Genomic DNA, 72,089 nt, shown 5'->3' with positions numbered 1-72,089 from the left:
ACCGGTTTCGACGTGTAGTGGTAGTAAACACAACGTCTTCCTCAGGAGGTGGATGTTACCATTCTGATGAATGCCAAATGCTATGGTGGCCGTAACGAAGTGATATGGTCAGTCACGCTGGGGGAAGTCAGGACCAAATCCTAACCTGAAAAGGCACCCTATTAAATTAGGGAAAGCCAAAGTTGCAGATGTTGGAAGTTGGGAAAGCTGCACAGCTTAACCCAAAACACCAGTATCGTCTGTAGATCACTCCATCAAACAATTATCCATCTCTGTCAATACTGGAAACAAACGAAATATTAGCCATCAGAGGCTTAGCCTTGACAAATTGTTGTCGTCTCTGCAAATCAACAACAAAGGAAACTATTTGCCATCTTCTCTTGACCTGTCCGGCGACACAAGAGATTTGTTGCCTATATTTGAAAGATACCATCTCAAACTTTACTATTCAGGATGAGGAGAATTGCTGGAATAAATTAATCGGAGGAGACAGGCCGGAATGTTTACTGGCAACAGTGAACATTATGCAACATATCACTAAAGTGATGCTGCCGGCTCAAAACCTGAACTTTCCAAACCCATCATTGAACCAACTTTAGATCTTAAGAATTTTTCTTCTTCTTCTTTTACTTCTGTTGTTTTTACAACAAACGAAATTTCAAGTTCAAGTTTGACTTCATTCATCCATCTTTTTGTTAAAAAATCTGATGGGATTAAATACAATAAAAAAAATAAAAATAATTATAAAACACTAACCAGCCCCTATCTATGGCCTTCAGCCATGTCCGTTGGGCACAGCCCTGTCCATTTTAGAACTCTACCAGATCACTAGTCATGGCCTTCATCCATGTCCAGTGAGCATGGCCACTCAATATTTTAAAACACTTGCAACTCATAACGCAAAGATGTTCATCAATCACAAACTCATTTTGACCTATTTTGACACAGGTATTGTTATATATATAAAATATTGCAGACTTTGAGAACTCACAATTGATTTTAGGCAATGCACAGTGAGATTACACTATTTCCTGAGGATCTCGCACTCTGGTTAAACATTGTGCTACAAGCCCCTTGTTTTATGAGCATCTCTTAGTGACTGTTGTGCTACACTGTAGAACCCCAACTAATAACATTGAAGCAGCACTGAAAAGGTAAATAAATTACCAACTGCAACAATAACATATACCCAGGTATTTTTGCCCTCATAGCGAAAATGAAAAGCAGGCACCCTTGAATATACGCACAGATAAGGAAAAAAGAGGTAGGAACCGAGGAGGGAAAAAAACACTAGAATTCATACATATAACAACATTTTAAAAAGAACATTTATTTTTTTACGCATTTTATATTTAGTAATGGTTTTCTATTTGTTTTTTAAAAAGGGGTACAAAATGTCATACTTAAAAATATTCCTGCCATTCGCAATGCCCATATGTTCTGAAAGAGCCCTGCCCAAAGCGTCTAGGATGCTACCTCCCACTGCAATCAAGCTGTGACAGGTTTTGCACATTACCAAAAACTTTGAAAGATCATTAAAGGCAGGATGGACTGAGGTTGGGCGTTAGTAGGTGGAAAATACCTAGTAATCGAAAATAACTGCAACCCTGAATTTTTTTATTTTGACCCCCTCTACATCACACATATATGTGGGGGGTAATGGTATATGATGCAAGTAGGAGAGGCTGTGGGGGGAGCCCCCCATATATATGTGGTGTAGAGGGGGTCAAAATAAAAAAAAAATCAGCAATTTCAGGGTCGCAGTGATGGGGGTCACAGTAATGGTATAGTTATCATAGAGAAAGATCTAAATAACACAACAAATGCACTCTCACAGTTTCCACTGCAAATAAAGTTGTAAATATTTACTAACACTTACTACCGGCTTATCAAAAAAATGCACAGATGTTTATATCAGCAACTGAGTCAGTATGTGCACAGTGTGGACTTCTGCAATCATAGCCTAGATTGTTATTTTAAAAGTTTTTATAAGCGATCATACAAATAATATGTATAATGCCACTACTGTTTCATCTACGTACACGTAATCGTTTTTGTTTTTCTAAACAAGGTGGAAAGAAATTGTCACCTAAGGATTGCAATCTGGTATTCAGCTACTAACTTGTCCCAATCCTTAGTTGCACCACCTCCCAAAGCTATGCATTGGTAGCATAGATCACAGATGACTCTCATAACTTAGACATTGGCAGCCAGTAAAACTGGAACATGTGGAGTTGACACTTCTGCCAAAGTCAAGGGTTCATCAATGTCAGTAGCATCGCACTAGTGGAATCAGGTGCTGAACGTGGTGCTAATTTCCATGCACATAATACATGAGCCCCATGCATTTTTATTTTGTGGGGCTTGTGCAATTACTAATACGATTTATCAACATAATCCGCACCAGATAATTTATCATAATTGATGTCCCCAGGCTTCGTGACAGAACATTAGAAAGGCCATGTCTTAGTGTTTTCCTGCACAATGTGCACTAATCTTCCTCTGCCTCCCTTTTAGAGCAACATTCTTTCATATTGAAATACCTCGATCTGTCTACAGGGTTCTTTAATTCCTGTGCCTTTCTTCCTGGGTGGTGATGGATAGGGGAACCAGGTGGTATTACCAACGCTACTACTGCTGATCATTATACATGTTGAAATAACCAACTGTTAAGAAAAATGTAAAATAACAAAAATTACAACTCTAAAAAGACAATGGGGGTCATTACGAGTTTGGAGGTAGCCATGGTGCTATTAGCGCCATGGCTGCCTCCAAACTCGTGTCCGGGTTCCTTGAATGGGGATTTACGGGTCATTCCAACCTTGGAGGACCCGGTAAGTCCCCATTCCCATTTGAGCCCCCATGGGGCTCAATGGGAATGGGGAGGGAGGTAATAACGGGCCTGTTAAAAACGGGCCCGTTATTAACTCCCTGCTCTCTTAGCGGCTCCCGCTAGGGGCGGCTGGTAAAGCCAGCCGTCCTTAACGGGACCCGCTAAGGGACCTCGTAATGCGGCGGTAAGGAGTTAACGGCACCGGCATCCTTACCGGCGCCGTTAACCCCTTACCGCCACACTTGTAATGACCCCCAATGCCACAAAAAATGAAGCCTCCTCTCTGAACCTCTCTAGCATTTCTGATGAATCTTCAAATGGAGTGCTACAACTATTTCAAGACTCTAGCTGTTGCTGGCAGCAATTTTAATGGGTGGAGGTTGATTCTGCACAAAAACCGCTCACAGCTACAACGAACAGGTAAGACCACACGCAAACCAAAAAGATCTGCAGCCCAGTATGGGCCAGACCATTCAGAAGGCATTAGGTGCTAGTTTGAGGCGTAGTTCACAGCATCTATCCCTCATTCAGGATTCAATAAAGTTCTCCCAAGTCATGGACAAGATCAGAAATACAGGTGACCATAGAAGAGAAAAAGAAATCCCAGAAGGCACATGATGGCCACACACCTGCAACTACCACAAAAAGAAAAAAGTGGCAAAAGAAAAGCACAGAGATCGAGAATAAAAAGATCAAAGAAAATACATCATACAAAATATTCTTACCCAGCCTGGTTGAGGAAAAAGAAAGCTGGTATGAGTAATCCAGTAAAGAAAAGGCAGAAAGTCGTTCATCTTCCAGAGAATATTAAGACAAACAATCTCTAAAGAAAACAAAAACCGAGTCAAATCAATATTGAGGTATTAACTTCCCAATCCTTAGTTACACCACCACCTCCTACAGCTACCCATTGGTGGCATAGATCACAGAGAACTCTCATAACTTAGACATTGGCACCCATTAAAACTGGAACATGTGGAGTTGACACAGCTGCCAAAGTCAAGGGTTCATTAACTGTTGGTGGCGACCTTGGAATTGGTGCTCAATGTTCCTCATTTTCCTGGCCACTGGGTCATTTCAGTGGACAACTGCCATAGTTGGGGGCATTTCACAGCCCACTCAGTCACGCTGCCTACACCAGGTGTTGCCAATAATGACTGCACGCCCCTCAGCCACAGGCACATATGCATGCCCAGAACACCTGCAGAAAGGCAGATGTGGTCCAGGAATTTTATGGGGTGCACACTTCCCTGGAGTGCTTGGTGCCATCGAGTGCACCCATTCCATCAACGTGCAGGTTGTATTTGATGCCAAAGGTATGCAGTGATAAAATCGCTGAAAAAATGTCGCCTATTCAAAATATTACGGCAAAAATGCTGTGGTTTGACCCGGTAAAGGTGAACCCCGTTATACCATTTAAGGGGAGCAGGGGTTGCGGGAGTGTCCCCCGCTCCTCTTAAATGGTATAATGGGTCTGGAGGTTGCAGGGGTGTCCCCCGCATCCTTTACATGGATTGCGGCGGCAAAACCATTGCATTTTTGATGCAATAATTTGTGACCACGGCAATATTTGCAGAGATTTAAACACATGGAACCATGACAAGGGTATCATTACTTCTGTATATGCAACCTATCCAGGGTCCACCCATGATAGTTTCATATTCAGAATGTCACCCCTACACCAGGCCCTGGAAGCTGGGAGGCATGGCAACACATGGCTCATTGTTGAGTATAAATGCCTGTGCACATGCATGCATGTCACACACACACACAAATACACACCAATGACAAAGATATTCGCCTGTACAGGGAACAGTGTCTACTCTCTGAGCACCTACATGATGACGCCAATACGGAACCCTGCCACACCACCCCAGGTAAAAGACAACACAGCCCACAACTCGGGCATAGTGGAGCAAACATTTGGAGTGCTCAAGTCACGTTTCCGATTCGTTGACCACTCTGGTGGTGAGTTGCTATATGACCACCACTAGTGGGCAGGATAATTGTGGCAGCATGTGTCCTGCACAATGTTGCAACACAGAGTGGCATACCGGTGGACATGGTGGTGCCCCACAACCACATGCACACTGCTTGCGCATGGCAGGTCAAAGGGCACTCTGCGAGGCTGCCCCTACCCAGCTTGTGGCTGCAATTTTCACCTAAAATCCAACCCCTGTGGAGTGCACACAGCCCTGGCACATTCCAGGTGCCATTCAATGATGACAAAAGGCCAATCATCTGTGTGCACCAAACCACCCTGAGAATGTGTCCTTCGAAGTGCAACATTGTGTGCATCCCTTAGAACTAAAACTAATTTAATTTTGGGTTTCGAAAAGAAACACATGGAACAGGGACTATGCCACTACCACCATGCCAAACTAGACATCCAATCGCCTGTGTGTCAAATAAACCGTCCCATATGTCATGTTAAATTACCACCAGACTGTGCTATGGTATGTAATGTCAAAGAAGACAGATAAATGGCCAATACATAATATAGGTGTCTCAATGCGCTCAACGATGAATGGAACAAGTACAAAAATAACATCTGCTCATAGAGATCCATAATATTCTGGACAGGAACAGTAATTGCATAGTAAACTATACTACACTATCAACAGTGCATGTAACAGTGAATTTGTCGGACAGTGATTCATCATATTTTCACAAGTGCATCAATATGCCGTCATGCAGGGACCGAGCACAGGGTGGAACAGACAGACACTGTACCTGCATGGTGCAATCAGAAGGAGCAAGTGCACAGATGTTCAGAGGGGTGTGGTATTCAGAGGGTTGTAGCAAGTTCAGGGGTGGTTAAAGTGCAACCAGTCAGTGGATGCTTGGGTAAGTGCAGAGAGATGCAACTCTCTCTAGTCATTCCCCAAGCGCAGTGATGATGACACTAGTCCACGTCACGGAGGTAACTGGCCCACAAATTGCTGGGGTTGACAGGGGCGTGTGAGACCTTGAGGCACATCAACCTCACAGTCATTAAGCACCCAGGACAAAAGGAATGGAGAGAGTGAGAAAGCAGAAGGATTGTTTAGCAGTGAAGAGGGAGAGAAAAGGAAGAGTAGAAGATGAAACACATGTGTAGGTCATGGAAAGCAAAAAAATGAGTCCCCAAACAGAGGGTGGCAGGAAGTGTATCCCAGAGGTTGGCCCCTGGAAAAAATATCCATCAATAACTGGCTCACCTGAAAAAGGTCAGAGTAACATGATGAAATGGCTCTGGAGGGACAGCATTGAGGAATGAACATTAGCAGATATGGAGTAAGCACACACTAATATTTGAACCATAAATTAGACCCAGCAAATATGAGAAACATTCCTAATCCCACAAACCCTGATAGGGATCAGATGTACCACTCATTAGACCTGATAAAAGTTGAATGAGGTACACCTCAGCTCAAACATCTGCCCCTGCCACAGTCCACAAACAGCTGACCATGCTACACGCTCACAACCAACCATGAAAGGTGGACACACAGTCAGAAAGCACAGATATCACAATCAGTGAACAGTGTCCCCAGCAATCCATCAGATTAACAAGACCATAACCATCCTTGGCATCATCCCTGGGTGAGTAATACAACCCTTGAGCAATAGTGACAGAGGTAAAGGTTAGTAAAGCCAGCGTGAACACACACAGTGCCCCGCTCCCATTCAAACACCACCAAAGTGTCAGCAAATGCAATGCACTCACCTGTCCATGGAACCCACCTGCCTTGCATAAGATGCACACCATCGGGAAATTCTCTACCAACATGGAATCCAATGCAGAGTAACAACACAAAATACATGCACATACATGATCACAGTTGAAACCAGAAAGAAAATATGCATACAACACAGAGGGCAGGAGCAACACAGGGTGAATGGCCATTGACAGCGAGTTGTACAGGAGTACAATGTACTACACCAGAGAGAGGGAGAGAAGAGTGGCACAGTGAGTGAATAACAAGGAAATGACAGATCAAAGAGTCCATGGCCTGGTTTACAAATGTACAATGACATGCTGCACAGCACAGTCGATGCGCCCATTGAGGGATCCACATAGGTAGCTCACACAGTGACATGAGCTCCAATCAAATTACCACAATGCCATGTGAGCATGCAAAGGACATAGACGAGAACCGACACATGCAGCAAAGATGACCAACAATGAAGCATGGCCAACATGCAAGACAGCGCAAAGGCATACCCAATAACTGTGTCTGCATGTTGTAAATAACGCATGACCTTCACCAGTAAGTGTGTTTCCTAATTTGTGAAAGGAACGGCATTGTCTGGTGGAGGGCAGGAGGACTTCAAATGGTGCAGGATGTCTCACCCGGGACAGCAGTCTCCGCCACATCAGGGATTACTAGAACAACATGGGAGAACATATTAAAACACCCATTGTGCAGTATAATTGACACAGCACACACGTGCCATGGAAAAAGAAAGGTATGATTACCTGCACATGCCATGCAGTGCACCCCCATGCAAACATGCTAAATGACTTCACTAGGCATGCCTGCACGTACACCACTGCACATGTATTGTCCCTGAGGAGTTAATAGCACACCTCAAGGGTAATCAATTCAAAAATGAACAAAGCCCACAACTAGGAAAGGGTAAAACAAAATATGACATGCCAACATCTGGCATGGAGCGGTGGAAAAATATAAAGAAAATGTCCATGTTTGACCGGGGGGTTGGCGGATGTGGGGGATGTGGTCCACCCAGGACGGGAGGAGGGCAGTGTGCATGTCAACACCCACATGTGTGGATGTAAAAAAAAAACAATTCCCTTCATGGGTACATAGACCGCATGGCTATCATGGATTGGGAGGGCTGTCGCTGTTGTCGCCACCTTCCTGTGTAGAATGCAAAGGTGATAGTGGTAAGGGAGGTAGACCACGTATAGCCCTGGCCTGGTCCTCCATGGCAGCGGCCAGGCAGGACCCAGATGAATGCATCTGCAACATGAAGCCTTGGAGGTCCGCATGCACCACCTCACCGGATGCACAGAGTTCCTCCAAGATGGTATGAGCCAACAGTTGCATCTGCTGTTCATTCTGTGTGCTGCGGGCTGCCTCTAGCACTTACATTGAAACTCTGAGGGCCAGAAACTCTTGCCTCAGGGCTTCCCTGTCGGCCCGACCATCTGCAAGCAGGGATGCCTGCAGAGACCTCAGTTCGGCCCGCCGGCTCCTGTTGCTGGGCTCCATGTGCAGCCTGTGTGAGCGGCATGTGGACTGCAATGCCTTCAGCTGGTGCCCTACCTATGTTTATCGGGAGAGTATGGAATTGGCCACCCTATCCATGCCCTGAGCCAACATCTCATAGGAAGCACCCTGTTGCTGTGCAATACGCAACATTGACTGCTCCAACACTGTCTCCCCAGCCACGACATGTCCACCACGTGTGCATGCCCCATGCCTGCCGGACCCAAGGGAGCATGTCCCTTGATGTGAAGCCGCTATCTGTGGCTGCAGGACTGTATCCCTCCCTTGGTCATCCGTCCCAGGACCGGAAGCCAATACAGTGGACTGTGGCCTTGTAGCCGTAACCACCACAGATGGATGTGGTAACACGGACTGACCCTGTGAGGGGACGTGACCCCCTGCAGACGCACAGGCTACAACAGCCCCAACACTTGATGCACTCACCTCTAACAGCTGAGAGGAATAGACATCCAGTTCACCACTAGAGCTACTGGTATCATTGGAGTGTAGCACCAGTGGATTCTTGTGGGCTGCCACAACAAGTCCTCCACTGGTGCTCTATCGGGGCTCAGGCTCTCATTACTCCTCAACCTCCTCCCCTGAATCTGGTGGCTTATCACCTGCACATGGACACATAAAGACATGAAGAATCATGTTAATTGCATCTACTACATGCTTTGTCATCACAATGCTGTCCTGCAACACATTGCCATGCATGTTAACATGCCATAATTTGCATACACACACTATGCACAAAAATCCCTGAGATCATGGAGTATGCAGACTTGCTACCACATCCCATATCCCTGACCATGTAAACACTGCACACATAGCCAACAGACATGTATCTGTGGACGCACAACATGTCACATGGCACAGCAAACAGTGAACTAAAACATGACATTTGTGACTCATCAAGTGGATACGCAACATGACATTAACCTGCAGCAGAACATGTGCACGCCTAATTACAGCCATGTCCACTCCAATTACATCTAACACCAGCGTAGCATTGGCACAGAGAGTGCACAAAATGTGGAAATGCACTGAGTGTGGTGTCCCAGGTGTGTGATGTGGAGAGAGTGATGACAAGTGTGGGGAGATAGAAAGAGAGGGCATTGACACACACGAGGGACATGGCCATGCACTCATGGGGGCTGTGTTGAGTGTAGCAGGTCAACATGGAAGACCGTAGACACATATCTTACAAGGGGCTCAGTGCCATAGCTGCGGCAGGGATTTGCACAGTGTAGTAAAATGCTATGTAACTCATGGCACAATGTCCCGCCCACTGACAGTGTTCATGGAAGGTATGAGTTGCCTGAAACCACTTATGTACATGTGTGGATGGAATTTCTACTATATGCAGTGCATGATGTGTAGCACATGCTTCAGACACAAGAGCTTGACTGGCATAGCTGAGTCACTAACATCACTGATGTCCATAGCCAGATGCCACGTTGTGTTGGCATGCTGGAAATGTCTTTTAGTATCAGACGGTTGTGGATGACTACTGTCCTAAAGCCATGTTCAACCGATGTGCAGCACATAGTTTGTATGTACTCTGCATTACACTAAGCACGGGTCAGTACACCACGACAGGGTTCACTCATGGCAGTCATACAAATTCAGGCAGAAGTGCTGCTCGATTATACACATCTATTTAATCTACATACAGATATTCAGGATGCACACACTTCATCACTCACTGGACGTTTCCTCGTAATCTGACAGGCCTCCCACGACATGCAGGTGATCCACATGAATAAACTCGCTCATGGACTCTTCATGTGGTGTGAGATCCTGCTCCTGTGGTAACCCAGCTCTATTCACCAGAGCAGAAGCAAGGTAGGCACCCAGCTTCGATTTGGTTCAACGGTGGAGGTCATTCCACTGCTTCATTACCGCACGAGCAGTGCGTCTCTCATTCCCCAAGGCGCTGATGCCATCCGTGACTCGCGGCCAGTGGACCATACGCTGAGAAGGTATATGTGTGCTCCCTGGCCACATGCACATGTCACGGTGGTGGTCGCGCATTTAGTCAACGAGGATCTTGATTTCATCATCATTGAAGCTCCTCTTCCTCGACGTGGCGGTCTCCTTTGCCATTCTTTGGGATTGGGCCTTTCCCTGTTCTGCACCCTTCTGCCTCTTGGAAGGTGGTACAGACCCTGTGTGGCTGGGACCATTAAGGGCATTAGTGGCAGGACCACTAGTGGCCTGGGCCATGCCATCACCCACTGATGTTTGGACAGTTACTGGCCCTTCAGGTCCCTCACCATGGGAACTGGGCCCAGGGCCTTTAACTTTATGTCCCTTCCCCTTGGACATCCGTGGACATGGCACTGTCACAACCTATCAATGTGCATGCTACACACACATGCACCATGGGCCATACACATGTCATGCACATACATCACCTGACAGTCGTCAAGCAGTGCACTGAGCTATCATATCACAGTCCCCTCTCAACAGCAATCACTTAATATGACTAAGGGGTCGATTCATGGAAATAATGTGCGCCGAAAATTCCCGCACAGAGGTGCCAAAACGTGTGAATCGCAGGAAAAGTGTCGAAAATCGCAGTGCAAGTGCGAAAATCGCAGGGAAACCAGCGCACAGCGATTCATGGAAGTCCGTGCGCGAGAAAAACATTGGATGTGTGCTAAAAATGTGTGCCGCGCATGCCGGCGCACAGGTCATCCAACAGCGTGCGCCACGGCCACTGCGAAATCGCACATAGTGCGGCGCACATCACAAAAGTAGGCGGAACACGGGGCGTAACACTCGGAATGGGGAACAATGCGTGAAAATATGGGCATCACGGGGGAAGTACAGGAGGCAAGTGCACGGAACGCCCACACGCTCGCCTACAACCCGTATTCATGGAATCGAATAGGGCAAACCAGCGCACGTTCAAAGTCGCGCACAGGGCCAAACAAGTACGCCACAAGAAAGCAGGCGGTAGTGCCCCTGCGACTTAAAAAAATGTGCGCCAAAATGTGCGCTAACAAAAAGCACCCATATACAGCCATGATGAATGGGCCATACAGTGGCCCTCTAGGACAAATGAGGTGCAAAGGGGCACCGACAAACACGGACACCCGCTGTGTGAAAAATAGCGTGTGCGCGCGTTCCTGGGTGCGCGGGAAGTTCCACACGCGATTGGCCTGGGTACGTGTACTTCGGGGTGCGCGGGAATTTCCACACGCGATTAGCCTGGGTACGTGTACTACGGGGTGCGCGGGAAGTTCCACACGCGATTGGCTTGGGTACGTGTACTTCGGGGTGCGCGGGAAGTTCCACACGCGATTGGCCTGGGTACGTGTACTTCGGGGTGCGTGGGAAGTTCCACACGCGATTAGCCTGGGTACGTGTACTACGGGGTGCGCGGGAAGTTCCACACGTGATTGGCCTGGGTAGGTGGGGGTGCGCGGGAAGTCCCACACGCGATTGGCCTGGGTACGTGTACTTCGGGGTGCGCGGGAAGTACCACACGCGATTGGCCTGGGTAGGTGGGGGTGCGCGGGAAGTTCCACACGCGATTGGCCTGGGTACTTGTATTTCGGTGGTGCCGGGGAATGCTGCACGTGATTTGGCCATGTGGGTCCTCCCAGGTGTTCCCTCTACACCCTCCACAGCCCCTGCAGGCAGCCCACACCACAGGGTACTACCCTGCACCCCTGTTCATGACCCACAGGCAACCCATCCACCATGGCCATGCCCACCAGCCAACCCACATGTCACTTTACACTACTGATCACCAACACATGTCTACCACCACCCCCACACCCCTGTCACCAGGGGCAGCCTCCACCAGGCTCCCACACATGTCCCCCTGCACCCCCAGCCACCAGGGGCAGCCTCCACCAGGCCCCCACTCATGTCTCCCATCACCCCCACCCTCAGCAGTGCAGGGGCAGCCTCCACCAGGCCCCCACTCATGTCTACCACCACCCCCACCCCCAGCAGTGCAGGGGCAGCCTCCACCAGGCTCCCACACATGTCCCCCTGCACCCCCACCCCCCAGCCACCAGGGGCAGCCTCCACCAGGCTCCCACACATGTCCCCCTGCACCCCCACCCCCCAGCCACCAGGGGCAGCCTCCACCAGGCCCCCACTCATGTCCCCCATCACCCCCACCCCCCAGCAGTGCAGGGGCAGCCTCCACCAGGCCCCCACACATGTCCCCCTGCACCCCCACCCCCAGCCACCAGGGGCAGCCTCCACCAGGCCCCTACTCATGTCCCCTATCACCTCCACCCCCCAGCAGTGCAGGGGCAGCCTCCACCAGGCCCCAACTCATGTCTACCACCACCCCCACCCCCAGCAGTGCAGGGGCAGCCTCCACCAGGCCCCCATCCATGTCTACCACCACCCCCACCCCCCAGCCACCAGGGGCAGCCTCCACCAAGCTCCCACACATGTCCCCCTGCACCCCCACCCCCCAGCCACCAGGGGCAGCCTCCACCAAGCCCCCACTCATGTCCCCCATCACCCCCACCCCCCAGCAGTGCAGGGGCAGCCTCCACCAGGCCCCCACACATGTCCCCCTGCACACCCACCCCCCAGCCACCAGGGGCAGCCTCCACCAGGCCCCCACTCATGTCCCCTATCACCCCCACCCCCCAGCAGTGCAGGGGCAGCCTCCACCAGGCCCCCACTCATGTCCCCTATCACACCCACCCCCCAGCAGTGCAGGGGCAGCCTCCACCAGCCCCCCACTCATGTCTCCCATTTCCCCCACCCCCCAGCAGTGCAGGGGCAGCCTCCACCAGGCCCCCACCCATGTCTACCACCACCCCCACCCCCCAGCCACCAGGGGCAGCCTCCACCAGGCCCCCATCCATCTCTATCACCACCCCCACCCCCCAGCAGTGCAGGGGCAGCCTCCACCAGGCCCCCACTCATGTCTCCCATCACCCCCACACCCCAGCAGTGCAGGGGCAGCCTCCACCAGGCCCCCACACATGTCCCCCTGCACCCCCACCCCCCAGCCACCAGGGGCAGCCTCCACCAGGCCCCCATCCATCTCTGCCACCACCCCCACCACCCAGCCACCAGGGGCAGCCTCCACCAGGCTCCCACACATGTCCACCTGCACCCCCACCCCCCAGCCACCAGGGGCAGCCTCCGCCAGGCCCCCGCTCATGTCCCCCATCACCCCCACCCCCCAGCAGTGCAGGGGCAGCCTCCACCAGGCCCCCACTCATGTCCCCTATCACCCACACCCCCCAGCAGTGCAGGGGCAGCCTCCACCAGGCCCCCACTCATGTCCCCTATCACCCCCACCCCCCAGCAGTGCAGGGGCAGCCTCCACCAGGCCCCCACTCATGTCCCCTATCACACCCACCCCCCAGCAGTGCAGGGGCAGCCTCCACCAGGCCCCCACCCATGTCTACCACCACCCCCACCCACCAGCCACCAGGGGCAGCCTCCACCGGGCCCCCACTCATGTCTACCACCACCCCCACCCCCCAGGAGTGCAGAGGCAGCCTCCACCAGGCCCCCACTCATGTCTCCCATCACCCCCACCCCCCAGCAGTGCAGGGGCAGCCTCCACCAGGCCCCCACCCATGTCTACCACCACCCCCACCCACCAGCCACCAGGGGCAGCCTCCGCCGGGCCCCCACTCATGTCTCCCATCACCCCCACCCCCCAGCAGTGCAGGGGCAGCCTCCACCAGGCCCCCACACATGTCCCCCTGCACTGCTGGGGGGTGGGGGTGATGGGAGACATGGGTGGGGGCCTGGTGGAGGCTGCCCCTGCACTGCTGGGGGGTGGGGGTGATGGGAGACATGAGTGGGGGCCTGGTGGAGGCTGCCCCTGCACTGCTGGGGGGTGGCGGTGGTGGTAGACATGGGTGGGGGCCTGGTGGAGGCTGTCCCTGGTGGCTGGGGGGTGGGGGTGATAGGGGACATGAGTGGGGGCCTGGTGGAGGCTGCCCCTGGTGGCTGGGGGTGGAGGTGCAGGGAGACATGAGTTGGACATGATAGGGGGCCTGGTGGAGGCTGCCCCTGGTGGCTGGGGGGTGGGGGTGCAGGGAGACATGAGTTGGACATGAGTGGGGGCCTGGTGGAGGCTGCCCCTGCACTGCTGGGGGGTGGGGGTGATGGGAGACATGAGTGGGGGCCTGGTGGAGGCTGCCCCTGCACTGCTGGGGGGTGGCGGTGGTGGTAGACATGGGTGGGGGCCTGGTGGAGGCTGCCCCTGGTGGCTCGGGGGTGGGGGTGATAGGGGACATGAGTGGGGGCCTGGTAGAGGCTGCCCCTGGTGGCTCGGGGTAGAGGTGCAGGGAGACATGAGTTGGACATGAGTGGGGGCCTGGTGGAGGCTGCCCCTGGTGGCTGGGGGGTGGGGGTGCAGGGAGACATGAGTTGGACATGAGTGGGGGCCTGGTGGAGGCTGCCCCTGCACTGCTGGGTGTTGGGGGTAATAGGGGAGATGAATGGGGGCCTGGTGGAGGCTGCCCCTGGTGGCTGGGGGATGGGGGTGATGGGAGACATGAGTGGGGGCCTGGTGGAGGCTGCCCCTGCACTGCTGGGGGGTGGCGGTGGTGGTAGACATGGGTGGGGGCCTGGTGGAGGCTGCCCCTGCACTGCTGGGGGGTGGGGGTGATGGGAGACATGAGTGGGGGCCTGGTGGAGGCTGCCCCTGCACTGCTGGGGGGTGGGGGTGATGGGAGACATGAGTGGGGGCCTGGTGGAGGCTGCCCCTGCACTGCTGGGGGGTGGCGGTGGTGGTAGACATGGGTGGGGGCCTGGTGGAGGCTGCCCCTGCACTGCTGGGGGGTGGGGGTGATGGGGGACATGAGTGGGGGCCTGGTGGAGGCTGCCCCTGGTGGCTGGGGGTGGGGGTGATGGGAGACATGAGTGGGGGCCTGGTGGAGGCTGCCCCTGCACTCCTGGGGGGTGGGGTTGATAGGGGACATGAGTGGGGGCCTGGTGGAGGCTGCCCCTGGTGGCTGGGGGGTGGAGGTGCAGGGAGACATGAGTGGGGGCCTGGCGGAGGCTGCCCCTGCACTGCTGGGGAGTGGGGGTGATGGGAGACATCGGTGGGGGCCTGGTGGAGGCTGCCCCTGGTGGCTGGGGGTGCAGGGGGACATGCGTTGGTGGGCAGTAGTGCAAGGTGACATGTGGGTTGGCTGGGGGGCATGGCCATGGTGGATGGGGTGCCTGCAGGACATGTGCAGGGTAGGCCCCTGTGATGTGGGTCACCTGCAGGGGCCGTGGAGGGTGTAGAGGGAACACCTGGGAGGACCCACACGTGCAATTCACGTGTGGTGCTCCCCGCGCACCCCTGTAATACACGTACCCTGGTGGAATTGCGTGTGATACTTCCCGTGCACCCCTCGAATACACGTACCCTGCTGTTTTTGCATGTGATACTTCCCGCGCACCCCTGGAATACACGTACCCTGATGGGATCGCGTATGATACTTCCCGCGCACCCCTGAAATACACGTACCCTGATGGGATCGCGTGTGATGCTTCCCGCCCACCCCTGGAATACACGTACCCTGATGGAATCGCGTGTGATACTTCCCGCGCACCCCTGAGATACATGTACCCTGCTGCTTTTGCGTGTGATACTTCCCGTGCACCCCTGGAATACACGTACCCTGCTGTTTTTGCGTGTGATACTTCCCGCACACCCCTGGAATACACATACCCTGATGGAATTGCGTGTGATACTTCCCGCGCACCCCTGAGATACACGTACCCTGCTGCATTTGCGTGTGATACTTCCCGCGCACCCCTGAAATACACGTACCCTGCTGCTTTTGCGTGTGATACTTCCCGCGAACCCCTGAAATACACGTACCCTGCTGTTTTTGCGTGTGATACTTCCCGCACACCCCTGGAATACACATACCCTGATGGAATTGCGTGTGATACTTCCCGCGCACCCCTGAGATACACGTACCCTGCTGCATTTGCGTGTGATACTTCCCGCGCACCCCTGAAATACACGTACCCTGCTGCTTTTGCGTGTGATACTTCCCGCGAACCCCTGAAATACACGTACCCTGCTGCTTTTGCGTGTGTTACTTCCCACGCACCCCTGATGCACACGTACACAGGACAATCGCGTGTGGAACTTCCCGCGAACCACTGAAATACACGTTCCCCACTTGGCGTTTGCTGTTTGCCAGCCCTGTGAACTGGTCCAGGGTTGGCGCAGCCCTTTGCAATTATTTGGGGATTTTGAAGGCTTTTCCTTGCGCGAGGGTGTTCTTGGGGGCGTAACTGGCGCTGCTGCAGGGTCGCTGCGCCACGGCTGGTTTTGGATGCGAAAATCCATGAATACGCTGTGCGCGGAAATCGATTTTAGCGCACGTGGCTGGCGCAGACATTTGCACGGGCAAGCTGTCCGCCAGCCGCGTGCGCCACTTTTGTGCGAATTTCTATGAATTACCCTGTAAGTCACACATTGAAATGCACTTGGTACATCATCCAGGAGTGATGGCCAGTCACACATTCACATCTTAGACACATACACATGAACACCATGCATGCACATGATGTTAAAAACACCACCCATCTGTCACACCTCTCACACGGGCACGTCTCAGACACATGTGACAAACCACTTGCACGTTGTGAAATGTTGCTTTACAACACACAATGCAAAAGTAAGACCATTGAAATTACACATGGTTCATAGAACACATGTAGAGCACTGTCTGGGACATGCACACAGACATCAGTACAAGCGACATACTTCCTGTAATGCCAAGGTGCACACTCCCAACATACATCAACATGCAATGGCACTGTGGAGGCCAGAAATACATGGACACTCACCTGACGACTCCATAGCTGTAAATCGCTGATCTGGGTGTGCAGCACCTGGTAGAATTCCTCCAGGACCCGCATGTCGGTGGTATTAATCCAGCCCCTGCACACCCCCTGTTTGGCACCAGCCTGGAGGAAGCACATGGCCTTGCTGTGGGCCCTGGATTTGAGGTCCTGCCAGCGCTTGGGCACGTGGTGGTAGTCACGGGGTGCCACCCCCTCCGCATTGATGACACCCGAGATCTGCTCCCAGATCAGCTTCCGTCCTTCCTTGCCGACTTGCGTTGGTCCGTGGAAACGGGCATCATAATACCCCAGGACTTGGTAAACCAGGATGTCAACTTCCCTGGCTTTGAAGTTGACAGCCCTCTGCCTCGCTGCCATGGTATTGCCACTAACCTCGGAAGATGTTGGTTGAGACATGGCAACTCCTGAGGCAGGTGTGGGTGGGCAAGGTGGTTCTGGGGCTGGCCTGTGGAGCGGTGGTAATGGAATGGCACTTTGGGAGTCTGCGGGATCAGCTGAGGTGTTCACAGTGCCAAGGACAGGAGCACTGGCAATGGCTTGATAGCAGGCACTCAAATTGCAGGGCAGGTGGGCAGCAGGCACACCCAGTGGGCAGGCAGCAGCAGATGGCTCGTAGAAGGCAGCTCAGAGCAGTACGAGGCAGGTAAAAAGGCTCGCAGGCAGAAGCGTAGATCTTCCATGTTTCTCGCGTGGGCAGCCGGAAACAGAGTGACGGTTACTCCACGCTTGTGAATCAGAGGAAAGGGCCTAATCGCGTAAGTTACGTGACACGCGCTGGCTGTTGGGTGTTGGTGTTCAGATTCGGGATAAAGGTGTGTGTAGGAAAACATTACACAGCACGTGCTAGTTGGAACGGTCGGACCTGTGGACTTTGGAGATTTTTGGGGGTGCCACACAATGTGTTCACTACTGTGACAGCGCAAACTTCTTATTTTGGTGGGGGATTTGCCTCAGCACACACGCGTGTGTATTTTTTTCTGAGGCTAACGCTGAGTGTCATACGCATTATTCATATGCTGGGTGTCCCTGTGTATTGCGTACCCCCATTATTCACATCAGAGTGGCTTTCATGGGCTTCGCGTACGCATTTTTTGTGTTGCTGGGTGCCACAGCGTATCGCATAATGCTTTTTCTTTTCAAGGGAGCTACCGAGGGGCCACGTACACCCATCTTTGATATTTGGGGTGCCTGTGCGTTATGTGCGCATTCATTTTTTCACCAGGGGTAATATTGAGCCTTGCAGGGCCACACTAGAATGTTTTACATCACGTACCCTGCCCGCTCCCTCCTATTGCCCAGGACAATTGCTTGTTGGGCCTCCCATTGTACAAATCCATCTGTACCATGGTTGGGAAGGCCCCAAGAGGCAAAGGTGGCAGAGGTGGCTGAGGTGGCCAGGGTTGGGGACGTGCAGAGAGCTGTGCACCACCCCAAACAAGGTCAGGAAGCTGCAGGTGATGCTGCTGTCCCCTGCACCCAGGGTCATGGAGCTGCAGGTGATGCTGCTCTCCCCACCACCCATGGTCAGTGAGCTGCAGGGTCAGCTCCTGTCCCCAACATCCGGGGTCAAGGAGCTACAGCAGTATCTGTTGTTGCCCCCCCAGGTACATGGACACACAGGCGCAGCTGATGGCGGTGTGTCCAAGGGGAAGGGATGTCCCCGCAAAACACCTGACCCCAGCACCCTGGGTCAGGGATCTGCAGGATCATCTGCTCTCCCAAGCACCCCAGTTGAGGCACCTGAAGATTCAGCTACTGCCCCCAACCACCAGGGTCAGGGAGATACAGCAGTATCTGTTGTCGTCCCCCTCAGGTACATGGACATGCAGGGGCAGCTGATGGCCAGGTGTCCATGGGGAAGGGACGTAAAGTTAAAAGTCCTGGACCCAGCTCCCATGTTGAGGGACCTGGAGAGCCAGTAACTGATCCAACATCGTGGGTGATGGCATGGCCCGGCCACTAGTGGTCCTGCCCCTGATGCTCTGAGTGGTCCCAGCCATCCACACAGGGTCTGCACCACCTTCCAAGAAGCAGAAGCATGCAAAACAGTCCCAAAGCACAGCAAAGGAGACCACCACGTTGAGGAAGAGAAGCTTCAGTGATGATGAACTCAAGATCCTTGTGGACCACATGCGCGACCACCACTGTGACATGTGCACGTGGCCAGGGAGCACATATACGCCTGCTCAGTGCATGGTCCACTGGCAGCGAGTCACAAATAGCATCAACGCCTTGGGGAATGAGAGGCGCACCGCTCATGAGGTCATCAAGTGGTGGAATGACCTCCACCGTCAAACCAAATCGAAGCTGGGTCCCATCCTTGCTTCTGCTCTGGTGACTGGAGGTGGGTCACCACAGGAGTAGGATCTCACGCCACATGAAGAGGCCATGAGCGAGTTTATTCATGTGGATCAGCTGCAAGGCATGGGAGGCCTGCCAGATTAAGAGGAAATGTCCGGTGAGTGATGAAGCGTGTGCATCCTGATTATGTGTATGTAGATTAAATAAATGTGTACGATTGTGTAGCACTTCTGTCTGCATTTGTATGACTGCCATGAGTGAACCATGTCATGGTGTACTGACTCCTGCTTAGTGTACTGCAGAGTGCATACAACCTGTGTGATGCACATCAGTTGAACATCGCTTTGGGACAGTAGTCATCCACAACTGTCAGATACTAAAATACATTTCCGTCATGCCAACACAACGTGGCCTCTTGCTATGTACATCAGTGATGTTAGTGACTCAGCTATGCCAGTCAAGTGCTTGTGTCTGGAGCATGTGCTACACATCATGCACTGCATGTAGTAGAAATTCCATCCACACATGTCCATAGGTGGTTTCAGGCTACCCATACCTTCCATGAACACTGTCAGCAGGCGGGACAATGTGCCATGAGTGACATAGCATTTTACTACACTGTATAAATCCCTGCCGCAGCTATGGCACTGAGCCCCCTTGTAAGATATTTGTCTGGAGTCTTCCATGTTGACCTGCCACACTCAACACACCCCCATGGGTGCAATGCCCTGTCCCTATTGTGTGTCACTGTCCCCTCTTCCTATCTCCCAGCACATGTCATCACTCTCTCCCCATCACACACCTGGGACACCACGCTCGGTGCATTTTCACATTGTGTGCACTCTCTGTGCCAGTGGTACACTGGTGTTAGATTTAATTGTAGTGGACTTAGCTGTAATTACGTGTGCACATGTTCTCCTGTAGGTTAATGTCATGTAGCATATCCACTTGATGAGTCATGTTTTAGTTTACTGTTTGCTGTGCCATGGGACAGGGTGTGTGTCGACAGACACATGACTGTTGGCTATGTGTGCAGTGCTTACATGGCCAGGGACATGGGATGTGGTGGCAAGTCTGCATATGCCATGATCTCAGGGATTTTTGTGCATAGTGTGTATGCAAATTATGGCATGTTAACATGCATGACAATGTGTTGCAGGACAGCATTGTGATGACAATGCATGTAGTAGATGCAATTAACATGATTCTTCATGTCCTTATGTGTCCATGTGCAGGTGATGAGCCACCAGATTCTGGGGAGGAGGTTGAGGGGGAACTGGAGCCTGAGCCCGAGAAAGCACCAGTGGAGGACGTGTTGTGGCAGCCCATGAGAATCCACTGGTGCTACAGTCCATCCGGGCCATGACACAGTATGAGCCCGACTCCAATGATACCAGTAGCTCTGGTGGTGAACTGGATGTCCATTCCTCTCAATTGTCAGAGGTGAGTGCATCAAGTGTTGGGTCTGTTGTAGCCCGTGCATCTGCAGGGGATCATGTCCCCTCACATGGTCAGTCAGTGTTGCCACGTCCATCTGTGTGGTTACGGCTGCAAGGCCACACTCCACTGTATTGGCTTCCGGTCCTAGGACGGATGACTAAGGGAGGGATGCATTCCTGCAGTCACAGACAGCAGCTTCACATCAAGGGCCATGCTCCCTTGGGTCCAGTAGCGTGGGGCACGCACATGGGGTGGACGTGTTGTGGCTGGGGAGACAGTGTGGGAGCAGTCAATGTTGCACAGCAACAGGGTGCTTCCTATGAGATGTTGGCTCAGGGCATAGATAGGGTGGCAAATTCCATGTTCTCCCGACAAACAAAGGTAGAGCACCAGCTGCAAGCATTGCGGTCCACATGCCGCTCACACAGGCTGCACATGGAGGCCAGCAACAGGAGCCGACGGGCCGAACTGAGGTCTCTGCAGGCATCCCTGCTTGCAGATGGTTGGGCATACAGGGAAGCCCTGAGGCAAGAGTTTCTGGCCCTCAGAGTTTCAGTCGAAGTGCTAGAGGCAGCCCGCAGCACACAGAAAGAACAGCAGATGCAACTGTTGACTCATACCATCTCGGAGGAACTCTTTGCATCTGGTGAGGTGTTGCATGCGGACCTCCAAGACTTCATGTTCCAGATGCATTCATCTGGGTCCTGCCTGGCTGCTGCCATGGAGGACCAGGCCAGGGCTATACGTGGTCTACCTCCCTTCCTACTACCACCTTCGCATTCTACACAGGAAGGTGGCGACAACCCTCCCAATCCATGATAGCCGTGCAGTCCATGTACCCATGGAGGGAATTGTTTTTTCATCATCCATACGTGTGGGTGTTGACGTGCACCCTGCCCCTCCCCCGGTCCAAGATGGAATTTCTTTTCTCGCCCTCTTCCCAGCCCCCCTGGCCATTTGTTTGCATGTCAAATTTTGTTTTGGCCTTTCCTGGCTGTGGTCTTTGTTAATGTTTGCATTGATTGTCCTTGAGGTGTGCCATTAACTTCTCAGGGACTATACATGTGTAGTGGTGTACGTGCAGGCATGCCTAGTGAAGTAATGTAGCATATTTGCATGGGGGTCCATCGGATGGCATGTGCAGGTAATCATATGTTTTTCCATGACACGCGTGTGCTCTGTCAATTATACTGCACAATGGGTGTTTTAATATGTTCGCCCATGTTGTTCCAGTAATCCGTGATGTGGCAGTTACTTCTGTCCCGGGTGAGAAATCCTGCACCATTCGAAGTCCACACTCCTCATGCCCTCTACCAGACAATGTCGTTCCCTTCACACATTAGGAAACACACTTACTGGTGAAGGTCATGTGGGATTTATACCATGCAAACACAGTTATTTGGTAAGCATTTGCACTGTCTTGCATGTTGGGCATGCTTCATTGTTGGTTATCTTTGCTGCATTTGTCGGTTCTCTTATATGTCCTTTGCATGCTCACATGGCGTTGTGGTAATTTGATTGGAGCTCATGCCACTGTGCAAGCTGCCTATGTGGATACCTCAATGGGCGCGCCGATTGTGCTGTGAAGCATGTCATTGTACATCGGTAAACCAGGCCATGGACTCCTTGATCAGTAATTTCCTTGTTATTCACTATCTGTGCCACTCTTTCTCACCCTCTCTCTGGTGTGGTACACTGTACTCCTGTACAAATCAATGTCAATGGCCATTCACCCTGTGTCACCGTGTGTTGCTCCTGCACTGTGTGTTGTATGTATATTTTCTTTCTGGTGTCAACTGTGATCATGTATGTGCATGTACTTTGTGCTGTTTGTTAGGGAGAATTCTCTGTTTAGGCTGAATTTCCTAACCTAGTGAGTCCCCCAGCAGCTTTGCTGGATTTCTGGAGTTTGTTTTTTTCCATCCTGCCAAGAGTGAGACTCTTTTCTCCCACTCTTGGACATGTATGTGTGTAATTCCTTTGCTAATGTCAATGTGTTCGATGGGCTATGGGGTCTTTTACTCCATAGGGTCTCATATGTTTTTCTATGTGTGTTACACCGCACCCTACGTGTTGTAACACGGGGGCACCCTAGCGGGTCCCCCACCATAGACTCCATACCCGGGGACTGACTACTGTCTCCCCGGGCATGTAAAGTCACCATTGGCTTTACTAGACCTAAATTTACTAACAGAACTAGTACAAACCATCTTATTGTGGATGTGCTAGTAGGGGTAATTCGATTACTCCTGGATCTGTTACTCGAGGGGGCACTGTCCCGTCCCCCCTCGTCAAGTTTTGGCTGGTGGCAGTGGAAACTACTTGTTGTGTTTGACCCCGAACATAACCCTATGGAATTCGTCCCATTGTTGGAGATTGATACTTTTTCTCATTAATCTCTGACGTACCACCGATCTACTTATCTTAAATAAGTTTATTGAGTGGTATTTTCTGCCAGAACTCGGTTTTAAAATGGCGTCTGTGTTCGTCTCTGTGACTCCTAAACCAAAGGTCGAGCCCTTTTTTCCACTTTTGGCAGGCTCTGTACAGAGACCCTCCAAAGTGGTGCCATTCTGTCTGGGTTACCACAGGGGTGTGGGAGGGGGTTTAGGCACCCTGGACCGAGTTGCCTTGCCAACTCCGGTCGCACTCTGGAGTGATTGGCCCAGGTGGTGAGCCTTCCCGCTCACCACTTAGCATGTGTTGATTGACAGCTAGGCTGAATGAATGGGGGTCTTCTGCATAAAAGCAGGGCTTTTGGGACTGGATCTTCAGAAGTCGCCACAGGACCTAAGAATCCGACGAGGGTAACGCTGAGCCGACCTGCAACGACGACACCTCCGGTGGAGCCCTGCTGAGCCGACTCACCACTTCCCGACGACAGAGGAGATCTCCCTGCCGGAGAGTCTCTTCCCCTGACTGGTGGGAACAACCAGTCCCCTTTGCTTTTTATTCGCCTCAGGACGCAGTGGTCGAATTGCCCGTGCAGAGCACCTCGGCAACCGGATAGCCACTACCCCTGTACCATGACCAAAAGCTGGTGCCTTGTGACGGAGCACTCCGCGGCTGGTCTCTTCCCTGGTGGTGCACCGGACTTCACTTTCCTTCGACGACGAGATCATCTCTACTCTTGGCCAAGACCCGACGTGCATCCACCACCAGGAACAACTGCCCCCGCCGGAGCTGCCCTCCACAACAAGGTACCGTGTCCGCCTGGCTTCCCTTTCGATCAGTTCGAGTGAGGTGTCTTAATCCTCTTCATTCCGTTGGGTCGCCTCCAAGCTTTTCTCATTCGTTGTTCTGAACTGGTTCAATATACAGATAACAATTTGCAATACAGACTTGAATGCATCTCCACTAGAGACTTTTTGGGACATCGCGCCTTGCCTCTCTCCGAGTGGGCCTGGCCTCTGAACTTTTCTGATCTATTGTGATTCTTGCCTTCCTGCCTTGCATTTTATCCAATAGGATCGAACTGTGTTGATTTCGTAACCTGCCTATCTTTTTCTCTCCCGTCCTAACTAATATTCGAGTGTCATCTGGGTTGAGGTATACACCTCTGTCTGAAAATAAGTGGTACCAGCAGAACCTAGAGTTGTAGTATTGCTAGGGGGATTGATCGTTTTCTGCTTCGTAGAGTAATTGTGTTTGATTTGTTTGCCGTGAATTTGCTATAGTGTTTTTCATAGATGTTCTGTTATAAATAAATACCTTAATATCTTTACACTAAGCCTCGTTGCGTGTTTGCTTGTCTTGCTGTGAAGAATTGCCCTATTTTGTATACTCCACATACTGCTCAACTTTTCTTGAGAGACGTCTGACTGCTCAGCCACAGCTACCAAGTGAATCTGTGTGGTACAGACTGCTACCAAGTGGGTTCACCGCCAACGCCTGTAGTCCTAAATCTTTTGCAGTGGTCCCAGAGGGAACTTCACAGGTTTCCGCCTAACACTGTTACTCTGCATTGCATTCCATGTAGGTAGAGCGTCTAGTGTGCATTGTATGAAAGGCAGGTGAGTTCCACGGACAGGTGAGTGCATGGCATTTGCTGACACATCGGTGGTGTTTGCACAAATGGGGCACTGTGCGTGTTCACTCTAGCGTATCTAACCTTTACCTCTGTCATTATTGCTTGAGGGTTGTTTTACTCACCCAGGGGTGATGCCAATGATGGTTATGGTCTTGCTAATCTGATGGATTGCTGTTTAATGATTGTGATAACTGTGCTTTCTGACTTTGTGTCCACCTTTCATAGTTGTTTGTGAGTGGTTAGCATGGTCAACTGTTTGTGGACTGTGGCGGGGCAGATGTTTGAGCTGAGGTGTGCCTCATTCAACTTTTATCAGGTCTAATGAGTGGCACATCTGATCCCTATCAGGGTTTGTGGGATTAGGAATGTTTATCACATTTGCTGGGTCTAATTTATGGTTCAACTATTAGTGTGTGCTTACTCCGTATCTGCTGATGTTCATTCCTTAATGCTGTCCCTCCAGAGCCATTTCCTCATGTTACTCTGACCTTCTTCAGGTGAGCCAGTTATTGATGGAGTTTTTTTGCAGAGGATCTTTATTGTCAGCAGGGACCAACCTCTGGGCTACACATCCTGCCGCCCTCAGTTTGGGGACTAATTTCTTTGCTTTCCATGACCTACCCATGTATTTCATCTTCTACTCTTCCTTCTCTCTCTCTCTCTCTCTTCCCTGCTAAGCAATCCCTCTGCTCTCTCACTCTCTCCATTCTTTTTGTCCTGGCTGCTTGATGACTGCACTTACCCAAGCATCCACTGACTGGTTGTACTTGAACTTGTTACCACCCTCCGAATATCACACCCCTCTGAACATCAGTGCACTTGCTCCTTCTGATTGCACCATGCAGGTACGGTCCATGTCTCTTCCACTCTGTCCTCTGTCCCTGCATGATGGCATATTGATGCACATGTGAAAATATGAAGAATTGCTGTCTGACAGATTCACTGTTTCATGCACCGCTGATAGTGTAGTATAGTTTAGTATGCAATTACTGTTCCTGTCCAGAATATTATGGATCTCTATGAGCGGGTGTTATTTTTGTACTTGTTCCATACATCGTGGGGTGCATTGAGACACCTGTATTATGTATTGGCCATTTATCTGTTTCCTTTGACATTACATACCATAGCACAGTCTGGTGGTAATTTAACATGACATATGGGACGGTTTATTTGACACACAGGCGATTGGATGTCTAGTTTGGCATGGTGGTAGTGGCATAGTCCCTGTTCCATGTGTTTCTTTTCGAAAACGAAAATTAAATTAGTTTTAGTTCTAAGGGATGCACACAATGTTGCACTTCCAAGGACACATTCTCAGGGTGGTTTGGTGGGCACAGATGATTGGCCCTTTGTCATCATTGAATGGCACCTGGAGTGTACCAGGGCTGTGTGCACTCCACAGGGGCTGGATTTTAGGTGAAAAATGTAGCCACAAGCTGGGTACGGGCAGCCTCGCCACGCATCCTTTGACCTGCCATACACAAGCAGCGTGCATGTGCTTGCGGGTGTGGGGGCATCACCATGTCCACTGGTACACCACGCCCTGTTGCAACATTGTGCAGGACACATGCTGCCACAATGATCATGCACACTAGTGGTGATGCATATAGCATCTCACCACTAGAGTGGTCAAGGGAGCGGAAATGTGACTTGAGCAGTCCAAATGTGTGCTCTGCTATGCCCCGAGTTGCAATATGGGCTCTGTTGTATCTTACCTGGGTTGGTGTGGCAGGGTTCCATATTGTCGTCATCATGTAGGTGCTCAGGGGGTAGGCCCTATCCCCTGTGCAGGCGAAAATCTTTGTCATTGGTGTATATTTGTGTGTGTGTGACATGCATGCATGGGCTTGGGCATTTATACTCACCTATGAGCCATGTGTTGTTATGCCACCCAGCTTCCAGGGCCCGGTGTAGGGGTGACATTCGGAATATGAATCTATCATGGGAGGCCCCTGGATAGTTTACATATAAAGAAGTAATGATACCCTTGGCATCACATACAACCTGCACGTTGATGGAATGCCAGGGCTTGCGATTGCTATGTATGTGCTCTGTCGCCCTAGGTGGACGTAGAGCCCCATGGGTGCAATCGATGGCACCAAGCACCCTAGGGAAGTGTGCCACCCCATAAAAATCCTGGACCACAGCCTGCCTTTCTGCAGGTGTTCTGGGCATGCATATGGGCCTTTGGACTGAGGGGCATGTAGTCATTATTGGCAACAACTGGTGTAGGCAGTGTGACTGTGTGGGCTGTGGAATACCCCCATCTATGACAGTTGTCTGCTGAAATGACCCAGTGGCCAAAAAATGCAGAACATTGAGCACCTTTTCCAAGGGGCTCAGTGCTTGGGAGCACAGGGTGGGTGATGTAAGGTCATCCTCCCACTCTGTGACCAGGTCTAATATGATATGAGGTGGAAACCTATACCTGCCATAGACCTGGTCATCAGGCATCCCAAAAGGCTGGTCCTAGGTACAGAAATCCAGGCCCTGGCCATCCTCCTCCTCGTGGGGTTTCCCACGATCACTACTGAGACAAATGGTACATTCATCGTAGCTGTATACGCGTGTTTGTTGATCGCGCAGGCTTTTTATGCATTTATTTTTGTGTGAGTTGATGCATCCGCCAGTTATCACATGGCGTACGTGTTTCAGGATTTGCACATATTTTACCATGTGCCGGCGAGCCCTGTTCAAGTCCCTGAATATGGGTTTTTAGCGGGCGTATGGGCGTTGCAAGGATTTTACTTTGGTACATCCCTCGTTACGCCTATATTTTCGCTTATTGTACCCCATTCCATGTGTTAGGCCCCCCTTTTAGGTGACTGCGCAGAACCCAATGCCCCTTTGCTACGAGTCTCGAGCAAGGCGTTTGTGGTCTTGCAGGGACGTGTTGGACCGGCATGGATTCCTTGCAAGTCCCTGGTAAGCACCGCGCATTGTGTTCCATGAATACACAAACTGGCACTTGCGTGTGATTTCACACGCACTCCCCCTATTTTCCACACAAATCTTTCCATGAATTAGGCCCTTAGTGTTTTCTTGCACAATGTGCACTGAACATCTTCCGCCTCCCTTTTGAAGCATGGCCTTTAATCTGCGCACAAGAATCTACCGTAAAAAAGCATCACTACCGCTGCCGTTCTCAAGGTTAGACATGTTCAAATGTCCAACTGATGAGGAAAATAAAAAAAAGCTAAAATTACAACTCTAAAAAGACAATGCCACAAAAAATAAAGCCTCATCTAATATAGTGTTACTGGGCTGCAGGTATCTGAAGACTCTGGCTGTTGCCTGCAGTGCCTTTAATGGGTGGAGTTTAATTCTGCACAACCACTGCTCACTACAGTGAAGATATAAGACCACATATAAGCCAAAAAAGGCTGCAGCATGAATTAAATAAGTTTTGAGGTATTAATGTATCCCAATAGTTAGTTACACCACCTCCCACAGACCAATTGGTGGCACATATCACAGATAACTCTCATAACTAAGATATTGGCAGACGGTAAAACTGGAGCATGTGGAGTTGTCACTGCTGCCAAAGTCGAGGGTTCAATAACTGTTGGTGGCATCGCACTGGTTGAATTACCTACTTGACGTGGTACCTATTTCCATGCACGTAACACATGAGCCCCAAGCATTTTTATTTTGAGGTGCGCATGCAATTTCCAATATGCATCATCCTAGTAGACTAGCACCAGACGATTTATCATGATTCATGTACCCAATATTTGTGATGGAACATTAGTAGGGCCACGTCTTAGTGTTTTGTTTTCTTGTGCAATTTTCACTGAACATCCCCGGCCTCCCTTTTAAAGCATGGACTATAATCTGCACACAGGAACCTACTGTAAAAAAGCATCACTACTGCTGCTGCTGTTCTCATAGTTAGACATGTTCAAATGTCAAAAAAAATGATAACTCTAAAAAGACAATACAAAAAAAGCCTCCTCTCTGAACCTCTGTAGCATTTCTAATGACTCTTCTAATAAATTGTTACAGTGCTGCAGCTGTTTGAAGACTTTGGCTGTTGCTGGCAGCACCTTTAATGGGTGGAGTTTAATTCTGCACAACCACCACTCACAACTACAGTGAAGATATAAGACCACATATAAGCCAAAAAGGTCTGCAGCCCAGTATTGCCGAGACCATCCAGAAGAAGTTAGGTATGACACACAGTTCACAGCATATATCCCTCATACAGAATTGGTCAAGGTTCTGCATGGACAAGATCAGAAATATTGCCTAAAAATAATTGGAGTTCTCAAATTATGCACGTGACCTCCTCCTGTGTTAAATAGCAACCATGGAAAGTTTGAACAAACGTATCCCATTCTATTGCAGAAATACTTTTCAGTTGCAAAATGCCACTATTACTACTCCAGTCTAATGGGTCACAATCCTAACAGCAATAAACCCAGAGCCGGGGGTCATTCCTGCATCATGTAATGCCCCAGCCTCTTTATTAAAGCCCTCACGTTGGTCTTACCTGTAACTATGGGCATGCTAAATATTCCCCGTAACTCCATGGAAGAACCAGGGTGCCCATTAAATTGCCATTGACACCTGCAGTATTAGTGAGTCAAGTAGCAGTAGAGTAACAAGAACATTAAACAAAATTCATTGTGTTTCCTCTTTTAAACAGTTGCACGTGGAAACTTCCAATAAACCATCTCAAAATTGTAAAACCTCTAATTTGTGTACTAAAATTGCATTGCTGAACCCATACTGTGCCTGCATTTATTGGGGCAATTTGCACTGAAAAATCCATTCCATTTCTTGTTTATAAAATAGGAGTTTGCACAACTAATACATTCCTATATTCTTTATGAATGTATATTTAAAAATAAAACCAGTCAAACATATTTTGCATGAAATTAAACACTAGGTTTCAAAAAACAACAAACAAATGAAGACAATGGGCATGATTCCGACTGCGGTGCTAAGCCTGCCGTTGCAACCAGCGGTTTGCTGCCAGACTCAGAAAAATTTAAAGGGGTCTGACCTCCCAGTGCCACCGGCTCATTCCAAGTCCGGCGACCGTGAAGTGAGGCGCCGGTATATTTGTAAATCCCCATTCCCATAGAGTCCTATGGGACTCTATGGGAGTGGGTACATGGGAGCACCGGCACTGTTGCTAACGGTGTCAGTGTTCTCGTGAAAAGTCTGCCTACCGTGACCGATGCGGCCTGCAGAGTCAGTCCTGTGAGGCACAGCGGCCCCAGCACGTAGACCTGTAGTTTGCCGGTTCCGGAAACAAGGGTGCCGGTGAGCTTACCGGCACCCTTGTTTCCTGACTGGCAAACCTATAATGAGGCCCAATGTATTTTCTCTTATAGGTAATCACACAGTATCACACTTCAGCAAAAAACATTTTTTAAAGCACTCACATTTTCAGATCGCCACACTAAGCAAAAAAAAACTCTTTTCAAAACACGTTTTCGGATCACCCCAAAAAGCACTTTAATGCACACCATAAGTGATTATAAAAGCATTGTAAATTAAATCACATTTCTACTGCTCTGTGATCATTCTTTTATTTAGAGTGCAGGAAGCATACTTAGTGATTCTATATCATGCACCTCACAGAAATTCATTTTCTTTCCTAATAAAATACATCCAACAATCATTCCCGCCCATTTTCTACAAATACAGCAGGACCACTTAATTGTAAACAAATACAGTACGACACAAAAAAATATCACAAAGCCCCATTATCAACATATTATCAAATACAACTTTCAAGAAACCGATGACAAACGACTGATTGTCAATCAGATTTTGTCACAGGTAACATGAACTGCACACATTGTGAGTTCTGCAGTCAAAATGGGAAAAGACATAATGGTGGGTTTCATACTTTACAAAATCAAAAGCACAAAAAGAGGACTATATTGTACAAAAACGAATAAAATGGCTGATACATATCCCCTGTAACCTATCATAAAGAAGTACACATTTCCAACATTAACACCAGCCAATTAGAAACACTGAAACACATACAAAACCCTGCCCAGCATCTTTAGTAATCGCGTCTACGGCTATTCAACATGGCTAAAAAACTTTCTTGTAACTGCGGCTACATGTAACATTTCTACAAACTGTAAACCAAACTAAGCCAGCCTTCAAAACTTCAAATAAGACAAGCGAACACCTAAGCACACAAAATAACACACACAGATACAATTCTAACCTGTATCATCCACATAAAAATAGGATTGCACAGAAAATGTATGGTCCAATAGACGCAGCTATAACAGTAGCCATGACTATCAGAACAACCAACAAAAAGGCGAAAAAGCATTGATGCGCCCATGCTCGTGCTTGTTATAGCCACGGTTATAGAGAAGCCTCGCCGGTTCGGCTGTTATTACCCGCTGCTAAAACACATCCACAAACACTCGATGTCCCATTTGCTGGTATATAGCCATGGCTGCACAGGGTATCACTTTTAATGGTGGGTAGCAACGCTGCACAACGGGTGGGTGCAGGATAGTCGTGGTTAAACACCAGTGCTCTCTAAGCCGTGAAAATCAGACGTCCACAAACACTCGACGTGTCATTTTCTAGTATATAGATGTGGCTGCACTGCGTGTCACTTTTAACAGTAGATAGCAACGCCATGCAGAAGGTGGGTGCTGTGTAGCAGCTGTTATTTGATTAAAAAAAAAATATATATATATATATATATATGAGTATCAAATATGAATGACAAAAGTGACAGTAGTTATACAATGGCATTTAAAATGAGTTGTGTAAGATGCATGATAATAAGGAGAGCACAGCAATTGGGCTAAAATACTACACTATCTTACCCCAAAGCAGTCCTTTTAAAGACTACTTATCACATATGAATATCCAAATACAGTGAAATAACATCCATCACATATAAATCCACAAGTACAATGAAATGACATCAAAAACATTTCCTAATATGACTCATCACTTATAGCCACAGCTAGAGTTAACTGGCTTTTTTCCTAGCCACGGTTGCAATATGAAACTTTAGGGAAGTAGGTTACATAGATTTTCATACAGCTATACATAATATATAATTCTTAGAAAGGACTCGTCAGTGAACAAACACTGTACTTCTTTGCACATTGAGGTCTATAATAATCAAAATCATTTTTTTCTATTATACCCGTGGCTACAGTTCATTGGCCCTCATTAGGACCTTGGCGGAGGACCATGGTGCTATTAGCACCATGGTCCATGGCGCTAAGCTGCCAACTCCGCCATGGGGGTTGGCGGACTTACCGCCCCATTCCGAGGTTGGCGGGGCGGTAAGTCCCCAATCCCCATTTACCCTTCCCCATTCCCATTTCTGGCCCCATAGGGCATAATGGGAGTGGGGAAGCCGTTAATTACGCCACCGTAAATTACGGTGGCGTAATTAACAACAAGGTCCCTTAGCGCCATGGATTTTAACGCCTGCTAAAAGCAGGCGTTAAAATCACCATGGCGCTAAGGGAACTCGTACTCAGGCGGTAAGGGGCGCCATGGTTTACGCCGGCGTAAACCCCTTACCGCCTGGGTCCTAATGAGGCCCATTGTCTTTTATTATAACCGCTGTTACAAATTGTTAGTTAAAGGGGGGCTCAGTTCATGTTTTATAATACAATAAAACTTAAAAAGATCAATACAATACAACACTGCTCGTGTAGTTATGTAAAGTATCTGAAGATAAAGAAAACAGAAAATAATACATGACAGTAAACTAGGCGGGGAAAAATGTAATAGGCACAAGATATAATAGCACGACTGACAATACACAGACTAAAATACACTGTATAGGGCATCTAAAACTAGAATAGGGTGGCTCCTTTTTGTTTTAATGTTTTTAAACTATTTTCTTCTGTTTTTCTCCACACTCTCACAAGTACAAAAGTCTGAAAACGCACATCCAAAATAGATAAGACTCCCAAATACCTACTGTGTCACTGACCATGGTCATTGGCCATGGCCAGTGATTGTTCACCCCCGACATCACTATACCTATAAAAATGACTTTCAATAAGAAAAAGAAACACTGACACCCCAAAATATATAGACGGAACTGCTCTTAACCGCGGCTACCTATAGTCCTTCATAGCCTCAGATAGAGCCACGAATATTGGCAAACCTGCCAATAAAAATGCTTTTCTGCACTCCCCCGGGACTCACAAGTGCCCCCTCACCTGTGCCAGCACCCCCCTCTCCCCAGATGGCCTCCTCACCTCCCCTGCCCTCTCCCTTCCCCCCACAACACGCGCTGTTTCTGTGATGCAGTTTGCTTTGAGATGTTGGCTTTTCTAGGCTTTAGCTGAGGCTACAGAAAGCTTTGTGTTGCAAACTCAGTCCATAGACCTCCTCCAACTCCGAGATTTCACTTGGTGCACGCCAGCCCCCCACCCCCCACCTCTAGCCTGATGGCATTTGCATGTTTATTGAGCTGTAAGTAGCTTTTTTCCTGCATTTCATTTACCCATATCCTCGGCTATAACAACAGATATCTCTTGTATCGAGGGAAAACAAGATGGCGATGGCTTCATTTCTAAAAACCCCAGGTTTCTGGGTAAATCCCCTAGATATAGCAATCTATTTTTGAGACAGGGAACCCCTTTCTCCGTGAAATATTTAAATAACTACTGCACGGAATAACCCCAAACCACACATGCATGGCGAGTCAACGCTTCATGCCCAAGTTGTTTCAGACCTGGTCCAAATCTGTCCCGCGGTTTGGGCTGTGCACTTTGCCCAAAATGTGTCTATGGGAAAATGAATGGGAAGTAGGCAGCACTTTTGGAAATAACTTATTTTTTTAAACACATTTTTATAAAACTTTGAATTCTTGGGGGGCTGCAGGTTTCTAATCACTTTTGAAATTTCGGCTAAAACCATTACTCGAATCAAAGGTTATTAACAATAGAATTTTGAGGGGTTCCTGCTTAGAACGTCGCCCCTCCCGGGACGAATCCTCACCAAACTTTGCAAAAACAGTTTATGGCCCCCTCGGAATAGTTTTATGAAGTTTGGTGTGGTTTTGTCCAGGGGGGCGGGGGCAAAGTTATTGCGGGCACCAGCATTTTTAAAATCATCATATACACACATTACAGGGTCGTGAAAAGCAGTTCTTGGATGGTTTATAACTTTGGCGCCACTCAATTGAACTGCACGAAAATTTGCAATATCATTTTAGACCTGACCCTGAATAGGTCAGCAACGTTTGGTGCTGTTTCGCCAAGAGGGGCAAAATCAGAAGGGGGGTCCTAATGTATTTGAAAGGCTTATAATTGTGGTGCCGTTTGACGAATCTGCACAAAAGATTGCCAAAAAAGATTTTAGACCTGGATTTGAATGTTTTGAAAGTTTGGTGGGATTTTGTCAAGAGGGGCAAAATTAGAGTGGTGGGTCTCAACATTTTCAGATGGCTTATACCTTTGTTGCCGTTTGAAAAATCTGCACAAACGTTTCCAGAAAGATTATAGATCCAACCTTGAATCTTTACGCAAAGTCTGAATGGATTTCGTCAAGTGGGAGCTACATTTTATGACTATTTTTGTAGGTACGCTTTGATACTTTTCAAAAAATAAAACAAGGATGAATTTGCAGCAACCTCATGCAAGGAGCATTGGCAAGGAACCAAAAGCATGGTTTTGCAAATGTGTCAGTGTTTTATTTTTTGAAAAGTGTCATAATGTAGGTACAAAAAATAGTGACATACCTTTGGTGACTGAGGGATAGCCTGTGGCCATGGGCATTGGCCAGATTATGGCCCGTATAATCTGGCTACTGGCCATGATCATGAAGGACCAGCAATAGGATTAAAGTGGGCATGGCCACCAGGGACCGGATATGTGGTAATGTATTTCAAAATAGGTTTGAATGGGAAGATATATTCTGCCCATGGCTATAGCCCAAAGTGCTGGACAGGATTGCAGCAAACATTTGTGAGGAGCATCAGCAAAGGCCTCAAAGCATGGTTTTGCAAATCTGCCCTGAGTTTTATTTTTCCTAAGTGTCAAAATGTAAGATATAACTTTGGTGCATAGACAGTGGGCCTGGTCCTCGGCAAGGACGAATGCCTACTTTGATTTACTTATTGGGGCATGCGGCATGGCCGAAGCACTAGGTTTAAATGGGAAAAAAATTCTGCTTGCGGCTGCAGCCCGAAGTCCTGGATGAGATTGCAGCACACTTGCGCGGGGAGCATCAGCAAGGACCTGAAAGCATGCTTTTGCAAATCTGTACTGTATTTTAGATTTTTAAAAGTGTCAAAAATTAAGTGCATAAAATAGTGATATAACTCGGCAAGGACAAATCTCTACCCTGATTTGCCTACAGGGGAATGTGGCATGGCCGAAGCTCATGCCTGATGGATTGTGGAGACTGGCCATGGGTAACATTATGAGGGCATAGTGGACACTGAACTAGGATGCAGGGCAGGTGCAGTGGATAACAGGAGTGGTTTTGTGGGGCTGAGGTCATGGTTGAGCCTCATGCCCCAGGCCATTCAACCATGACTTGCATCCCGAGCATGCGCTGCTGATAACGAAACACTTCAGTATGCGTTGCAAAACATATGTTTATTAAAGGATGTTTACAGTTCTTTCTTATATGTTAAAAGAGGAATTATTAATAACTTATATACAGTTATGTAACATCATGAAACATTTTTGCTCATACAAACCTATGAAATCCACAGAAGAAATGTTGTAAAAGGGACGTTACAAGTAAAACCGCAAAACCCCAGAAATTCACCAGTTATGGTAAGCTAAGCGACCACTGTGCACTGCTCACACCAACAACCAAGACAAAAATGACATCACAAATGCCATTGATGACATCACTGGCTGCAGCATGCACCATAGAAGTACAATATTTTTAATCAGGTAATTTTGTACAGTTAAATATTGAATGCTACCTCATCAGATTTTTTAGTAATGTTAGACATGGAATAAATAGCTAACAATTCAAGAGTAACTACACACTTATGTAAGTAACAACCATACATTTGAAGACCCGCAATGCATTCAAATCAGAGGCACATTCAGGGAAAGTAAAGTAAGGAAGAAAGAAACAACATCACCAGAAAATGTCAATAACATTAAAGTTCATGTTCATGTATACAAAATAATTATGTGTTTGAGACCTGCTTATTGTGCCTTGTACATGCACCATGAGCTGGGACCAAACCCTAAGGAAAGTACTTTAAGAACATACAAGATTAAAGTCTACATATATAGCACTTTTTGAACTTTCATATTCTGACTGACTGTTCGTGAACAAAAACACTGGGCCTAGATATGTCAGTGAAAAAAAGCAAGTAGCCTAGATATATGATGTCATCAGTGATTTCATCAATGACATTTGTGATGTCATCTTTGATGTCCTGGGTGTTAGTCTTAGCAGTGCAAGGTGGTGGCGCAAGTTATGGTTGCTTAGCTTACCATAACTGGCAAATTTCTGGGAGTTTGGGGTTTTACATGTAACCATAATATCCATTTAAATAAGTTTTTTCCACTGAATATATATATATATATATATATTCACTACCAGAAAACCTTGTTAAAGGGACGTTATTGTTAAGTTGTGCTACTAAAAACCTATCCCCACCTTTACTCAAAAAACTATGCTAAAGGAAGGTTCGGGTTATAGTGCCCTACTAAAAACCTTGCAAATGCAGTGAAACAACTTTGGTAAACGGATGTTCTGCTTCAGTTACCCTAAGAACAACCTACCAAATTCAGTGCAAAAACTTTTGCTACAGTGATATCCACACTAAAGCTACAGGTAAAACCGAAAACCCCCAGAAATTCTCCAGTTATGGTAAGCTAATCAACCATAACTGGCGCCACGTCTGTGCACTGCTAAGACTAACACCCATGACATGAAAGATGACATCACAAATGTCATTGATGGCATCACTGAGGACATCACATCTACAGTTAAGTTGTCATGAAAAGCCTCCACAAGGGATTGTCATTATAATGTAGGCATACCACTATCAGAGTTCATTGGGCTACCATGACATACATAGTTCATTAAGAAATGCATTGCTATAAAGACTGTTGCATTACAGAGTTCTTTCTATTGCATGAACCTACTCATGTAGAAACGTAGGCATTGTCTGCAGCATGTACCATAGAGGTGCAATATTCAACATCTTGCCATGTTGGATAGTAAAATGATGATGCTTTTGTTTCAGAGTTTTGCATATTGTAAACATGTAATAAGTAGCTAACAATGCTTCACTTGCTACATAATTGTACTACTACACACAAAACATAAACAGGCCACAACGCATACAAATATAAGCACACAGGGAAAGTAAAGGAAGCTAAAAAGACGCATTACCACCAGAAAGTGGTCAAAACCTAACTGATTATCTTCATGCATAGAAATAATTGCTGTGTTTCAGGCTTCCTTCTTCCCCTATGAATATGTATCAAATGATGTGACTGAACCGTAAGGAAAGTAGTGCAAGACCATATGAGAAGGTTAAGCTCTACAAACATAGTACCTTTTGACTGTTTAGTTGCTGACTGTCAGTGAAGAAAACCACCTGGCCTAGATATGTCAGTGAACAAAAAAAGAGGGCGCCAGACATGTGATGTGATGTCCTCTTTCAACGGCATACTGGAACAGATCTTCCACAAAGGCATCACAGAATATCAAGACAGTGCGTCTCTCCATCTCTGTCTGCCACCCTCACTGCACAGAGTAATGAAAAAATAATTGCCGCCCTTTTCCTGTGATGCACACCCTGAGAACCTGATTGGACAATCCCCACTATCCCATTTCCACTGGCCAGCATGGTGAGAAGCGCAGAATGTGGCACGTGCGCTTCCCCAAGTACTGCGAGGGCCACGCCCCAGTAAAGCAGGAGGATTCCTTCTTGCTTTTGCCGCCCTTTCCTGTGATGCATACCCTGAGCACCTAATTGGACAATCCCCACAGTCCCATTTCCATGGTGCCATCCTCAAAATCCCTGGATGTGGCTTTCGGGCTGCGTGCAGGCGTCGGGGAATAACTTGCAACCAGGGTAGGGGAAGTTTGTTGTAAGGGGCAACTCTGAAAGAGCCTTTTTTTTCTTTGAGATGCCTCTAGAGAAACACTTTTTTTGGGTTTTTATTTGATTTTGTGTTTTCTTGTGCTGACATTGTTACAGTAAACTCTTCACTGCATCTTGTAGACGGGCAAACAAGACAGCATTACCAATGGCCGACAACAAAATGCCATTTGCTTGGAAAAACTCTGCATTTCCATAACTAATGCGGTCATTGTTGCAGAAGAACATCTCACCAGCAGACAAAAAAGTGTATATGCTTCTATTGATGAGACATCTTCCTGCCTCTGGCTCGGAACAACATCCAGGAGCATTGTCCCATACTCTTTGTGGTGTTATGGATGAGAAAAGCACCTTGGCAGTGGGAAAAAAGCCTCTTCACAACATTTAGCAACCTCTTCAGTCAACAGGACAAACCTAAACAAGACACATAACCCATATGCATGCCGCCGTAGTGGATGACGATGACATCGGCATTAGCAAAAGTGGCCAGGTCTTTGCAAAGTGCATGCATGTCGGTGAAACTGCGCTCGTAGACAGCATTCCACAATGCGTCCACTCCTTCCAAACCAAAATTGCCATCAAAGTGTCTTTTCAGGGCATACTTGTGCAGATCTATCACAAAGGCATCACGCAAAGTCAAGACAATGCGTTTTACCATGTCAGCCAGTCTCACTACGGCGAGTAATGTAGAACAGTATGACGGCCCCTTCCTGTGAACCACACTCACAGTTCCTGATTGGATAATCCCCAAAGTCCCATGTCCATTAGCCAGCATGGAGAGAAGCGTAGATTGTGGCACGTGCGCTTCCCAAACTACTGTGAGGGCCGCACCCCAGTAAAGCAGGAGCAGTCCTTCTTCCCTTTCTACTGTCTTTTGTCCAGCACTACCTCATTGGGTACACGTAAATAGGCACACACGATTCCACCAATGCCATCAAAGACGTTAGCATCTAACACTGTTAGTTCTGCACAACACTTCATAGGTACCATTACAAAATCAGCCTGCAAGTGTCCTGTCACTCAAAATCACGTGCAGTAGAAATTTTTGTGAAAGAATGCAAGATTTGTGTATCCACATGCCTCCACATGTGCACCCATCGCCACAAAATGGAGATATGAATGTTTTTTCTGCAGTATGTTTACTACTGTGTTATAAGGGCCTCTACGCACGGTATAGGCCACTGAGCATGCATTACGTTCTTTAAAAGCATACTGTCTTTTTTTCCCTACCCCTACCATCAAGTGGCATGTCAGTGGTATGTGCTTGCAACGTTTTCATTTACCCATGTAATACATTGTAATATCGAAACAGGAGCTCTCTGCTTTCCTTCCGACAATGCTACGAAATGTTTTCCCCACTAACCCGTCTCCTACATAAATCAAAGATATGCCACCAAAAGCAGCACTGCATGTCTCTTACCAATCTAAAGCAAGTTTCCAAAAGGTAACTGTCTGCACAGCTGTGCTTCTGTCTGGGCTGCACTATTGCAACAGGCTCTTTTTAAATCTGCCCGCTTCTACTCTGCGCCCTCTGTAACGCATCCAGAAGAGGACTTCACGACATGGGATGGTATCTGCTCTGTGCTGAAATGTGTTCAATAGCTCCCAGTGCCTGCGAGGAATAAGGTGAAAGCCCTCTGCATTATGCTCAAGGCTTTCTGGGCCCTGGGACCTCAATACCTTCAACTCTCACTTACTATATATTTCTGTGTTCGAGGTTTTCCCTCATCTGCCTCCAAATCCCTCAGGGTTAATCGCTTCAGCAAGCAACCAGTTGGTGGTAGATGGTTTTTTTCGGCCGGGGCCTCCCTCGCAACAGCCTCCCAGCCTCCCTGAAACTTGAGGAGAACCATTGCCGGTTCTGCAAGCACCTCAAAGCCTTTCTCTTTGTGTCTGCTTTTTCTCCTCTCTCCCCGGCTGACTGCCTGGCGTAAACTGATTCTGCACTTGTTACCTGGCGACTATGTGATGTCGGGCCCATGCCACCGCCCCCGCTAGGCGGATCCCTGCATTGCCTTTCTAGCAAAACCCGCACTTGGGGACTGTTTTCTGTATCCCTAACAGTTCCTGCACCACCTGATGTGTGCACTTATCCTTGCACTTGGCACAATCTGCCTGTATTTTTACTTATTGTCATTTCTTCTTCTATCCATGTACTGTACCTTCCCCTCCCCCAACCATGCACTTGGGTGATGTAAGTCACACCTGGCCTAGTAGGTTTGCTGTCTCTGTCTCCCCTCTGTTCCCAAATCCCCTGCCTCATTGTGCTTTGCTAAATGTATGTATAGGCGCATTACGCATGCCATAGCATACAATTGCACATCATACAATATCATTCACAGAATGCATCAATAACAGTAGGATGCCAGCCACGTACCTTGTACACTGCACAGGTTTTTTTTCCCACAGTACCCCACTTACTGCACACTTTTCAAATATTATCACTCACAAACAGCACTGCATTCATGTTAAGAACTTCAAACAAGTACATACAGTTCATGCATACACCCAGGATGCCTGGCCATTACCTTGCCCACTTTCACCATAGCTTTCTGCACTTCTTTGTACAAAGAGACCTTCGACTACACTTTGTGCGTACACACCACAAGCACAAACCTTATTGAGGACTGTCTTTTGCTGCACAGTCCCATTTCCATGGCTCCCATCCTGAAAATGGCTGGATGTGGCATGTGCAATCCTGAAACTACAGCATAATCCACAGAGTTTTCATGCTAGGAAGGGTGGGGGGAGTGGCAAACAGGGTAGGCGATTGGGTCTTTAGTGGTCCCTCTGAAAAGGTTTTATTTTTTCTTTGTTTTTGTGTTTTTTACATTTCTTTTTTTACATGCTTGCAAACCACCTTTTTTTTCCTCTTTGTATGACTTTTGGTTTGCTTCTCCTCCTTCATTTTTTACCGAGTTAAGGGCAACGCTTTGTGTCCAGTGTACAAGAAAATGCCATTGCCAATGGCGTTCAAAGAAATGCCATACGCATGAAAGCAGTGCATGTTTTGGAAATTCATGCTCTCATAATGGGTGCAAAACAGTCCATCAGTGCACATTAATGCAGACACCTTTCGACCTGTAGCTGTGGACAAATTACACCGGCATGGTCCAATACTCATCTTGGGGGAATGGATGAGAAAACGACCTTAACAGTGGGAAAAATCAGCATCAGTGCAGTCATCAACTTCTTCAAGTGACGGGGCAAATGCCCATACGACATGTAACCCAAATGTAGACTTCCATAATACACCACAACAACTTCACCAGTAACGATAGAGGCCACATATCTGCAAAGGCAAACCATCCCATCAAAACAACACGCATCGAGACTGGCCCACAAAGCGTCTACTCCTTCCAACACGAAATAAGCAGCAACGCCTCTTTGCACAGCAAACCTGTACAGATCTTGTACACATGTATCACCCACGATCAGCACTGTGCGTCTCTCCATGTCCACCAACCCCATTACACAGAGAGTATTGGGAGAAAGTAGTACCGCCCCTTCCTCAGAACCACACCTTTGACACATGATTCCATAATTCCCACAGTTTCATTTGCATGCCCACCATGCTGAGAATGGCATGATGTGGCGCGTGTGCTTTATCAGCTACAGCGAGGGCTACAAAGCAGGAAAGCAGGTTCAGTCATTCTCCCCTCTCCACTGTTCTTCTTCCAGCACTCCCTCATTGAGGATTGTGAAATATTCATGCATGCATGCACCAACCACAGCCAAGAAGTCTGCATTCAACACTATAATTTCTGTACAGCACTGCATATTTACCATTCAACACTCTGAGTACACATCACATGTGCTTCCAAAGCACCTTCCGTACAATGCTGTGGGAAAAAAACCACAATGTCAGCATCCAAAATCGTGCAGAGTGGCACCCATCACACCTTTGACCATGCACAGAAGAGTCTAATGCTTGCCGACACCCATCACAACATAATGAAGCCATGCATGAGAACATGTGGCCATAAACCACAATCCACAAATGTAACATAGCCAGTGGCACTTCTACCCAATCCCAGCACCATAACACAGCGATGCATGGAAACATGTAACAGTTAGCAGATTCCACAAACATAGCACTGCCTCCGCCACCCCTACCCACTTCCATGGACATAGTACATCTCCCAGCTCTCTATTCAGTACAGATAAGCAATACATCATACTGCAGTACAGAAGTCACCAATCCGCGCAATGGACACTATGCAATCCGATGGACACTGCAGTATCCATGCACAAAGAAGGTGCACTTCATCCCTACCCTCTTCAATACTGTCAGTATTACAACACTGCACTTTGTGGACTCACTGCACAACTGTTCACTCCAGTAGCTGCAGCCATGGATTAAACACTGTAGGATGTGCTGGGAAGCACTGCACCCATGCAATCACCCAACTATGCAATGCTGACGTACCACAGACAGAAGGCAACAATGTGAAACCTAATTCCAACCACAGCACGTAGTTGTCGCTGCAAGGCCTCCATCCAAGCAACAGACCGGAGTACACACTATCTTATAATGGGTATGGCATGTGCAATGCACTCCCCTTCTGCAATTGAGCTCCCACCAGTCACCACGGAAATAGGTCTCTGCACCAGCTATCATGCCATAATGAAGCCTGCTTGCATGCAGCACACATGGGAGACAGTTGTGCAGAGACCCGTGAATTTGCGCTGTACGCAAGGACACTGTAGGTACATTAACATCTTCGTCCACCTATCGACTTATCTCAGATGATTCACTTCTCACTCCCTCACTCTTTCCATCCCTTCTGCCCACCACCACATGGCGTAATATATGTTTTGCAGTGCACTCCCCATCTGCTATTCTGGTACCACCAGTCAGCAAGGTAAGAGGTCGTGGCACGAGCTATCGTGCCATAGCGAAGGCTGCCTGCATTCACCACACATGATTGTGGCCTGTGCCGGGACCAGCAAATTGGCACAGTATGCACAGATACTGCAGGCACACCACTGTCTTCATCCACCTAATAATCTCATATCTCTGATGAACCACTTCTCTCTCCCCCACCCTTTCCATCCCCTCTTCCCACCACCACATGCCTTACATTATGTTTGTCAGTCCCTTTCGGTGCTGCACTGTCCTCCGATACACCATGGCAGTGTTTCCCAAAAACGTCTACGCACAGCACGCTTCCTTCCAGCCAACCACTTGCTGTGTTCAATGTTCGCCGACATCACGGCGTACTGCAAGCCAATATGACTTCTGTACGTGGAGTGAACAGGGAAATGGGTCAGCGCAGCAGACTCAGATATCACAAATTTATTTAGAAGTACATTTCAGTTCTTTGCAACAAAAGTACTGGTCGGATTTCCACCAAACACATAAAAGCACACTTTCTGCCCCAAGCCCCCGCTCCTGCCGCAAATTTGGTGCAAATCTATCCAGCCGTTCGGCCTGTACCTGTGCGCAAAGTTTTTCCCCATTCAGACTATGGAAAAATAAAATTGGGAGCCCCCCTATAACTTTGCCCCCCTGCACGAAACCTCACCAAACGTGCTGAAAAAATGTATTCAGAGCGGGCAATATGCTTTTTTTCCAAAGTTTGGTGAGGATTCCTCCAGGCGGAGCGAAGTTATAAGCCACCGAAAAAGTGGTCTTCCTATGAGTTTATCAACTTAACCATAACTACACGGCCGCTACCTCGGGCCGTGTAATATATATATTTATCACTACTCCACGCAATGAGTCGATGTAAGTGACAGAAATTCATGGTGTCTCTTCTAATGCACAACACTAATGAAGATGCAAAATAACTGCTGAACAGTGACGGATAGGTGATGAATGTTTATAGTAATCGGGACGTAAATGTTTTCTCTGAATTGACCCGAGATGGGAATACAGCGTGCGAACCATAATTAATTCAAGGGGATTCGGCGTAGCTCTCCTGTCGGGTTTTTAAAAAAAAATAATCTATCAAAATTGTGGATTTTACTATACAAACTACAGGGAAACTGGGTAAAAATCCTCCATAGAATTTACGTTCAGTTCTCCAACGAAACCCATGAAATACTCTAATAGATGCCAACATTCCAACAGTACAATGGCATTTTGAAACGCAATCTCATGCTGTTTGTTCCCAAAGAAAATCACAAGGACTGCCTCAAGAATATATGTCAGTATTGTCACTATAAAACATGCTTTCGTTATTTTTCTTTAAATATCTCTTTAGTATTAGCATTGGAAAAAAAAATACTCCTACACAGTTAGTAGCAATATTCACTTTCCACATCCTCGTATAAACTCTCTAAAACTAACCATATCACCAATGAATATTTTGTGGCTGTGACACAATGGGCCTCATTACGGGCCAGCCGGTCCGGAAATAACGGTGGCGGTAAACCCGCCGCCACCATTGTTTCCGGACCGGCTGATCTCGAGTTCCGCAGGCGGGAGGTGTCACTCCTGCCAGGTCTGACCTGGCGGGTTTAACACCACCCGCCTGCAGGCGGATGTGGAAACACCAGCACCATTACAGCATGGTGCTGGTGTTTCCACTTCCCCATTCCCATGGAGTCCTATGGGACTCCATGGGAATGGGTATTTACCGAATTCCCCCTCCGGAATTACTGGGTCACTGGGGTTGTAATTCCCTGGTGATTCCGGGAATCACGGAGGCGGAATGGTAATACGAGTCCGGCGGAACCTGCCGGTTTGTCCGGCTCTGTTACCGCCGGACTCGTAATGAGGCCCAATGTCATCTGCGAAGGTGTGAAATGCTGAGCTTTTTTGATTATGTTAATTCATTAATTAATCTTCAATAACACGCTTAATAGGAAACAAGTTTCTAGGCGTGGGACCGGGATTCAAACCTGTTTTGCTATGAGCTATCCTCCCAGCCCTGGTTTTTGCTATGTTATAGTGGTTTACTTTCTCAGAAAGTGAGCTAAGCTAAATAGGCCCCACTTTCAAAATGCTCTATGCTGAAAACATTAGTGCACACTTGTATACACTGCTGGACCCTGTTTATCTAATGGAATTATCCAAAACGTGGGAGGGTGAAAAGATGAGTGCAGGATTGAAGAACCATTGGCTTGACCATTGCAATTAAATGTCTGCAGCAAGTTCTGAACCCACCGAGTTATGACCGTGGCTTTGTGAGACTGTGCAAATAGCTGCATTTTGTTGTTTTACATTTTTCATAAAAAATGTGTTAAGTGGTATTAATATAGCACCTATGTGCTCTCTGGTTGTGAGGTGCTGTCGGTTTGTGCGTGTTGCTGTATGGGCGGATGGTTGCGTGCTTAATGTGTATATAATATGGGTTGGTTAGGTGTCATGGGACCAGCAATAACCTCTGATAGTGGCTGTGTGTTGCTGCAAATTATATGTATATTCTGACTCTTTGGTTGGATATTTTTGATTCGTTCACTTGGACATTTGGGCTACTGACTGAAATGGTGGACACAGAAAACACGGCTTATCTCAGGAGAGGTCGTAGATCGACCAATGAGTTCTGATTTTGATGGAGCAGACTCAGCCTCTGATATTTGGGGCAATATTGATGGTACTGTTGAGCTTGCTTCAGAAACATTGGTTATCAGAGCTGTAAATTGGATGATTTAGAACCAAATAAAAGATTAGTCCCTAGGACTGGTACCATATAACAGGAGTTTCAAACGCACCCGAATTCACTTACAGGAACTGGCTGCATGAAGTAGCCAGCTATTTCCAACAGTTATGGCAAAATCGGTTAATGTAAGCAATTTAAATGCACTTTCCCAATAATCTAAAAAAAAAAAAAAAAAAAGACTAGGCGTTGAGAGGCAGTGTTGCAGGAGTACTCCTGAAAAGGTCCACAGCTACACCTAAGAACCTCGTTGCATTATTTCTATGCTGCTCCACAAATGTAATTTGTGGTTCTGTGCCTATCAGAAAATGGTGCTCCTCATGTTATGAAAAACTGCACTAAATGATTGCTTCCTATGTGTTTTATTTTTCTGTTTTTTTTAACGTCAAATATTCCGTTTCCGTGGGCGTCTGCCGGTCTGGTAACACAGACTCGTGGTTTGGGACCGCTGCACTATGGGCAGGTATGTTAGTCTTCACCCGAGGCCAAACGTTGCCAGTACTACCCTGACAAAAGGGTCATACCTAACCCAGAGTGGAAGGTAACTGATCTCTCAGGAAACCAGTTTCAAAGACAAAGAAAGAGAGAAAGAGAGTGAAAGGGTGTGAGAGAGGGCCGCAGAGTCACCCCTCCACCCCCCCCCCCACCAGGAAAGGAAGATCAATGGGACAAAAACAGGACAAAAGTGAACAGGAAAGGCTGTGGGAGTAAATAGTTTAAATAAATAAATAAATGATGAGAGGTGGGAAATATTTCTTTTTCAAGTGGATCTTTGCAATGATTAAAAGGATGAGCCACTCAACACCGCTGCCCAAAAAGAATAATTCTCACCATGATCTCGTCTTTTATAGCAGACTTGTATTAGGACACTGCAACCCATATTGGATTTGCCTGTACTTGCTCCGACTCTGAGGTCACTCAGGTATGCGCAGTGGTCAAGAGAACTACAGATCACTGTCTGGCTGGGGTAATTGGGCAGTGGGCCATGCGATCCGAGCATGTCGGTCGGATCCAGTTTGGACTGCTGAGAGCAATGAGTTGTTCATAAGCGAAAATAAGTTGTCTTGGAGGTGGGCGTTCAGCGCCTCTCAGCTGAGGAGGACAGGCTGAAGTCATAACGGGGTTGGAGATGCAATGCTCCTTGGTAAGGGATCCACTGACCGGAAGACACTGCATTGCATCATATCCAGAACTGAAGATTGTTATGTTCCAGCCCGCGGCATGCGCTGCGCGGGGGCTGGTGTCGCTGGAATAGGCCGCACGGCCTGTGGCGCAGCTCCAGCTGAGCAGCAAAAATGCACACACACGCGTGGATGGTCTGCCCCAGAACTGCCTCCCGAGCGCGGGGACGGGGCATTTATTAGGAACGCCCTGCGTCACCGCGTAGCGGGACGCAGGGCGGAACGTAACATTCCTCCTTTATTATAAAACAAACATAACAATAACTGACATCATCTATAAGTTCAACATCTGTTCATGTCTTTAACAAATAGCTACCCTGCCATTAATGTTCGTGGTCCGGGTGCATCAAACTACCACACATAGTCATTTAACTTGGCTGGCTGTCTCGTGGCAGATCTCAGACCGTATCGCCCTTCTTGGGGCCTACACCCCGGCTCATGATCTGGCTCACCTTCGCTGTTCGGGTCCTCCAGTCCGGGTGCATCCAGCAGTTCCCAAGTTCCATCCATCGCTCCCGTCTCCTCCGTTGTGGACCCAGGCTATTCTTCGCTGGGCTGAGCATCCTCGTCTTCCCGGTGGCACTCACTGTCAGACCACAGGTTGCGAGGCACCACCTTGAACCACGACGAGTTCCTCGTCACTTGACGGCGTCCTCGTGTCACAGTCACCATGGTTCCGTGCCGGTCACTGACGATCCATGGCAGTTCCTCGTATCTGGTGTCGAGTTTTGACTTGGTGGGGTTGCGTAGCATGACGACTTGGTCCCCCACTAGATGATTGGATGGCCTCGCTCTCCTCTTGCCACTTATGTGGGCGTTGGCACTCCTTCTCCTCATTTCCATGCGTCCTTCGTTGACCTCGTCCGGGGTCCTACTTGGATGGTGCGGAATCGAGGATCTGATGACGGTGCGGAACATGAGGTCCGCCAGCGGTATGCCGGTTGTGCTGTGGGGGGTGACTCGATAGTTCTGGAGGAAACGGTAGAGGTCAACCTTCCACGGGCTGGCGTTCGCCTTGGATACCCTTAGCACCTTGTTAATGGTTCTCATGAACCGTTCTGCGTCCCCGTTGGCCTGGGGCCATCTCGGCATGATGTGATGATACTTTATATTAAGGTCCTGCAGATAGTTTTTGAATTCCTCCCCTGTAAACGGTGGCCCATTGTCACTTTTGATGGAGGTAGGTAGTCCGTGAGTTGCGAACATTTTCTCTATGGCCGGAATGACCACTTCCGCTGCTGTGGATTCGACTATCTCAACTTCCGGATATCGGGAGTGGTCATCAACGGCCACCAAAAGATGGAGGCCTTCTCGTAGCTTATAGAAGTCAATGCTGATGGCCTCCCACCGAGAGCGGCCACGTTCCGCCGATAGAATTGGTTCCGGTTCTGGCGGGCCCCCGTTATCTCACAGGCTAGGCACGTGCTAATGAGTGTCTCGACCCGTTCCTCGATCTGGGGAAACCATACCCTGTGCCTTATGCGGGCTTTTGTCCTTGCGAGTCCTTGGTGTACTTCATGCGCTAGGGCCACTATCCTGTCTTGTATTCTGAGAGGGATTACAATGCGGTTTCCTCTTAGTATCAATCCGCTTCTGTGATCGACAAATCTTGCCGGACGGTGAACATGCCGGACAGAAACCCTTTCGCTTCCGCTGTTCTGTTGTGTGTGTGTCTCATGAAGGTTTTCCAGTCACCTGAGATAATGGCATCTTTCACGAAGTTGCAACAAGGATCCTTGTGAGTTTCTGAATCGATGTCCTCGATGCTCACAGCCTTTGGTCTCATTGCGCGTACCACTTGGCATATATGTTCCTCAGTCTCTTCGGCCACTTGGATTTCTTGTTGGGTTGCCGCTCGCGGATGCCTCGAGAGAAAATCTGCGGGGTTTCCACTGCCTGGTTGGTAGATGAGCTCAAAGTCGTATTGCTGAAGATGTAGTAGCCATTTGGTGATTCGTGCCGGAGGGTGTGACGACGTTCCCATGAAGATGGGTTTGTGGTCAGTGATTGTCGTGAACCGCCGCCCATATAAGTAGAGATGAAAGTGCCTGCACCCCCACAGCACGGCGATGGCCTCTTTCTCAATGTGGGAGTACCTCTGTTCGGTTTCCGTGAGGGCTCTCGAGGCGTAGGCAATCGGCCTTTTCTCCCCTTCCTTCGTCACCTGCATTAGGATGGCTCCGAGCCCAACGGGGCTTGCATCCACGAACAGTTCTGTGGGCAGCTCGGTATTGTAATATGCCATTTTGGTGTCGACGGACAGGGATTCCTTGATGCTTTCGAACGAGTCTTGGCACTTCTGCCCCCAGTCCCACTTAATGTTTGCTTTCGTCAGTTCCCGTAATGGCTCAGATAGGGTGGCCAGGTTTCGGATAAACCTCCCGCAGTAGGTAGCCATACCTAAGAAGCTGCGTACCTCTGTGGGGGTCATCGGTGGGCTTGCAGCCTGAATGTCTGCGACCTTCTGGGGATCAGGGGAGATGCCCGTGCTGCCGAACTTGTAACCAAAGAAAGTGATTTCCGACCTGAGGAACTCACACTTCTCCCTGTGTATGGTCAGCCCAGCTTCTTGTAGTCTGCCCAGTAGGGTATGAAGCCTCTTGATATGCTCTTTCTTGTCGGGGGCGTGAATCAGAATGTCGTCGCTCACGTTGAGAACACCAGGGATGCCCCTGATGACCTCTTGGATGGTTTGCTGGAATACCTCAGCAGCGGACGATATCCCGAAACTCAGGCGTTTGTATCTCCTCAACCCCAAATGCGTCGAGAATGTTGTGATGTAGCGAGAGTCTCTGTGGAGTTTGAGTTGGTGATACCCCGTCTTCAGATCAACTTTCGAGAATACACAAGACCCCGTGAGGTCCGCCACGATTTCGTCGATCGTTGGGGTGATGTGGCGTTCTCTTTTGATGGCAGTGTTAGGGAGACGCATGTCTATACAAATCCGGACTTTTCCGGGCTGTTTAGGCTTTCGCGTTACAACCATTGGAGAGACCCATGGTGTGGGCCCTGTGACCGCCTCTATGATGCCGGCTTCTTCCAGTGCCTTGAGTTCCTGCTCCACTTGTTCTCTCATGTGGAATGGTGTCCTCCGATGCCTTACGGCTTTCGGCTGTACTGTTTCATCAATGTGCAGTCTGATGGTTTTGCCCTTCAAGCAGCCAATTCCATCTTGCAACTTGGGGTATTGACTCAACATTTTCTCCACCTCCTCGGCTTCATCGACATGGCAGATGAATTTGACCACTCCCAGATCTTCTGCTGCGTCCCCACTCAGGAGGCTTTCAATTCCTGCCTTCACGACATAGACTTTCGACCATAGTCTGTTTTCGCCGTGTTCCAGGTAGTGCGGAACCTGCTAATGACTGGTAGGGGCTTCCGGCTGCCGTATGCATACAACAGCGTGTCTGTGCTTTTCAGGTCTGGTTGAGGGTTTAGAGTCTGGAATATGCTTGTGGGCATAACATTCACCGAGGCGCCTGTGTCAATGGTCATGAGAATGCGCTGGTTTTGGACGGTGACCATGCACTTGCGCCTTCGGACAGATTTTCTTTGTGTTTCTTGACCTTGGCTTAATGCAGACACCAGGTATACCTTCCTCCCTTTCCTATCGTTATCCTTACCGGGATCCTGCTGCCCTGCCGAGACATCATCCCCTTCTTCCTCCGTGGAAGAGTTGGCCACTGCGACCCTCCTTGCACTGGCTTGCTTCTTTTTCTTGCTCGCGTTCTTCTCTGGAAGGTTCTGTGGGGGCTGCGTGGAGGTGCCCGCTGATCTGCATACCTTTGCATAATGATCCTTCCTGCCGCAGGCGCCACATGTGGTGCCTTGTGCGGGACAGTTGCGGCAGCCATGTCCGGGGCCACCACACCAGCCGCACTCTGTGGGCCCAGGAATGCGCGGTTGCCACCTGTTCTGGCCATAGCCCCCACTGTAGTCATCCCTCGAGGATTGTTTGTTGGTGATCTGGGCCACCATGGTTGTGTTGAGAGCAGGTTGCAATCTGTGTAGCGTGGCCTCCATGTTGGCCGCTCTGGTGAGAGCTAGTTCCCTTTGTCGTCCAAGTTCAAGGATCCGTTGCAGGGGAATACCTCTCTCGCTGAGTATCAGGTGTCTTAGTTTTTCTGAGTGTATGCCGTTGATAATTTGCCCCCTGATCTCCCTCTCAACATTTGTGAACTCGCAGGACATGGCCAATTTTCTCAACCGAGTGTGGTAGGCATCCAGGGTTTCGTCCGCTGCCTGTATAGTGGTGCAGAAGATAAACGTCTCATAGTCGGGTTCAGTTGAGGGAGAAAATGAGCCGTGAGGGCATCTTTTGCGCTTTGGTATGCATCTTGGCCATCGTCCACATTCAAGGAGTTGAAAATGCGCAGTACCTCGTCACCCACACTGAGCAGTAGGTGCGCCTTCATCTTTCTGGCTGACGTTATATCTTTGCACTCCATCGCCATCTCGAATTTCTGGATCCACAGCTGCCATCTGGGTCCACTTGATGATGGGTCCGTAAAGGGGTCAAAAGGCTGGACCAGTGTCGATGAACCTCCTTGTGTGCGAGGCTGTGGTGATGTCAACGACAGGTTTGCCGCAATTCTGGACGGCGTGGTGGGCCCAGGGGTGGACGTACCGGCCGCCATGTTGACGTGTACCTGGTCGGTGTTGGCGTGAGCTCTACGGACGACCACCAGCGCCGTGAAGTTGGGCCTTCCCTGGAAGTGCTGCGCTTTCCAAGCACTGTGACGGAAAGTTCAGGAACTGGTGCTCCCACGTGGTTTTGATGCCAGTTCATGTTGCTGCCCTCTAGTGTGGGAGGCCAGATGCCAGATGGCTCCACAATGCCCAGCCGGCGAGTAGAGGGCGAATGAGAAGGAGAGGCAAAAAAAAAAAAAACATTTCGCCGCAATGGCTGCGGGCCATCTATGTGCTGTAAACGCTGAGCGCGTGTTCGTATTCGCTCCACCTCGTCGCCATTGTTATGTTGCAGCACGCGGCATGCGCGCGCGGGGGCTCGCGTCGCTGGAATAGGCCGCACGGCCTGTGGCGCAGCACCAGCGGGAGCAGCAAAAATGCACACACACACGCGTGGATGGTCTGCCCCGGAACTGCCTCCCGAGCGCGGGGGCGGGGCTTTTATTAGGAACGCCCTGCGTCACCGCGTAGCGGGACGCAGGGCGGAACGTAACAAACATTAAAGATGGATTACAATATTCATGAATTGGGTTCTTGTTTTGGCAGGAGGCAGAATAAATGTGCCTGAAGGCCTAGCAATAATGTTCTAGAATCTTTCCTAGTCATATAAGTAGTGACCTATAAGGGATAGGGCTCTGGAGGGTAGGTCTGGTCAGTGACGTACGACGCCCGGATAGATTGAGGATGCTGTTTTTGTTTACTTGCAAGTCAATTAATATATTGAGTCTCATTACACGGTAGGCGGTAAGGGATTACCAGCACCGGTGCCGGTAATCCCTTACCGCCCTACTACAAGGTCCCTTAGCGGGTCCCTTAACAGGCGTTAGGGAAGGGACCCGCTAAGGGACTTCAGAGCTAATAATGGTACCACAAATTGCTCCGTTATTAGCTCCTTCCCCATTCCCATTGAGCCCTATGGGGGCTCAATGGGAATGGGTAATGGTTCCCGGAATGGTCCCTATTCCGAGAACACGGACCCGGAATGCGGTAAGGGGGTAGCCATGGTGCTAATAGCGCCATGGCTGCCGCCTACCGTGTAATGAGGCCCCTTGTCTTCGTTTGCCATTACCCTAAAGGGATGCATAAGCCTGGTTTCTCCAACAGTTCTGGTGCTGCAACGCGGACATGTCGCGCAGCGTGGGTGCACAGCCGAGCTTGCAGGGAGCCTCCTCTTGAACTTCCCAGGGCACAACAAATATAAATGGTAAGTAACCCTGCTTAAAAAATCCAAGAGGTGGTCGGGAAAAGGTTGACTATAAGTGGCGCTCTTGCATGGGCCACACAGGAGATCCAAGGGTATTTATGATGGTTAAAAAAGTTGCAGATTTGGGGCTGTAAATTTTGGGCTGGTTACCTGTTTTGCTGTTTATTTTTGCCTGGTTAATTATCAAGGTTATGGTAATCATATTTGCTGTTTCCTAATATTAATCTGGCAAAGTATTGGAAACTTTAGGTTAGATAATTCTGGGCTGGTAAGTGCTGATATGCTTCTGGTATATTGTAGATTCCAGTCTGGTAAAAAAGTTTGTGGATCCCAAACAATATCTGGTGTCCTGGTGTAGTAAGTAAAATCGGACAAACTAGGTACTAGAAGAACAATCTTGTCCAGGATAAATAGGGTCAGATGGGATGACCACAGTGTGAGCGTTCCTAAATCCCTTTCAGGACCACTTTGCAGAGTCTCAGTAAAGCCTGACCCCTCCCTGCTGATGGCGACACAAGAGTGGAGTCACAGTATGAATTTCCAGAGGTAAACGTTAGTGAATAAGTGGTACTAAAACAAGTGACAGCCATGGGAAAGAACAGTCTAAGCCTGTGGAAGCACCAACTAAAGTACGCCTGCTAATTTTATGTTTGCTAACTATAACTGTGCTACATGTGAATTTCTTGCTGTCTGGTATTTGTTAACAGAAGACAATTGACACAGCCATTTTCCATTAGATGGAACTGTTAATCTTGATAATCTAGTGGTGTTCAAGGATATTTTGGAAGTGCAGAAGCAGAAGGTCACAGTGGGGGCATATGTCACATAGGGCCTCATTACGGGTTTGGCGGTAGCCGTGCCAAACTCGCTACAGCCCCCGGCACCAGCGAATGGGCCATTACCGGCCTATTACGAGATGAATGGGCCGGTAATTCCCCATTCGCGGTTTATAACGGTGCCGGTGCAATCACGAGTTTTGCTCGCGGGTGCCGCTCTGCATGACTGGTAATGTGGCGGAGAGGTAACAACGACAAGGGTAGCACTACCAGCGCCGTTGTTGCTTTTCCGCCACATTCGTAATGAGGCCCATGGTTTGTGGAGGCAACAACCAGGCAGAATGCATAAACAAATCAGGGGGCTGAAGGACTCTAATGAATGATTAAGAGGGCAGATTAAATTCTTAAAACGTATTGGGCCTGATTCATAGAAGCGTTTTATAATGGCCAATCCCATAGGAAAACGTTCTGTGAATCAGGCCTATAGAGGCAAACATAATGGATTGGTCATCTACCATATTGTGACTCCACATAACAGATGAGAAACAGGAAGAAGGGCAAGATGGAGAGACTGCTGAGAACATTATTGATTTCTTTACTAGTGTACGCACTGCGACTCTGCATGCCAAACTACAGCTTTGACTGGCCTGTCACCGGGGATCGCTCAGGTACCTGCCATGCTGTCCAAACAAGTGCCGGTATTGACTGCAGCGGTGCAACCTGGACCAAGTACTTTCTCTCTCCCCAATGATGGAGGAGGAGAAGTGGTGCAATGCATGGGTTTCTGCAGATGCCTATTTCACCTCCCTCGTACACTCCACTGGCAACAGGGGGATCTACTGTACTTCAGGCAACTCTAAGGTAAATGCTGGGTTCTCCTGCAGGAGAAGGGGAAGATCCCTACATACTTACTGTTCAGGTTAACTGGATTCCAGGGTTTTGCACAATCTGGCTAATGAGTTCCCCAATATAAAGGAAAAGCCTCAGCATTTTATTGAAGAAATTACTATCGCACATTGCTTTGATCCTGCATGGGCTAATAAGAATTGGTTTATGAGGGTAATCATGCCTCCAGCGTTTAGGGAGAGACAACAATATGCCAACTGGCCGGTGACAGATCCGAGTTCTGGCGACACCCTGGAGCAATAATATCTATTTCTAATAATAATATCTATTTCTTATATAGCGCTACACACACTTGGGTCTCAGAGTGCTGAAATAACAGATGACATTAACAAGCCAGGAATAGATTGTTTACCGTTATTCCCAAGATCCTCCCCCAAAAGACCTACTGGAAGATTGGAAATTATATGTGTTGTGAAGTGCTTCATTGTGATGTGGTGAGGTCTGGAAGGAAGGGAGATGTGTTGTATAGTGCTTGGGATGGATGCAGGAGACAGGTGATGTAAGAGAGAATGATCTAGTGTGAGAGAGAGAATGTTTCTGTATGAGTTGGAGCCTGAATATCCTGCATCCGACGCAAGCAGTATACCGGGGCACAGCTTCCCTTTCTTTCTTCTCTCCTCTCTGGGTCATCCAATGGGGCACAGCTCCCCCTTTTCTTCTCCCTGTTTGATGGGACTTACTTGTTAGGGACAGTGGTTCCTCTCTCTTCTTTCTGAACCCCCTGAAACAGACTAGTTTGCTTAACCTTCTTATCTTGCCATGCAGGTCCATTACCAGGTTTCACGAGAGACCAACTCGTCGCATCATCCATGTCACCTTTAGTGGTGGTGAAAAAGTTAAGCGGTGAGCTTAGGCTCTGCGTGGATTTAAGAGAGCTCAACAAGTGTGTCGTGGAGAGGAATCCACTCCCTAATATGACAGAGATACTGGCAATGGTGGGGAAGGCAAATGTATTTCTCTAGACTTGACATGGCCTAAGCCTACCAGAAAATAGACTTAGATGAACAGTCAAGAAAATGAACTGCTTTTATGACCATGAATGAGTATTCCAATTCCACAGGATACCCTTTGGGCTAGTCTCTGCTTCATCTGTCTTTTAGAAGATGATGGGCATTCTTTTGAGAGGCCTGCAGGGCGTACATTGTTTTCAAGACAATATATGGGTATGTGAAGAGACCCTAGTGAAGCATGAAGGAACCCTAAGGAAAGTGGCCAATATTTTGAAAGAAAGAGGTATTACACAGAGCAGAGCAGTGCGTGTTTAGGAAGGATGTTGTGGAGTTTGTGGGGCACAAAATATCTGCGAAGGGTTTAAGGCCCAAAATTGGCATGGTTGATGCGACAATGAAGGTGCCATCTCCCCAGGATAAGGTTGACCTGAGGTAGTTTCTAGGAAGGATTGAGTTTTTTCAGAAGTTTTTTCATAACTTTGCTGACAAAGTGGTTAAAAGGAGGAGCCTATGAAAAAAAGGAGTAGTGTTTGTGGGGTGTGGAGTGTCAGAAGGAATTTATGCAAATTAAGACACAGATTGACTTGGCTAGACGAATTGCCAAATTCGATACAAAAAAGAGGTGTGTCATCATGGTAGATGCAAGTAATAGCGGCATTGGCGCTGAACTGGCACAAGTTGGTGAGGATTGTTTGGAGCATGTGATCACACATGCTTCAAGGATTTTGAGAGGAGTGGAAAAAACTATTCTGTCCTTGAAAATTGAGCCCTTGTGTGTCATTGGGCAGTGGAGAAATTAAAAAATGTTGTGTGGGGGCAGAGTTTACCATAAAAACTCACCATAAGCCTCTCAAAGTGATTTTTGAAGAGAAAGGGTTGGTCAAGGTGTTGAGAAGAGTTGCTGGATGGGTGGCCAGAATGCAGGGTCCCACGTTCGTCATGGTGCTGATCCCAGCAAAGGAGAATGTTTTGGAAGATCATTGGTCGAGGTTGGGTGGTGTTGTCAATGGTGAAGTTTCGGATGTGACAGAAGTGACTGATACTGTGTTTGTGACTCATGATGGAGTTGTGTCTCTGGAAGAATGGTGTAGAGCTGTGAGGGAGGAGAGCATTTTTTCAAACAGTAATTGGATTTGTGGGCCAGGGTTTGCCAGAAAAGAGATTGTTGAGTGATGAGGAGAGGGCCTTTTGGGAAGTGCGCTCTAAGTTAAGCGTCAAGGATGGTATTTTGCATCGGTGGGATCGTGTGGTTGTTCCCAACTGTTTACAAAGGAGGATTGTTTGAGAGATTGCAGAGAGTCCTGTAGTTGAATTTCTACAATGTGTGTTCGAGAGAGAGTGTTTGGCCAATTCTGTGTTGACGGATAATGGCTGACAATTTGTCGGAGGATGTTTTGAAGAATATTTGTTGAATATTTTTTTGGATAAAGCACAAGAGGAAGGCAGGGTATCATCCTAAGAGATGTGTGATGGAGGCAGTGAGGTTGGCAGATGCATGTGGAAAGGACACAAATGTTGCTGTGAGGGAGATGCTGTATGTGTTGTGCATGGCTTCCCATGCTGCCACTGGTATGAGCCCATTTGAGTTGATGAGGGGGAGAAACTCCAATACAAAGGTTTTGCCTCCCTGGCTAGGAAGGGCGAGGGAGTCTAATTGTGTGATGGAGGACGTGAAGAGGACCCTGGAAAGAAAGAAGGAAGAGTGGGTAAGAAAGGAGAACAAGAAATATGGTCGGCAGAGAGTAGAGGTGTGTGTGGGTGATTGGGTGTGGAATAAAAATGGGGTGTTGAGGAAGAAGGGTGAGTTGTAATTGAATCCACGTGCAGGTGATGGAAGCATTGAGAGGTGCGGTCAGAGTGTGATGGAGTGTTGCATTATGGAAAGGAGATGTGTTGTGAAGTGCTTTGTTGTGTTGTGGTGAGGAGATGTGTTGTATAGTGCTTGGCATGGATATATGAGGCTTTTGATGTAAGAGAGAATATTGCTGTATGTGTGGAGAATGTTCTGTATTAAGGTTCCATGCTCAGGAAGTTGGAGAGGCCCTGCCTGGGTGATGGGAGCCAGTGGTTCATACTGAGACATCTTGATGTAACTTTATGTAAGCTGAATAAAGTAACTTGTTGGAACTTACCTGAAGAGCCTGAAGATCCTACATTATTTCAATAAGCAAAATAAGGGTGAACCCCCAACAGATTACTTAGATCGTCTAAAGATAATTTTCACTCAATATTCTGATGTAACTAAACCCAATGAAACAGCCCAAAAAGCAATCACAAATTCTGTTGTTTCTGGCCTAAAACTGAAAATACAAGCACAGCGTAAAAGAATTTGTATAGAGTGGCAAAATAAGTCATTATCGGAACTAGAGGCTGTGGCGAACCAATGTCTATCGTGCCAGAAACAAAGGAAGCAGAACATTGAAAATAAGCTCATGACTCCATAATTACAAAATGCACAGGCACAAGGGCAGATACCCCCCTGGGGCAGGAAAAGGGTTCAGAGGAGTTTTTGGAGGTCAGGCAGCGAGAAGGCCAGCAGAGCCTCAAACCCAAATCAGCACGTACACCTGTGCATCAGGGACAGCAGGGACATTATGTTGAAATAATGGGCTATAACTATTGTGAACTAACAGAACATTGGAAAAATGAATGTTCCTACAGATCCCAGAAACATTATTTCCCCAATACCCAAGTATAGCATTCCCTCCTCCCCACAAATCTAATGATGGTGCGCCAGGTCCATTTCCGAATTCCTTTGCCAATGTAGCCAGTTGCTTCTTGAATCCTTATACACCAAAGTTCATGTCATCCCAGATTGATCAAGATCCAGTCTCACTCAGCCTAAGAGATTACTTTCCCTGTGAGCCCTCTGATACCACTAGATCAGGAGGGTCCATACATTCATTGCAAGTTTGATGGGCGATCCATCCCTTGTTTGGTGGATAGAGGTGATAGTAAATCTGCAATTCAATCAATATTTTTCTGATGTATCATTATCCTAAGAAACTGTAAAAGCAGTAGGAATATCCAACATTACAGTGGTATATGAAGTCACAACACATCTTACAGTTGCTCTTGGTCCTATTACTGACACAAAGGCATTCCTACCTTCTAGGAAGGGATCTGTTGTGTAAGCTAAAATGCAACATTTATTGTAACCAACATTTGTGTCGGTTCGTAGTAGGAATACTAAGGCTGTCTAAGGCACTCTCCAGGTTTTGCCCCACAAGCAGTTCTCACATGAGTGTTGGGATTGGTCACCCAATTTACAAGAACTAGGCAATGCCGTCCCAGAATCATTGTGATCTATCCATGATAATGAGTTAGGCTATTTATGTAATATTGAGCCAGCAAGGATTAGAATGGACCCCTCTAAGAGCTTAGCTCATATTCCAGTGTCCATTAAAAGCAGAAGCTGAGGAGGGAATAACCCATGTTACAGAGGCAGTATTGAAACAAGGTATTATAATTCCCACCTTTAGCCCCTTTAACACTCTGAGTTTGCCTGTCAAGAAGACAAGGAGGAACATTTACCAATTTGTCCAAGTTAATTCTTTTGTTTTGCCATCATTCCCTGTTGTGCCCAACCCAGCCACCATTGTTTCCTGCATACCACCATCAGCTATATGCTTCAATTCGGTAGACCTGTGTTTTGCTTTGTTCTTTTATACCCATACATAAGGATAGTCAGTTTTTGTCACATTTTTCCCTTCGAGAAATTCAGTACACGTGGACTAGGCTACCACGTGTGTACACCGAAAACCCTGCTCTGTTTCCTCACCAACTCTAGAAAGATTGACATGGTATTCATTTTCCAGGAAAGTCACTGCTAGTGCAGCATGTCATTGATTTGGTGATAGATTCCCCTTCATATGAAGCAAGTGAATTGGACACACATGTATTACAAACAGCCATAACCATCAAAGGGCCAAAGCTTCTAAACAAAAATTACAACTATTCAGGGAAAGAGTGCACTATTTTGGACATGATGTTGTAATGGGGCATAGAGCCTATGCCTCATCTATAAAGAAGGCAGTGCATACAATTCCAAAACGTCCAACAGTTACGCAGATGAAAGCATGCTTGGGCATGGTAGGTTACTGTAGGCAGCGATGTTGGGATACACCCTTACAACACTATATGAAGGGCATACAGTAGAACCCATACAATGGTCACCAGAAGGTGAAGAAGCCAGAAAAATTATAATATGAAAAATGTCCGAAGCCGCTGCCTAAGGTTTACCCGAATACAAGAAGACATGCACATTGTATTTCCCTGAAAGAAATGGATTTGCTCTTACAGAATGGACACACGTACAGGCACTTCATAAGAGAGCCATTGCTATAGCAAAGAATGTGATGTGGTAGCAGCATGTATGCAACCTCGCTTGCGGTCAGTGGCTGCAGCACAGCAGTATGGACATATTGTGTCAGGATCTCACCTACAAGTGGCTGTGTCACACTCACTGGTGGCATTGTTGCACAATGGTAAAACACAACACATGTCTTTTTCCTGTTCCAACAAATATGAAGTTCTGTTGTAAATTCCAACATTACTTTAACCTGATGCCCTGTGCTGAATCTAGCCTCCATGTCTCCCGCTCCCCAGGATGCTGAACCGCTTGTAATCCAGAGCCCCTGACATGACTGTGTTGGTATCAGTGATTTCCTCTAAATTCCCCAAAAAATATCTCACACATGCTCCTTCAGATAATGCACTTCTGACATACTTCATGGATGGATCCTATTATCGAAATCAGAATTTCCAATTTGTGGCAGGGTAAATTGCCATATGTCACGTCTGTGCAAGTAGCTGAGCTTGAGGTACTCACACGGGCTTGCAAACTGTCTGAACAACAGTGTGTGAAATATATATGAATTCAAGATATGCCTTTGGGGTTGCTCACTATTTTGGACAGTTGTGGTGACAACAGGGTTTCTTGGCCTCTTCTGGTTCCCCCATAATGAAACGTCAATATGTCAGTGTGCTGCTGGACCCTATTATGTTCCCTAAACAAATAGCAATAATGTGTGCTACATCAGCCACTGCATAGTGAAGTTAATTGTGGCAATGATCTGTGGACTCCACCACAAAATGGTTTCTGTTATCATACAGCTTCGTCACCCCCTTTTAAGACTTGAGGAATGTGATGAATCCTGTGGGGTCATCACTGATTCCCTGTCAAAGATTTCCTCCCACATGGCCTGGGGACAGCAGCCGTTTCCTGGCCCCGGGGGGTGGTATTATGAGGGAGGATCATGTGGGAGGAGATGGCTGTCAAGGAAGGTGGTAACCCCATCAGGAGACACACAGTTTTCTTCTCTTTCTGAGGAGGAAAACCTCATAATTCCTAGGTTCTTCAAGGCTTGTTGTCACTATATAAATCCATCCTGTTGTAAAACCCCCAAATCCTTCCTACAAAACACTCTAGACAGAATACCATTCATGCCTTGTATACACATAACACACCTATCATCTCCTGTCTTTGATGATTTTGTTCTAAACAAAAATCCTAAACTATATCATTTTAGAAGTCCCAGAAATCCTATGGACACCAACTCCCAGAAGGCCTCAGGTACTGAGATGAGGAAGAGGAAGGAGTTCATATGTATTGAAGGAAACACCAAGCATGTTGACTAGCTGTCGTAATGAAACTCGATTACGCAGGACATTTAAAAATGGTGTCCACATCCAGGAGAAGAGAACCGGAAAAGAAGTAAGCATATCTGAGTAAGAAGGCAGCAGTATGGAAACGGACGGTGCTGGAGAAAGCCGGCACTTCCAGATGGCCGCTTGCAAGCATTACCTACCGGAGTGGCGCGAAGCCAAGAGAGACACAGCAGGCACTGCAGCGAACCGCCGGGGAGCCAGCAGCAGCAGCAGCAAAGCAACCAGGGACGCGGTCATGCCGAGTAGAAGAAGTTTTACCGGTGGGTAAATGTGGAGCTGTCAGGATAGCTGGAATGACTTGCACAAATCCTCATGTATGAGATGGCAATATGGGGAAGGTTGGAGAAAGTATTACCACAAGAAAAAGAATACTAACGAAGAAGTCAAAAGACAGAACTTGCACACGTCCTCATGTATGAGATATCAATATGGGGAAATTTGGAACAAGTAATACTTTAAGTCAATGAAGTATAGGCACAGTGAAGCAAAACAACTGTACTATACTAAAAGAAAGCGAGGAAGTCTTGGCAAAAGGAGTACATCAGGCAGTGAGCATTTTGGGCGGAAGGGGAAACCTGGCACAGAGAAGTATACTAGGGGATCTGCAAGACCCCAGAAGGTAATCCATTTCAAATATAAGGAAGAATAAGACATTGTAGCAATATACCTGGCATGGGAGGTATGACGTCCTTTCACCGCGGAATGTTTTTTTGCTGGGTTTTTTGCCACACATTTTTTTTAAACCCATTGAAATATTTCGGGGGGTTAGTAAATGATATATATGGGGTGTGGGTGTTTGGGAATAAATACAAATGAAAGTAAATGGGGGTTAAGGGGAACCCCCCCAAAAATAATTTAAAAAAAATTCAATGGGTTTTTTCGCTAACAAAATTCCGGTAAAAAACCCAGCGAAAAAACATCCCGCGATGAAATGACATGGAAGAGCATGGGAGTATAGAAGGGGATCTAAGAAACAGATGAAAGGATGTCTTGGCAGTCAAAACACCAGGCAAGCTGAATTAGAATAAGCACATTAAAAGTGTGAGAAGATACTTGGCAGGAGTGTATACCAGGGGATCTGATGAATCTACTAAAGGATTAAGTCCACTAAAAGTCAGAGAAAGAAACCTACTTTGTAAAACATGAACCAGAGACTCTAAGAAAACAAGCAGGTTGTGAAATTGAAAAAAGACCCCTTTTCCTGTTCAAATCAAAATATCTATCAGAAGGGTATAAGCAGAGAACTGAAGAGCTAACAGGAGGATTTCTGATGGACAAGTCCATCAGGTGGTCCGCTAAATTAACAAAGAGGTTGCAGAGAACCCTACGTGTAACATCTCACGGTAAAGAAGTTTTTGTACTCAGTGCAAAGAAACCTAGGAAGAGCTAAAAGGTATGGGACATATTGTTTGCACAGAAACCTCCTGAAGCAGGTATAAGGAAACAAGGGAACTGTTTGAAAGAGACACTTTTGCCATCCTTACAAAACTGTTGTTTGAAAGAAACACTTTTGCCATCCTTAAGAAACTGTTGTTTAAAAGAGATACTTTTGCCGTCCTTAAGAAACTGTTGTTTGAAAAAGACACTTTTTTGCCATCCTCTTTGAATAATCCAGGGGAATGCAACCACCCTCTACATCCAATGATTTCTCCTTGGAAAAGACGATTTCTGTTGGATTTGTCTAAATGCTTTATTTGTGAACACTTTTGCCACAACTCAGTGAGAGACATTTCCTTACACCCTTAGATGTTCCTTTTTAGTGTTAGGGTCAGATTAGTATGTGTTGGAAACAAGGACAGTTTATATAACTTTGACGGCGAGACACAGACTGATATTTAGTTTTAGTTTCCAAGGTAGGGAAACTCTCTTTAGGATAGCGTCATAGAGGCATTTATCCAACACTTCGATTTTAATAAAGATGTCTGACAACTGTGTGTCCTCCTCTCATTTCTGACCCCTCATATGAACTAGCACTGATTCAAGAAAGTGTTCCTTCAATTGCGAAAGACTATTGGACATGAATGGGTTGCCGATTGCATAAGGACCCTCTGTGGAGAGATGAACATGGACGCTTGGTTTCACCAAACATCTGACTCTCTAATCTAGTCAGAATTTATCATGGCCAAGCTCATGTGGGGAAAGGTGGGATTATTTCAACATTAAAGCAGCATTGGCAGGCACCTGCATTTGCTGACATGGCACAATATCACTGCAGAAGTTGTATTATGTGTCTTCAAAGAAATGTCCCATTCCCTGCATCTTCCTATCCTCATTACCAGCCTTATGTCAATGGAGCCTAAGGAGAGTTAGACAACCAACTTTCATTGATGGGCTACATGCAGCCCCTTTGTCATCTCATGCCTTGCCTCCGGTATCCTGATCGCTCTGCCAACTACCAATGCTCACTGCGCACACAACATAACATTCCCAACCCTTATACAACAGATCAGTTATGACAAAAAAAAATTGCTATGTAAAATACAAGGCTTCTCCTCACCATCAATACATTGAGACACTAGACATGTTTGTGTTACTCGTTTATTTTCGTTTTTGTAAAGATTGAGAGCATTATTTTTATGAAACACATAAAATGCCATTTAAGGAGGGGCAACTGAAAGATATATCTGAGTGGCCATTGAGAATGTCCACCCTACACCTTCCACCCAACCCACTCCTGTTGAAAACTTCCTGAAAGGAGTGTCAAAACCATCCTAGCGTGTACATCAAGTCTGTAATCTTTGCAACCAATCAAAGAGAACATCTGTAACAAAGCAGTGGAAACCATTCTTCTATTCTCCCTATCTTTGTCTTCCCCTTTTACAAATCCCCCAAATTCACATGGCTCCACTCCCTCACAGCCCATCCCTCGACGGCCAAGGTGCCATTCCATGTTCTGGTGCACTTCAACCTCTGTATGGTGCTCTTAGGTGGAAGTGTCGATGGTGGTAATGGTGCTCTCCAGTTGTATGCTCAGATCGGCTTTGGAAGCAATACGCTGGCAATACTCAAAGGTGGACTTCTTAATCCACTCTGGAGTGTTTTGGATGGGTTTGAAAATGATGATGTAGCACTTCTGGAAAAAGAGAAATGCTAAACAGCTGAAGGAGGACAACCAAATGGACATGATGCAGATAATCTCAGCGACCTTCTCTTTCCTGGAGTCCAGCACTGGCATCACCGACAGCCACACGGCAAAGAAGGTCATGATCATGAATGATATGCCTTGGGAATCGTTGAACGTTTTGGGAAGGGCATGTCCCTTGATGGCAACGGAGATGCATACGAAAGCCAAGAAACAGAGATAGCCAATATGGATGTAGAACCCAATGCTGGTTTCATTGAAGCACTCAACGATCAGGTAAGGTTGATTCTTGGGATAAATACGCTGGACTCCTGGAGGATCTAGGAAAACCCACAAGCCAGTGATGACCACCTGCAAGGCTGACCCAGTGCCCAAAATAATTTGATACAGAGAGGCCTGCAGTTTAGTAGGCCTTCCCACAGGGCTTGCAAAAGCGCACAAGACTCTAACACTCTTTGCAAGAATGCTAGAAAGGCAGACCGCAAAGCTGATCCCAAACATGGGTCTCCGGATTTGGCACTTCCAATCCGTGGGCTCTCCAAAAAAGAGAAGAATGCTGGAAAAGGAGCAAATGAGCGAGGCCATACTACAGTAGAAGACAGGGCCTCCGGCCGCCTTCACAATCGGGGTATCGGTGTGTCTAATATGGAGAGTCAGTACTGACATGGTAAGAGCTATTCCTGAAATGGACAGTCCTAACAAACATACACTGATTGGTTCCGTCCAAAAGAGATACACCACGCTCTTCTTCCAACAGGACGATTCTCCTTGGTGGGACCACTCATGACTTGTACAATGCCAGCAATCTTCAAATGCTGAAAAAGATCAAATGCAAAACAAACTATCTTAAGAACTTCTTTTTCGAAAAAACAAAACAATTCTCTATTACCGCATTCATTGGAAGGTTACAGCATAGGGCCCCCTCTGAAGGTTTCTCGCAACAGGCAAGTGACTGGGGTAGGTTAATAGTATAGAGTCCTTCATTTTCTATAGCATTATTGACCTTGGAGCCAGTTATTAACGCAAGTTAATGTTGCTTGCTCTGCTTTGCATCTTCACATTCTCTGACCCATACATTAGGTGTGGGCAATGATTAACTTTTTTGTCTCACCCTGAGGTCGATCACTCCACATTATCATAATTAAACCACACTTTGCTTTGGCCTGTTAACTTGGACTTGGGGAAATTAAGACTTGCTATTGGCTGCAAATGCAGCTAAATAGGTTTAGTTACTGGCCCTCACATGACATATGGACCTGAGCAGCAGGTGAGGTCAAATTATAAGGAGAAGAGTCAATAATGTAGCGCACCCGAGATCTACAGGCCTCAGCTGCATGAACACGCCAGCACTGCCTCAATCTGCTCCTGCCACTGAGTTACTTGCCTGTTTTCAGAGAGCTCCAGTGGAGGGAATATACAAGCAGGCATGGACTGAATTCCGAGCAACCTGACTGACCCTCTCACAATCAACATTTGAACAAACGTGTCAATCTGTTTACAACACATGGCAGCCTGCAATACCCGTATAAAAGCCTGTAAATAACGATCCTATTACAGGCTGTTTGTGACGTCACTCCTGACCTCTAATAAGATGACATTAATACTATTACACTTCAGTGGTGACATCACAATGCCTGCTGCTTGGGCCAGCACACAGCATGCTGGCAGCTGCCAGCGCAGCACCTAATTAGATCCCTGACATGCATTTCAAATTCCTTTCTTGCACAATAGCCCTCTGTGACACTTTAGGGCCATTTAGTGATAAGGAACTGTTTATGATAGTAGGTGTACTTTGCACATTGCTGGTCTTTAACATATGAGAGCAATCATCTACAGGTTATTCGTATTTCTAAAATGAAAACATTGTTGGGTGCATTTTATTATTGAACTGTTTTTCTGCAGGACATTAGAAGCTGCATATTTGTATTTCTTAATCCAAACAGCTTCTAAAATGATTAAGTGCATCAGCAACTGGAAGATATCTTGCAATACAATAAGCAAGAGGCCAGAAATCGAAGGCCAAGGGGTCATGTATCCTAAGGAATAAAATAGCCCCTACTCTACATAGCAAGGATATTGCAAGTCACCTCGGAGTTCCATGACCTTATAAAGGAAATCGGTCTCCCGCCTCGTTCCTCTATTTGCTCACGGCACTCCTCAGTGGCTTGCCATATCCTTATAAGATACAGTAGGCGTATGTCGATCACTATAACCCTCTGATCAGAAGACTCACTGCCACCACTGCAAGCGGCCCATCACTGCAAAGACCCTGTGAAACCAGCCCTACTGTGACAAGACCACACAGACCAAGAAGAATACAAACCCACGACTACACACCCAACCCAAGAAGATGGAGTAATGGGGCTCAAGCCTCGATATCCAAAATCACTGATGATGGATAAAAATCTATCAGTAAGAAGAAGAAGCGCTCGTGCTCGATAACGAAGAATTGTATGTAAGCCTACCCAAGCATTGCGACTGCTCTTCTACATGTAAATACATGCCTTGGCACTAATTATATCTATCCATCCTCTTTTTAAGTTAGAGGTGGTCTACCACTACATTTCCCAAAGCTTCTGACACATATAGAATGTAGTGACAGTCTGTCATACGATCACCTATTTACTCAATGCCCATTATATATATTTAATGAACCCATCCCCGTCAACATGCATTAAAATTAATAGTGAGGTTTTTTCGACTAATGCATTCTATAAGACACACACATCAATACGTGATTCTTCTAAAATATCCATGATCAAAATGTATAATTTCAGTTAAGAATAAACCCAAAATGTCCCCCCTACATAGTGCCCCTCTATAACACATACTTTATTGACATGGCAAAACGCAATAAAAACAGGGAAAAGGGAATGCCTTTCCAGGAACAAATTGATACGTATTTAATTGGCATTGGTGCCACGTGGCTACCTGTAACTCAACATTCAGGTGAACTAAGGAAACACCAACACCCTTAAGATGGAGGACTGACCGGATGCAACACGAGATAGTAGGCCTTTGAGAACCTCCTCAATGTCTGTTTGTCATTTGCTTTTCTGTTAGGGCAAGTACCTGATCCGTTGCTGTAGGTTCCCGGCTCGCAGACCTCACAATTGTAACAACAAAACTGCGGGAGGTCATGGGTCAGCGTCTTCTTTTCTCCAGGTTGGCAAGCTCGCGGGCAATGAGATGGCACAATCTAGAATGCAAATGCCAGCATTTATTTGCCTTATGTGGACATTTCTTAAAGCTTTAAATTACTCTTGTTGGTCTAAAATACTACTGTACATGCATCTCAGCCATCACTATCACTGAACTTTATGTAATCTTTCATTTTTTGTCTAGGATATTAGGGGCCACTTTTGACACCTATAAGCTTAAACTATTGGATTAGAGCACAGATAGGGAGGAAGAGCATATTTGGAGGGACACACAGCTTGTAGGTGTTGTTTGGTTATGTGCCCATCCATTGACTGCCCATGGCCATGCTAACCCCTAGGGCCATTCCCATCCAGTTTCTGCTCCTCCCCACCCAAAACACCCTATCCTTGGATCTCTTTGAGCTTGCTTTAACCAAGTCTTACCATCAAACCTTGCACTCAAAGTTCCTGCCCGTGTTTTTACAAAGTAGTCTTCTGAAAATGAATGACTTAATTGGAGCTGTAAATCCACTACAGGACTGAAAAAAGTCTTACCTGATCTGCCTTCAACTACTTGATTTATAAGCACTCTTTGTGTCCTTCACTGAAGTCCTGATAAAAAAAAGCATTGGCATTGCCAAAGGTTTGGGCTTGTGTATAAGTATTATGCATTAGCCAGGTACTGCTATTAGATGCCCAGGTACTCGCACCATGTTGCACCTGCTACCATCAATGGCCCGTTAATATCACTATGGCTGTGCCTGGCGAGTGCCTTTCCCATGCCTACACAAACTGTTGGCATTGCCAATGCTCGTTTGTTGGGACTCATGTCTCCCTGTTCTTTTACCTGACTTTCTCAGTTTTTGCCATTTCCCAATTACCTATTCCCCATTTATTTTTCAACCCACCAACGACAGTCTGGTTTACACCCTGGGAGAGGTCACAGTTCGCCCACTGGGACAATGTTTTGGCACTTTACGACGACTATGTTGAAGATCTTTGCAGTGTAAAAGCCAATTAACATAAAATATAGTGGAAAGATGATAGGAACAATATGTCAAGGCCTTTGGCTAGTGAGTAGCACTCATTTCATATAGCTGTTCCTATGGACCTTTTCTACCAATGATTCTCTTTTTTCTTTTTTTTTTTTAAACATGGAGTCCTAAATTAGTTGAATCATCTGGGGGTCCTTTAAGACAGCAACGTGACAGTGAAGCAAACTCAAGGCACATAGAGATCATGATAGAACTAACAATAGTAAAGAAAGCACTCTACAGGATGCAAACAGGCATGTAACGTTTCTAATTTGGCATTAAAGGAATCAAGAGAAGTGCATCATTAAAGAGACAAGGTCATGGGTCGGGAAGAAAAATAGAACTAGCAGGAGACAAGCTCCACCTTGGTGGAGACCGGCATGAATTCTGGATATGCTACCGCTGCCACTTTGGCTGTGCTGTAGTAGCATCATCTTAATATGGACAAGATACAACCAACACTTTCATTATCCTTGCTAGTGGAGGATAATGCTAATGCCACCATACGAATTTAGTATTTCCTATTCTTTCTTTGAGGGGAGGTGTGGGTCTTTCCACCCTGCTGCCACACATGCTCATGCAGCGTTGTATATCATGAGTGGCAGTGCATGTGAACCTGTCTCTTGTGAGGGGAGTCCAAACAAATCCAAGACAGGATCCATTCCTCTAGGAGCACATTCCAGATTCTTTATCCACTCAATGACAGCTTTCCAATATGCTCAAATATTCTCATATCCCACAAAACAGGTCAAGATGAACGCATCATCCCACATATCCTCCAACATACGGGGCAAACATTGGGGAACATTTTGTGGAGGGAGAGGGGAGCATATTGACACCTATAGAGTAGCCTAATGCCAAGGTTATTTTTGATTGACGAAAGTCTTGAATGCTGCGAAGCACAGCTGGATCCACAGTCGATCTAAAAAGCTCTTCTCAGCTCTTTCTTCCAGAGGGAGCAGGCTCTGTGACTATTATAATCTGCCTGAAATTGAACTCTATAAATGCTGGAATTAAGCCCTTTAAACCCTCAAATGTATCGAGGACTTTCTCCAAGGAGGTCAGGTCTCTATGCGTTTTTTAATCCATTTCAGGGCTGACAGTACACCCTTTAACTGAATGTAATGAAAGGCTGACCCCCTCAATTGTAATCTTGGATTAACATTAAAAGCTCTGCATTGTGCCAAATCTGAAATCTTTGAAGCTCTGCGAGATCATTCTTAATTGGGGGGCAATATATAAATAAATGATGAGGGCCATTTAGAGAGGTTCTTCGTACTCTTCTGTTTTCTTGAGAGATCCCAGATTGATTGCGATCAACCAGCCCATCACTATTACAGATGGTGTTAGACCCGTTTACCGCCGGAGGCCAATCATGGACCCCTCTCTAAGGAAATCAAGGTGACACCATTCTTACCCACGCTTAACCACAGCCACATAGGCTCATCCATTAGGCCTACACACGTTCTTCCCAATTTAAACGTGTTTCAGAACACACAAACATCAAGGCCCCTGAGTGATGAGATCTACCCTACACCTACGCTGCACCCCAAGGGATCCCATACAACAAGCCAGCCATGCCAGACTGCCGATAAAAATCTCAGACTCTGCACCAGACCTCAGGCTCCTCATGACATACAGGACAAAAATGAAGCACAGATCCTCTTTACACCTTCAAATCACCATTGCCCAACCAAAGTCAAAAATTCTAGACTAGGTACTAGATTCCAGACATTGTGCAACACCCATTATATAAATCTACCGGCAAACAGAAACCTCAATATCACTAATCCTAGGGAAAAGTCAACTAAAAACTTAACTAACCAGAATAAGCCACCCAAACAGAATAAGTAAACCACATCCGCTAACAAAGTCGGTACTCGGATTATCAAGGGAGCACTAATTAACTCCAGATCAATAGTAGCGCACGCAAATGGATATGGCTGATCTAATCATTGCCGATAATCTAGACTTCCTGCCCATCTCAGAATCTTGGCTACATGCAGCAGCAGGACCTTCACTCCTACTCACTGTACCAGATAATTACACAATTGTAAAAGCTGACAGAGCTGATGCCAGAGGCGGCCGCATCACCATCATAGCTAAATCCAACCTAGACCTCAGATTAGCCCTGACCCATAACCTCTCATCTTGCGAACTACTGACAGCTAAAAAATCTATTGACAACTCCCACACCATAACTATCCAATTAGTTCACAGACCTCCTGGGCCCATCGGCACCTTTGAGGAAGATCTGTTGCTATTAATGTCGGAAAATATTAACACATCCTCTCAAATGCTATTACTTAGTGACTTCAATCTAGGTCTGAATGACCCAAACGATCAACAAGCACTAGCAGTCGCCAATATCATTTCAGAACAAGGCTTTAACCTAAAGGTCACCCAAACTACCCACAGCAAAGGCAGAACCCTTGATTGGGTAGCTGACCTCAATTGCGACACTAAAGTTACCACCATCACTCCCCAATCTTGGACAGACATTACTTAGTGTCTCTTACCCTCTCAATAAAAACGCAACAACCCAAACTAAACCCGATAGCTCCTCCTTGTCACACAAGGAATAAACACAACATCACGGTGGACGCTATCCTGCCATTGGTGATCCCCACACTGAACTCCCTAGAGGAATTAGGATCCCAACAAGCTAGTAGAGATGTACAACTCATCTATGACCATAGCTATCGACACCAGCGCGCCCCTCAAACTGCGTAAAGGCAAACTTAAAATGCATTTGAACTCTTGGTTCACTCCTGAATTAAAAGCCATACGTGGTGAAAAAAGAAAATTGGAATACCTATGGAAAAAAGTCCCCTCAATAGAGAACAAAACCAATCTAATGATCTTATCTGCTAAATATAAGGAGGAAATCCTTCGCACCAAACGCAACCCATATAAAAACAGTTAAATCAAGCTAGATCAAGCACCAAAGACTTATTTGTCATCCTTAAAGAGATGGCGACACCTATCACACCTACAGATGAGTCAATGACAAACTCTGATGCACTAACATTCAGAATGCCCTAACTAATAAAATAGCCAGTCTACAAGCTAAAATTGACAAAAACCCACTACACCTCCAAAACTCAGCTTTCTCCCACAACAACTCTAAGCCTACCAGCAAACCTCCCCAAGACTTTAAAATCTCCAAAGTCTCTGTCCTAGAGGTACAAAAAATCATTGCATCCCTTAAACCATCAAATTGCGAAGTTGATAGCTGCCACGCGCATATCATAAAAGATGGTGCTAGAGATTTGGCTCCATTCATTTCTAAACTAATTAACACATCTTTCACATCTGGTATAGTGCCCAGTAATCTAAAGGAATCATGGGTGATTCTACCCCTCCTTAAAAAACAAACACTGGATCCCACCATCCCTACAAACTACAGAGTCCCTTTTTTACTAAAGATGTTGGACATGGTAGCTTACCTACAAATCCAGGAATATCTTGAGACGACCCACCTCTTAGGGACTCGACAATCCGGATTTAGACCACTACATGGGACCGAAACGGCATTAATTGACTTAAAAGCTCAGATAGATGAATTTAAGGACAACGGCAAAATTGCCATGTTACTTTTCTTGGACGTATCAGCGTCCTTTGATTTGGTCGACCACACAGTTTTATGCAACCACCTTGCCTCTGCAGCCCATTTCTCGCAGAATGCCATTACATGGATACAATCGTTCCTAAACAATAGAACAATGCTGGTCTTTGCTCCATCAGCAGCAGTAGATCCCATTTCTATTACTTGCAGAGTCCCCCAAGGCTCTTGCGTATCACCCACGATGTACAACATCTTCACAAAGTTGTTATTCGATGACTTGGACCATTTGGGTGTCACCTACACTAACTACGCGGATCCTCCTTCCCTTGACGGGTATCTATGACAGTGATGTATTACAAAATTTACCTAATCATTCAGGCATGGATGGCCACTCACGGCCTATGCCTGAATGATGACAAAACCGAGCTGCTGATAGTGGGCTCCTCATCCAATCTAAATAAATTAAACGCAGACTACGCCTCATTTAACATCGGTGGAAACACCATCCCAGTAGCCAAAGAGGTTTAGACTCTAGGTTTCTGTCTCGACACAACACTGAATCTGCGCAAACAAGTGAAT

The sequence above is a fragment of the Ambystoma mexicanum genome, chromosome 1q, assembly GCF_040938575.1.
Source record: "Ambystoma mexicanum isolate Mex_15411 chromosome 1q, UKY_AmexF1_1, whole genome shotgun sequence".
NCBI lineage: Eukaryota > Metazoa > Chordata > Amphibia > Caudata > Ambystomatidae > Ambystoma > Ambystoma mexicanum.
Note: the sequence above shows the minus strand (reverse complement) of the source record.